General features: G+C 40.5%; 1 protein-coding gene and 1 long non-coding RNA gene across 2 annotated transcripts; one reads left to right on the top strand and one right to left on the bottom strand.

Annotated features, from left to right (window-relative positions):
* Positions 1-17,592: 17,592 nt before the first annotated feature.
* Positions 17,593-18,896, bottom strand: LOC140706819 (uncharacterized). Its single transcript, XR_012086695.2, has 2 exons — positions 18,732-18,896; positions 17,593-18,128 (listed from the first exon to the last, which is right to left on the bottom strand). It is a non-coding gene; the product is annotated as an uncharacterized LOC140706819 (long non-coding RNA).
* A 102-nt stretch (positions 18,897-18,998) lies between these two features.
* Positions 18,999-26,168, top strand: NDUFS6 (NADH:ubiquinone oxidoreductase subunit S6). The gene is made up of 4 exons (XM_020797162.3): positions 18,999-19,206; positions 22,966-23,019; positions 24,601-24,723; positions 26,028-26,168. The coding sequence occupies exons 1-4, from the start codon at positions 19,051-19,053 to the stop codon at positions 26,094-26,096; spliced, it is 402 nt and encodes a 133-aa protein (XP_020652821.1). The 5' UTR covers positions 18,999-19,050; the 3' UTR covers positions 26,097-26,168.
* The last annotated feature ends 44,196 nt before the right edge of the window (positions 26,169-70,364 follow it).

The following is a 70,364-nucleotide window of genomic DNA, read 5'->3' as shown; positions in this document are numbered from 1 at the left end:
GACTCCCTGGAAAAGACCCTGATATTTGGAAAGTGTGAGGGCAAGAGGAGAAGGGGATAGAGGATGAAATGATTGGACAGTGTCACCGAAGCTACCAACATGAATTTGACCCAACTCCAGGAGGCAGTGGAAGACAGGAGGGCCTGGCGTGCTCTGGTCCATGGGGTCACGAAGAGTTGGACACGACTAAACAACAGCAGCAACAACAACAATATTAAAAGGACCATGTGGATGAAACTGTAAAACATGCCACAATTCTTGTCTTATCTTGTTGCCATTGCTTGCTTTAATTGTCGCCCCCCCCCCAACAGCTCACCTTTAATACTGGATTCAAGCTGTCCTAGGAGAATATTTCTTGAAGCAACAAGAGAAGGGAAGGGATGGGAGAAAAAGGTAGCTCCCTTCTCTCATGACTTCCTTTTCACATGAAAAATTCTTCCTTAGCACAAACATTTTATATCCAATTCGAGCAAATATATAGAGAAAATGCATATGGTTGTTTCTTATGTTTAATTTGGCTCTGACAACCCGGGAAAATCAAAATATCACAAACTTTGCTTATAGTGAAGTTCAAGAGGATTGAAGATTTTATCTCAGTCAAAATGTCTGATGAGATGACCATTTCAAGCAATGTTGATAAAGATTTCCAACTTTTACAGGTAATCAGTTCATAGGATCACCATAACTTAAGATGCATTATCCACAACAAATCAGAACTCTTCGGCATGATTGCCCATGGATGTTGCCTTATGCAAAAGATTAAAGTAAAATTAAAGTATGGAGGATCTCACATGAGCAAAGTGTCTGAGACATTTCAAGGAAAGGATGAAGACTGTCACTGAGGCTAGTAAAATTTCTTTTGTGGGGAGTTACACAGCTTGAGGAAAGTAGGGAGGACACTTTCATTCAAGACATTTACGTATTGTATAAGTGGCCTCTCTTCCCACTGCACCTTCCATCTTCCCACCAAAAATCCATTAAGTATGAAAAGAGGGAGTGTCCCTTTCTTTTCCCACCAGAGATCAGATATCATCATAGCTCTTTCTGAACTGGAATGTGGCTGCTCTGAACAGTGATGTTGAGTTTTATTCAAACCAGTCTCCAAGATTTTCAGTCAGCAAGTCCTTCTTTCTGCATTTCTTTTCAATTTCTTTTACAGACAGTATTTCTGTAATGCATTTTTATTGTTAGGGCTAAGAGCCCTCTCTTTGGGACTAACCAGAGTTGGGGTCTAAGGGTCCAGAATCAAATTACCTTGATGACCATGAACTTTAAACTGCCCTAATGTCCCAATATTTTCAGATACAAATGATGACAATATCTGATTGAAACATTTTCCTTTTCTTATAGTGGATTCACACGATGAAAAATTAAACCATCTTCATATATATGCAATATGAAAATGTGCACGAGTGAGAGGTTGAAACTGCACTGTCCAAATATAACTGTGCTCCACCCTCAGCCTTCACACCTTGAACAGGAATGGAGGACCTACACGTATTGTACATAATTTCGTTCATAGACATTTGTGTGATCAAATGTCTCAGACTTAATATGTGAGTGTGGGTGACTGGTACAGTGATATCAGAAGTCGGCCAAATGAGTTTTATGGAGCTAGGATGGTTCCTGAAGATGGCAAAGGCTGGCCAGTATCATAGGTTTATCAATTTAGTTCCATATCATTTATTCTAAGGGGCAGCGGCTCTCCAGTGTTTTTCTCATTATGTGCTACCTAACCTCTTTCTTAATTTTTTATTTATTATTTTATTTTCCTTATAAAGGTAGGGTAAGGTAAGGGGCAGTTGGGATAAGATACCCTCGGAGGGGGCAGATTTGAACGTCTACATTACAAATAAATATATTTCATAGTAATTTATATATTCTCTTCTAGTAATAGTTCCACATATCATAAAGAAATACAGACAGTGAGTGAGAGGGAAAAATCAAATTCGGACATATATATTGTTATTCTAATTAATGATTATATAGCTGATAGTCTTTATCCATTATTTATTCTGTCTCTTCTGCAGCCATACAGATAACTATGTATCAGTCCACTATTCTATCTACCTTGTAACCATGTATATAATTGTGATGAAATTTTCCAATGGTCTTTTTTCTTTTTTGCATCTAGCCAATCTGATAGTATGTCCATTTCTGCGGTTCCAAGTATTTTATCCATCACTTCATCTATTTGCGGTGTTCTAAGTTCCTTCCAGAGTTTCGCAAAAACTATTCTTGCTGCTGTTATAATATGAATCGTTAAATATGATTTTCGGAGTCTGGTATATCTGGCAAAATATTTAATAGCAATAGTTCTGGTACCATCGGTATTAAAGTTTCTAATATCTCTTGTAGCATCTGATTCACTTTACTTCAGTATCTTTGGGTGTCTTTGCACATCCACCACATGTGATAAAATGTTCCTTCTTTCTGTTTACATTTCCAGTATATGTTTGAAATCTGCGTGCTTATTTTAGCCAGTGTTGTGGGGGTCATGTACCATCTGTAGAACACGTTGTATATATTCTCTTTAAATACAACAGATTTAGTTAATTTTATATTTGTTTTCCAAATTCGTTCCCAATGATCCAGTTCAATATTATGTCCTACATTCTGTGCCCATTTAATCCTACTTGCCTTTACCACTTCATCTTGTGTTTCAAAATCTAACAGAAAATTATATAATAATACATTTTCCCTGTGATTCTAGAAGAATTCTGTCAAAAGGGGTATTTTCTAAGTAAAAGCCCTGTTCATTATCTTTAGCAAACCTTGATAATAATTGTGATCACGCCTACAAATCCATTTCGATGCCTCTACTAGCTCTTGTTGTGTTTTGATAGAACCATCAAGATTTAAAACTTCACTATAACTTACTATTTTCTTGTTTTCTCTCAGATATGATAGAGCAAATGTTTCAATTGGTGTCACCCAGTGTGGTATTTTGATATAAATTTGGTTTTTCACTTTATTCCATATTGACAGAAGTGCCTTTCTTAATATATGGCTGTTAAATTGTTTAAAATCCTTAGTCCTGTTATACTATAAGAATGCATGCCAGCCCCATTTCAAATCATATCATTCTAATTTCAAGAGCCACGTATTTTCCAATGTTATCCACTCCTTAATCCATACCAATGCAGATGCCCTATAGTAGAGAAGCCAATGCAGGAGCCCCATTCCTCCTCTTATTTTTAAGTCTTGTAAATGCTTGATTTTAATTCTGTTTTCTCCCCCTGCCAGATGAATTTGGAAATGCATTTTTCAAGCTCCTTGAATATTGTTTGCTTTAAAACAATTGGAATTGTTTGAAAAAAAGAAATATGAGTTTTGGTAGAATATTCATTTTGATTGTAGCAGTTCTGCCCACCGTTGACAATTGTAAGTTTGTCCAGCTAGAAAGGTCTTTCTTAATTTCCTCTATCTGTTTCAAATAATTATCTTTCAGGAGAGATCTCTTTCTTAATTGAGATGCCATGGCCAAGGTCTGATTCCGGAAATTTCTGCATACAAAAACTATGTTTAGGCTCTGGGCTATTACACCACCTTTGCACAGTAGTTTGTGCAAAATGTTTTCCATTTATATCCAGCCTTTCTCCCAGCTGTGAACACAGTTCTACTTCCCACTTGAGCATAACTCTGTGAGATTTTTTGGCTTAGTGGTGAGTAGAAAGTGAACCTCAGAGGACCTCAGTCTAAGTCCAGTTCTCCAACTATGACACCATGCTGACTCCTGGCGCGTTTAGAAAGCACAGAGCATTCCAAAAGGTGAAATGGAACATGCTTGCTAATATAGACTGTTTCCATCCTAGCCTGATTACAGCAAGGCTGCCCACCCTAGAGACATCCGTATCCTTGAGCCAGCATTGATGCAAAGTCACAGCACATGTGCTTTGGAAAGGATAGCATCCCATGCCCAGGCTTTGAGTGTTTGGAACTCCTTGGCCTATTTAAAGGAAATCCCATCTTAGCGTGTGAAATCAACCCCCACACACTGTGGGAAGGGCTTGAAAGAGAATATAAAATTAGGACGCCTGATAAAAATAAAATGTTTCAAAGCCATTGAAATGTAGAATATTCTGGAAGCAATTAAAATTAAAAGAATTATGCAGTGTGGTAGGTTGCTAATTTAATGCATCTCTTTGTTCCTTCTGAAAGAGGATGGATGTTTCACTTGTGAATGACAAGCTTTCCTTAAAGGAAAACCACAGTGACAAGAGAAAATAAATGCCACAGACTTGTAATCGCTCGTCAGACAGAATGTATGATTTCCCCCTCTCTCTGCAGAAAATCACATGGAGCAGGCTTGGCAAATTGTTTGCCATGACAGAAGTTAATTCTAAACTAAGTATTCCCTGAAAACAGGAACAGAGAAAACATTTTTACATGTCTATCATTTGTCCTTAGAGGACACGAAACAAATATGTTCTATAAAGCTTGACACTGGTATTATTCTGCCTGGCCTCCGGCTATATGCATTTCTTTCCAGTTTGGAAGGTTGAAAGGATAGGAAAACAGCTTCACATTAAGAGGAACACAGAGTACAGGTTAATAATACCATGCAGAAATCAAAATGCTGCCAACAAAAAGAACGGTATGCGAGTGGCAAGGGAGAAAAATTAAAATAAAATGAAAAACAAGGTTGTGGGGGTAGTTGTCGGGTATTAATACTTCTGCTGCATTTTAGATGTACACTGCTCTCTGAATTGACTGTAAAGAGACATTTTTATTACTGTTGACAATGGAAAACACTTGTAAAAATACCACTGGTGAAATATTTAATTTCAGCACTTCTTAATCATGAAATCCACTAATTGAGGTTGGCAGTGAGATTCCAAATGATGTTTAAATTTTTAAAAGGAAATCAACCAAGGCAGGAACAGACAGGGGATTTAGCAAATGTAATGATGTCTTCAGAACTGAGAGTGATTACTTAATTGATCTTTGAAGAATTTATTTTTGCAACAGTCTCTGCCATAAAAGTGAAAGAATCAAATGTAAGGCACTTGCAGAAAACTTGAATAAATTTATAGCTCTCAGATCAAGCAAACAAAGAAACAAATAACCATCAGCCCATAAATTGACGTGGTGGCGCTGCGGGCTAAACCACAGAAGCCTGTGCTGCAGGGTCAGAAGACCAAGCAGTCGTAAGATTGAATCCACGCAATGGAGTGAGCGCCTGTCGCTTGTCCCAGCTTCCGCCAACCTAGCAGTTTGAAAGCATGCAAATACAAGTAGATAAATAGGGACCATCTCGGTGGGAAGGTAACAGTGTTCCGTGTCTAAGTCGCACTGGCCATGTGACCACGGAAGATTGTCTTCGGACAAAACGCTGGCTCTATGGCTTGGAAACGGGGATGAGCACTGCCCCCTAGAGTCGAACACGACTGGACAAAAATTGTCAAGGGGAACCTTTACCTTTACCTTTACCCATAAATTGACAGTTGCAATGTAGGTAATCTGGGGTTCTCAACTCTCTAATTAGGGTGATAATCACATACTTGCTTATGTGAGAGTAAATCCATTGAATTTAACTGTGCTGACTTAGTAAGCATGTGTAGAATTGGACCATGAATGAAGATTTTTAAGTAAACCACAATGCAGAGTTCCTAGATCATTGCGGTTACACTCTAACTGAATTTTACTCAGGATTAAATTTCACTGAATTCAGGGAAATTTACTTCTAAGAACGTGTGCACTGGGTTGCAGCCTCGCATAGATCAAAGGTCAAACATTTAACCTTGCTCTGTTCAATTCTCTTCATCTCAGTACTTATTAATTTAAGGACATTGTAAGAACATATTAGGCTTATTGTCCTATCTTAGTCTGCCCTACTGAGCAAACTTAATATGATCAGAGTTGGGGAAAGTTACTTTTCTGGAAGACCCAGCCAGCTTGGTATTGCTGTGGTCATATATCCTCTTCTAGAGAAGGCAGTCCTTCATTGGAAGGTACTGGTGTGGGTGGAGTGAATGAGAAACCTGGCCCCCGAAGACCAGTGTTTGAGGTTTTGCTTGGCCATGATAACTTACTGGTAAAACCACTCATTAAATATCTCATTTTCCTTGAAAAACTTGTTAGGATTGCTACAAGTCAGTTCCTACTTGATACTGCACATGCACACACACACACACACACACACACAGAGAGAGAGAGAGAGAGAGAGAGAGAGAGAGAGAGAGAGAGACCTCATTAATCTGCAGAAGTTGCCAGTCCTCTCTTTAAAGATCTTGTCCATTGGGAGGTCTGTCCAGTCTAAGTCCATTTCAAAGACCAAGAACCAGAAGAAGGAAGATCAAGACCTTGAAGTTTTCCTTACAACGTCGGGAAGGTATTGCATGTAGCCACAACAAACATTTAAGCTATTGGTTGTTCTGGGTTTTTCAGGCTCTTTGGCCGTGTTCTGAAGGTTGTTCTTCCTGATGTTTCGCCAGTCTCTGTGGCCGGCATCTTCAGAGGATAGCAACCTGTGCTCTTTAAGCTATTCTCATGTGTTCATTGCTGAGACTATTAAAGAGGGATCTCACTTAACATTTCCACCATGGAAGGCTATACACACAGAAATCTAGGTACACTGCCTTTTTCCCCCTCAGAAGGTCATGCTCTGAATTGTATGTGTGCATGTAGGGAGGCTTAGGCTAAAGAAGTAGCAAGGCCAAGGATGCTATCCTTTTAATCCTTTCTACATGTGGATCTCTTTCACATAATTACTGCATGAAAGGGTCTAAGGTGAACAGGGTGATGTGAGGAGAGTAGACCTGTCAGAATGACCTGTCTGGAAGTTCAGTCAGGTAAATTAAATCATGTCAGTCAGGAGGACAAACCAGGTGTGTTGATATATCTAGGACAAATTGTGGCAACTGAGAGTAAAGACTATTTAAATAAACTAGGGAAGAGTTTCACAAAAAGACCCCCCCAAAAGTCCATAGCAGGAAAAAGGGGGTGGGGCGGGGCGTCAAGAGATGTAAGCAAAAAAGAGTACAGAATGTCTGCTTACATGTCAAATGTGTCTGGGAATATTTCACACCAGCATGGATGGAATTTAGGTGGGTTGCTTAGAGAGCAATAGGCAGAATCCTGTTTGCTCCTTACACACATTCATCAGTTTTAAAATATATACCTACTTCTGGCAGAAAATAACAAGTTTCCTGAGTCCACAGTGAAAGGATGAAGTCCTGCTTAATCAGACTTGGCTTACCTATTAATAGGAAAGGTTTTGGAAGTAGCAATATATGAGTGCCTAAGCACAGCTTTTTGTGTAGAAAAGCAGCTTGGTGGATTAATACAGTCACCTATAAATAAAAGCGGTGACAGCTCTCCTGTCAGTACACGCTGATGGACGGTTCCTTTTTCTGCCATTATCGCCTTGTGAATGTGGGAAAATTAATTTAAGTGGTAGTTAATTTCTAATGAATTCCAGTCATCCGGTTAATATGGTCCCTTGATGTTATGGTAACCTTCATGGATCATTGCATTATGTAAATATACTCTAGTTTATTCTGGTTTAATAATAAAAAAAAAGCCCAAAAGATTGTTGAGTTTTGCCAAACCAAACACAAATACATACATACACACTTGGAAAAATTGGAAATCATTGGAAGTTAGGTAATTTAATATATTTAATAGCTGATTAAACTTTCAAAAACGGGTTCCACAGGGCAAAACTATATATATATTAACCTAAGGGCAGATTATAAATTTATACTCAGAGAACACAAGCAGTACACTTCTGTCAGGACCCTGGCAGTGGGGCTCTAAGTGTGATTACTCAAAAGTACACAAGTCTGAATTCAATAGGACTCACTTTCAAGAAAGTACGCGTTGGATTGCTCAGACCTGGAATAAATTTGGAACAAACAGTTGTCTTGGCTGAGATTTGCAATGGTTCTTTAGGAACAATGTTTCCTAGCTATATTACACCTGATAATAATATATCTCTATAGATATCAGGGATTGGGATTAAATTCCTGATATAGTCATGAAGTGTTTTTAACACACATTAATAATCATCAGCAGTAAGTAATGTGATGCGCTTTTTTTGGACATTCAGAGCATTTTAATATATAAACTCCATAGCCCATGCATGTTACATGTTGATTTCTAAAGCTGTAACTAACGATTTTAGTAGTGCAGCCAGTGGTATCATCTTCCACTCACCCAGCTTGTTAGGCATGGGCGCAAGCCCCCCATGAAAAAGGAAGAGAATGGGGTGTTCCCCCAAAAAGAAAAGGTTTATGCTTTCAAAAAAGAGAGAGAGAAACAAAATAGATATGGAAATGTTCCTTAAACTCACCAGTAGATTCACCTCTAGATTCTAGTGTCCTCTATAGTTTGGTACCCTGTGCTAAAATCCCAGTTGCTCCATCCTAGTTACAGCCCTGTGAATGTTACAGGAATAGAACTTGAAGTGAAGGAGCAATATTTAATTATTGTTTATTTGGAGCATATATTCCTTTTTTTATTACCTGAAATCTTCAAGGCAACTTACAATAAGGATGCAAGAGATGTGTAGGTGCCCATAGCCCAGGCAGGAGCTTATTCCACCACTCTGAATGAGATTCCTGCCTACTGAAACTGCTGGTTGCTAGTGATAAAGGCAGAAAAGATGACTAGGGAGAGCCAAACTCTACACAAGTTTCCTCACTCATCCAATAATCCAGTGTCCTTTTTTGCTGTCCTTTTTTGTGGTCCATGTCCTTCTTTTTTAGTGATGTGTACGTGGCCACATTTATGCAGCTTTTAGTAGCATACATCATAAATGGTTGGCTTAAGAAACAATGATGTGTAAGAGCTGGTCCTTTCCTCCCTCAGATGTTCCAATTCCTGTTAAAAGTTTGTTTGCCTTGCACTGGCATAGTAGTGATAAGATCTGAATCTGAGGTATTCAGACTCATCCCTTATAGGCTTAGACTTTATGGTTCACCAGCTGATAAGGTTGATTGTTATACCTATTTGTCCACTTACGAATGTAGACTACTTTGTGTCTCTCATTCTGTAGACCTAGAGTAAGTCAAGGAGAGCAGAAACCCCCTTTACATTTTCTACGGAAACCAGAATAAAACTATACCCTATTATATCATTCAACAGACATTTCTAACAGTTCTTTCAAAAGATGCTCGGGCATGGGATATATTTGCTTTTTAAGTGTTCAGGGGATAGTATTTCATAACTGAGTGTGAGAGCCACACAGAACACCTTTTCTCTTAACCTTGCTGTTTGGATTGACCCTATCTACACTTGGTAGTGTAAGAGAGCATTTGAATGGATTTTGGAGAGCATAACAGATTACTTAGGAAAATGGGATCTGTAAGTTATATTAAGCCAAAGCTGTTTTGTTTAGGATAGGACACTATACCTTCTAATTTATCTTTCTGTGACCTGAATGTTAGCCAGAGCCCCTGCTGCTCATCCAGCAGGAGTGTGGACCCTCTTCATATGCTATGGGCAATGAACTGGGAGCACAACTACTGTGCATATGCCTCTTACTGGTTTTTCTTCTGATTGAAATTCAGCGGCCACTACACACTCCATCAAAAGAGAAAGCCATCAGTGGTTACTGACAGGCAAACATCCCTAGCCAGCACATATCTAGGTGGTGGCTGCCAGCTTCATATAGTCACCTTTGAATCTTGCAGGACTTGGGAGGCCAATAAAAGTGTACTAGACTTCAGGGGACACTTTATTTGCCTTGTAAGGGCCTCTCTCTGAAGGTCTGGCCTTAATCTGTGGGTAGCCACTGACAGGCTGAGTAGATCAGTTATGGACCGCCCCAAACCTGTGTAGTTAAAGAGTTGGCTAGTTGATGGGCTAAGGATGATGGTGATGGCAACAGTCTCTAATCCTTTAACCACATAGAAATGGCCCTGGTGTAATGTGCATCTACACTGCGCAGGCTATTTTTATGTGGTTTTATCTGATATAAAACCTAGTTTCTTCTTTAAAAAATTCCTAATATTGTATTTTGGTGAGGGTGTTCAGCTAAAGCTATCTTTAAGTATCTAGATGGATCGTGCAAACCTCCCATTAATGTTCTACAGCAATACAATTTCCCCTAGGAATCTGTATTTTTATGTTGTTGTGTTAGTGGAACAGTGTAGCTAAGCTTTTCATTACAGGGTGCATCCTTTGAAATAAGAAGGCATTATAATACAATAGCTAATGAGGCTGCTACTTATTTGATTTATGCCCCTGTAGGTATATCTCCTATAGTCATGAAATTCAATTTAAAAAACACTCTGGTTTGGAAATGTGGAATGCAGTATCCTGTATCCATGATTCAGAATGGCAGGAAATAGCCCGGTATTACTGAACAATATTGTGCCTGTGTTACTATCAGGAAAAAGGATGCCAAACTTTACATAGCAAAAGAGAGCATGAATTTTGACAACATCAATGTGAGCAGTCAAGATCGTCTACACTGGATACACTATTCTGCTCACTATTATTTACAAAGAGGTATCATAAAAGGGAAAATCTCAGTAGTTGACTCTTTTTTCCATCAGTTAATCACTTTGCACCCAAGCACAAAGAAATTTTGATGGCTACATGGGGAAATATCCCATTTATAATTTTTTTGGGGGGGCAAAGACATCTAGCACTCATCCTAGTACTGAGAAGATAAATGGTGAGCCCAAGGCCAGCCAGTGAATCAGTGGCAGAGGTGTGATGCCCACTTCTGTCGAAAAGAGTGTTCCTTTCTCCCCTGCCCCATGTTGCATGCTTTACACTATAGATGAGCACTGAAGCCCTTGTCCAAGGCACCCTTCTACCTCCCTAAACCACTTCATAGGACATTGCTCCAACTATGAGGTGACAGGGCAGTTTAACCAAGAGACTCCTGGACATCACTTGGACTGATCCTTCCCCATCTGCTATAGTCTTTGCAATGGACTCACATTTGAAGAATCCTGTCCAAAAATATGGAATCATTATTTCTAACACATTAAAAGCCTTTGATAACCACATAGTTTGGAATTATATGAATCTAAATATGATCCTTAGGGAGTGGGGCAAGGTGAAAAGAAGGGAAATGGGGACATGAAGGGTTTTTTAAGTAAAAAAAAAAAACCACAGCATTTCCTGCTGATCAATAACTGCTGTGGTTGAATTTCTGCCTCTTCAAATCAGGGAGAGATGAGACTTTGGAGGCTTTTAAGCAGTGTCCAGCCTTTTAAGATCAAAAAGTCTCCAATACTCAGGGCTCTCATTCAATTGGTGAGGGACCATACAGAAAAGTAACAGCAAGCAAATACTTCTGAACCAATGTTCTTTCTGGCAAGATTCTTCGGAGCATGCTCCAGAGTTATACAATTGGCTGGACTGTGTTAAAAAAGAGTGGCTTATCTTTTAGCTATTTCCACAACTACAGGATAGATTGGCTGTAAATAAAAAAGGGACCAAGGTAATTAATATCTTTTACAATAAAAAAAACCTGAGTGTCGGAAATATGTTTCAGCAGTTTCTTAATGTGCTGCAGAAAAGTTACTTGTATCTCAATGGAGATGGGTGCATAATTAATTTCTGTACTTTAAAACTCATATTTTTCTAACTATTTGACTAAAGATCACCAAGTTTGGCAGAGAGCAACATCAGTCTGCCTGCTCCTACTATGCCAAATTTGATGTGGTACAGCTTAAAGGTTATACTTTTTTGTTTGGGTAGTCCCCATTTTTAAAATTGCCTTGTAAAAATGTTGATTTGCTCTGCTGCTTAATATCACAATTGCACTCCTGTGCTGCAATAATAATAACAAGGCTATGCAGTGGAAGCCTATTTGCAAAAAATCTCCCATGTTCAACAGATGAGTGGCCAGGATACTTTTATCAAGCTAAATGAAGGGTCTTGAAGGTGAAATAATGGAAAATTTGAAAATAAATGTCAAGACTAAAACTGTCTATACCAACTTCCAAAAAGCTGACTCATTTTTTAAAATGCACCTTATTTGTCTATTTTTCCTGTTTCACTTTTTTATGAATGAAATGCTACCAGGAAAATTCTTACTTTCCTGTAATCATGAGCAGCTTGCCACGTACAACAAACCTGTGTCCCACATGTGAATGTGCATTTCTGTTTTTATTTAAATGGGTTTCATGTATATTCTGCCTTTCTTCCAGAAAGCTGCAGGTGGCATACATGGGATTCCCAAACACTCTCTCATGCTGGCATTCATCGATTCTGGAAGTTGCAGCCCACAAACTGAGCAAACTGTGACGAATACTCACCTTTTGCCTTGGGCCCAGCCAAATCAGAGAGACCTGGATGGCTACTGTACTGCACCCCCCAATGCCAAAGTATGCAGAAGGATGCTCTTGGGTGACTAGTTTTTCCAGCATCCAGCCAGAGTCATTTTCATGTGTACTTAAAATCAGTTTAAGTACCCACTTTGCAATAAAAGCTCATTTCCCCACCCTAGAAATAGGATTTCTGGTCCTGCTAGCTTTTAATAAGCTTAACAAAGGGAAAGAACTGAACACTCCTTTGAGCTGTGTGGAAATGGCTGGGTCCAGGTGTCTTAGAAAGAAGTCATCTGTCAGTTAGCTAACCTCAGTGTATCCTCTGCTGATCCAGTCAGACAGAGCTCCCCAAGCAGTAAGGTTCAGACAGCTTTTCCCCTCACCTGTCATTATTAAAGAGACATTGTCCTTACTTCAGCAACTAGAGCAGTGTTTCTTATGCACTCCGCTGCAGTCTAAGCCTTACACTCATTAATATACATAAGCTGCAGGATTCTTTCAGTTGACCTAGTTACACATCTACCTGTTGGAGGCAGAAAGTTGCAGGGTGGGTGGGAAGGGGAGGTCTTCTCTGGAATTAAAAACAAATTAAATAAGCAGGTATGATGTCTGTTACATTATATCCTAAGCCAAAGAAATTTGGGTTTCATACTGGCAATAATTTTTCACTGCTATCGGTTGCTTTGGCCACTTTGAGGCACTAGGCACAAATATTTTAAAGCTAAAAGTAGCTTACAATTATTCGGTGCAGATTCTAGCATGGAGCTAGTTTTGGTACATCCAACAAAAGGAAAATATCCCTGCCCCCAATAACCTGCTCCAAATCTCAGACTTTTGTAGTGCTGATGACATAATCAGGAGCATGAAAGGCCAAAAATATTCATTTGATTTTTATACCACCCATCTGGTGGTTTACGCATTACAATAATACTGTACAATACAGTACAGAACAATAAGACAGAAATCAATTACAATTTAGGCAAAAGCAAAAATAATACCAATACAAAAACTAAAAATAAAATAATAAAGGCATGGTGGCGGGTTGAATACCTAGTTGTTAAAGCACTACTATATCATGATATTATTGAGAAGGGAAGGCCTGTCTAAATAACCAAGTTTTTAATGACTGTTTGAAAATTCCCAAAGAGGGGGGCCAGGAGAATTTCGGGCGGGAGACCATTCTACAGTTGTGGAGCTACCACCAAGAGGGCCCGGTTTCTGGTTGTCATTTTCTGGGCCTCTCTCAAGGTCAGAACTCTCAACCGCCTGGCCTGGGAACATCATACAGGATAGGCAGATCTAGTCAGAAGGAGGCATTCTGCCAGATAACGATGTCTCAAATTGTTTAGGGCCTTGTATGTTAACACACCTTGAAGCTGGCATGGAAACTGACAGTGCAGGGCAGCCAGGGTGGGGGAAATACGTTACTGTTTCCTCACCCCACTCAACAGTGGGGTGAGGAGGAAAATACCTTCTCTAACTTCCCATTAAATATACATTCCCTATAAGCATGTGTATCTCCCCCCCCCTTGCCTCTTTACTTGTCACTTCCCTGCCAGTGGGAATATTACATTGGATGCCTTTCTGGAAGGCTTTCCACCCTGCTGGTACTATATGACAATACCCCCAGCTACTATGTAGTTTTGGAAATGCTGTGTCCACACCAGTGTTTATAATACAGCAATCAGGTAATACAGTGGTGCCCCGCTTGAGGACGATAATCCGTTCCAGAAAAATCGCTGTTAAGCGAAATCGTCATCAAGCGAAAAAAATCCCCATTGGAATGCATTGAAAACCGATTAATGCGTTCCAATGGGGAAATACCTTATCGTCCAGCAGAGATTGCCCATAGAAAACCGCCGACCAGCTGTTTAAAATCGCTGTCTTCCGAAGCTTCTGTCCGGAAAACAGCCATTTTGCAAAGGGAGGGAAGCCATTTTGCGGAGCTGGAAAACACATCATTTTGCGAACAAACTGTTTGCGAAGCAGGCACCTAATCGACGTAAAGTGAAAAAACCCCATAGGAACCATCGTTTTGCGATCGCTATAGCGATTGCAAAAAACTTGGCATCAAGCGATTTTGTTGTCAAGTGGGGCACCACTGTATAGCCCAAGAAATGATGTGAATGTAAGGTTCTGCTATTACAAGCCCCCCAAGTGTCCTAGATGCCAGAAACCCTGCCAGCACAATAATAAAGTTGGTGATAATGCCCACGCTATGTGTTACTAGGACTGCATGTTTCAAGATTTTTTGGACTACAAATCCCATAATTCTTTTTTCTGTGAGGCCCACCTGCAGGACCCAGACCTTACAGACACCTGAATTGTGCTCACCTGGAGAGAAGGCCCAGCTGGGCAAGCTTCAGGTCTTGGAAAGGCCTCACTTTCTCTTTGAAAAAGAAGCTGGCTGTTTGCTGGGAAACTTCCTTTTCAAACAGAAAGTTAGGCCTTTCTAAGGTATGAAGTCTGCAAATCAGGCCTTCTCTCCAGGTGCACAGAATTTACCATATTTTTCCATGTATAAAACAACACTTTTTAACTGAAATAGACAAAAAATTGAGGGCTGTTTTATACACAGCAGACAGCTGCTTTCCTTGCCTTTTGTGAAGCCACAGGGTAATGCAGCCATGAAAGCTCTTCAGGACCAAAGGGGTGCGATCATGCAAATTTTCAAATTTGGGGGTTAGAAAAGGGGGGGTTGTCTTGTACATTGAGTCATCTTATACACAGAAAAATATGGTAGGTGTCTATAAGGTCTGGGTCCTGCAGGCGGGACCCCTACAAAGGCTAAAATCTGAAACACGCACCCCTAGTAATACATAGGGGATAGGATACAACTCCATCTTACAAAAAGTGTTATATGCTTGTACAGATATGAAAATGACTAGGATCTGAACAAATTACACTTTTCACATGTCATGTCAAATGTCTGCATTATCTTTTGATTGTTATAATCTATATTGGAAAGCACAGTACATGACATTACAAAATTCCTGCAGTTTGCCATTTCTTAGCTGCAATAACTGTTTCCTGCTGTATAGTGGAGCTAAGAAATGGCAAACCGAGTAGGGTACAAGTGAAAGTTGCCATGTCTATGCAAAGCTGTGCACTGCAGTTGCTTTTCTTAATGTTCTAAATACAGTGCACTGCACTAAGTGTATGAGTTTTCCATCCAAAAATATTGAAAAAGAAAGATTTAAAGTGCAATCCAACATGGGTCAAATCTAAAAGTAAGTCCCATTCAGTTCAGTGTGGCTCACTCCCTGGTAAGGAGGGATTGCAGCCTTAAGGAGAGAACCATGTTATAGCTCTAGCAGTACTTCTTTGAACCTAGAATTATTTTTGGATTTTTCTCTAAGTAGCTCTAACAAATAAATGTATAAATGTTACTAATTTCAATGAACAACATGCTTATGATGTTGCAATTGTCTTACATACTAGGACCAAACCTTGGCTTCTGTGTGCTGTCCCAATTAAAATTGCTGGCCAAATGCAAGCTACAGGTTGCAGGTGACACCCACAGGCAAACCACAATATACTTTACATTAGTAAAGGGCAAAATCATTACAATGTAAGGCAAGAGGCCAAGGAACACAACAGGCAACACTAGCCCCTGTGATTTGAGACTAAGCTGCATGCATGCCTGCTGATCTTTTCTACTACTGTATGTCAAAATTACTTATTTTTCCCCTAGATATTGGTGACACCAGCAGAAGAGGCCGCACATGAGTTGGTATGTTCCCTCCCAGCTGTTATGAAAAGGAAGACTACATGAATGTGAAGCTCTGGCATGGAATGCTCAATAGTTAAGCTGAGTATCATATCTCATCTAGCACAGTGTTTCTCAGATTTAGATTCTCAGATGTTTTTGGGCTGCAACTCCCAGAAATCTTGGCCAGCACAGCAAATGGTGAAGGCTTCTGGGAAGTGCAGTCCAAGAACACCCGGGGACCCCAGTTTGAGAACCACTGATGTAGCAGATTTGGAATACTTGAACTTCATAGTATGAGTCATGAAATCTATCGTATTTGTTCAAAAATTAAGCCACTTAAACTTACTTCGGAAAGGAACTTTAAAAAACACACCTATGAAAATTGGATTAAGAAGTAAGGTTAGTTGTATTTACTACAGAAAAAGAAGTTAAATTTATGAATAGAACAGAATTCCCAAGTTTAATTTTAAAAAATTAACTCTTCAACACAGTCATTACTCCCCCATCTCCAAAATATTCCTATAATATACAATGCTAGGGAAAAGTAATTTGGCACAGTTCCCTACATTCAGAGAGCACTTTTAACTTTCATCTGTATAGAACAGCTGGCACGCAGAAACATGGCAGAATTACAGTCTAATTCAGTGGCTCTCAAGCTCACATTTCCAGATGTTCTTGAACTGCAATTCCCAGAAGCCTTCACCACTTGCTGCGTTGGCCAAGATTTCTGGGAGTTGCAGTCCATCTCTACATAGCACTAAGGATGCAAATCTAGGTAAGCATCGTATTAGTAGATATAAGTATGCAGAAACCAAAAGTCTACAAAAAGTCTTCATCGCTAGCACATGCCTCTGTTAGCAATTTTGGGCAAATAATATAGAAAGAGGAAAGACTTCTGATTTTTTCTTTTAATTGCTGATTGCCAGCAGCTTTAATAAAGCTGCTGATTGCCTATATCAATGACTGTCACAGGTAACCAAGATAATAGACATTTTCAAGTAGCATCTAAGTAAAAGTGTGCTTCACTGGATAAATTAGATCAATGGTTCTCAAATTTGGGTCCACTCAATAGGTGAGTGGGAAGACTCATCATTCCACCTCCTTCCCGGACTGGTCAGCAGTACAGGGAGATGGGGAAGCCCTACCAGACTACTTCCAGGATTGGCGTGGTGTAAATGACAATGGCTGCATGTGCTATGATGCAAGCAGTAAGTGGACAGCCTGGTTCGGAGGGTCCAATCAGCCTAGCCACTTGTGCTGGTGATACTGTATTTGCTCCCATCAGGAGAATATAAATATTCCACCTCTAGTCCTATGTTCATGTGCCACAGCATCAATGTATAAGGCACACGACCAGTAGACAAAGGACTGTATAACTTTGTGGGCAGCCATCCCTATCCAATTCTAACTTCTAATGAACTACTTTAAGTCTCATCTTAGAACAAATAAAAAGCAGAATATAAAATTATGGGCCAAAATTCATCATAACTGATTTTGATGGGAGAGATTTAAGCACTTCTAAAATCTCCCAGTAGGAAGAAAAACTGCCAAACTCTGGACTGGATCAGGTTATGGGTTTTGATGCTCTCATCCTAAATGTGCTACTTGGTAATAAACATCACTAAGATCAACAAGGCAAACTAATTTTTTAAAAATGAGAACAAATTAAACCATTTATTGAATAAAGAAAATATTATATTGTTTGATTATAATATACTGTACAATGTAGCTGTTAAAGGAAACAGTAATTTGAAGCCTAATGTGGCATATAGAGCTCTTGCAACCAGGTTCATGTGAATTTTCTTTTTCAATGTCTGATGAAACTTCCATCAGCTAGCAGTTACAACTGCCTCTGCTTGTGCCGAGGGTGAGTTTTACAATACACATATAAAGTGCCACGCCTGCGAACAAAGAAACAGTCCTTGCAACGCTTTCTGGGGATCAGCTTGCCTTTCATACCAGCAACAGGTTGCAAGTTGAGAAGTGTCCAACGCATGAGAAAGGGCTTCAGATCCATGCTATGTGGCTTGGTGGCTGGTAAGGCCTGCAATGGGTTGAGAGGATTTGGGCGTCCCAGCAGCCAGGAAGAAAATGAGCAGGACATCGAGTTCAGGAACCTGGGTGACCTGGTCAGAGAAGCCACTGCATTCCTCAAGGGCAAGAGAGCCATTGGATAGAAGCTTTGAAAAGAAGAGAAAGTGTCAGTATAAAATCCAATAAATCAATTCTGCAGCCCCAAATAAGCTAACAATTTTTTTGCAAACAGAAGAACATAATCAAGGCTCACTTCTTAGGATGCATAAGATCGCACAAACGTGATCCTACACATGTTTAAGGGGACCTATATGCCAACAAATTCACTAGTATTTTTACACCTGCTTATGTATGTACGGCACAGTGTCTGTCTTGTCCCGTGTCATACAAGTCAGGAAGGCGACAAAGGAAACGCTCCAGAAGGGAAGCTGAGAAGCTTCCTCCACCTGGTTATTGTTCAGATGCTAACTACAAATCCCACCCTCCCAGCAAGCCTAAGGATGATGGGAATTATTGTGCAACACCTCTAGGGAACAGCAAATGGAGGGAGGCTATACGAGAAGAACTAAAACCTTACAACATAGACCCGTGTGTGGGGCCTTCTGTCCCATTCCCAAAAGCCCCAGGAACCAGCGCGCATGCGCACTTGTCCTAATTTAGGGCCTGCACAAAATTAAGTCTCCTCATGTTCAGTCAAGCCGGAGCGGGAAAACTTCTTTCTCACTCTCTTGCGACTTAAACACCCTTACCTGTTCGGCCGCTGCCCTCCACTTCGAGAATCTCACGACGCAGGTCCGGCGCTCGGCAAAGACTTCGGCTTTTCCTGGACGACTGCGACGCAAATATCTCGTAGCCGGACGGCCGGTCACGTGACCCTTTCCTGCGCCCTGACGTGCCTCCGAGCGCGTGACGTCAGACGCCGCCCCGCCTTTGTGGGTGGAGTTTTGCTTTTACTCGGCGAGCGGCGATGCCCCTTCCTCTCTAACGCTCTGTGGTTTACGCGTGCGCAGTCCCCAATTCCTATTCCCACCCGGGACGGAGGGGGCTGGTGAGGCGAGTGAAGGGAAAATGGCGGCGCCCGTGCTGCCCTTGCGAGGGCTGTCCCGAGTGGGTTCCGTTTTGACGAGGGCCAGCGTGACTTCTTTCTCGGCGCTTCCCGCGCTGAGGAGAAGCTACGGGACAAGGACATCCCCGACCGGCGAGAAAGTGACCCACACGGGGCAGGTGAATAACCCTCGTCCTCTGCCGAAGACCGGCGGGGCAGGCAAATGGGGCTACGCTGTCGGCCCTCGAAGCTGGGCTCCCGGTGCCTTCCCTGCGCCTCAAAGGTCGGCCTCAGAGCCGCCAGAAAACGGCACAGTTCCCCCCCCCCCCCGCAGTCTCTCCCTCTTCCTGACAGATAGATTGCAATCAGTGAAAAAATGTCTTCGTGGTGGGGTGGGGTGGAACTACTGGTAAGTCAGTGCGAGGTGATTTAAAAAGAAAACATTAAAAAAAGAAGAGTCAGAACAGAGGAGCTGTCTTAATCTCTTGACGGTTTCGCGGGGGTTGATGTCAATGAGCTTTCTGTTCTGCGGCTGCTGTGTGATCTCTTTAAAAGGGCGCTTTTTGCAAAGCGGTGACAAGGATGGCGTAGCTTCCCTGTTGCAGCAGCTCCCCTGCCTGCGCTTCCCTTTTCTGGACACAGTGGAAAATGCTGTTCTTTTTTCCTTATAAAGCCTAAGGTCAAAACTGCTGGAAAGTCCACACTCCCCTTTGTGAGCCTATTCGGATTTTAAAGTCATTATGCCTTTTTCTCTGCCCTGCAACTCCCACTGGTGTCTTTGATAAGGATATCAGAGAGGGGCTGCTCTGTTGCTGTCCCCAGTCTGTAGGACTCCCTCCCACTAGAGGTCAGGTTGGCCCCTTTGCTCTCTTGCAGGCCATGGGCTTATTCTTAGTAGTAATTGGCTATCTGAAACAGCCACCTCATTGATCAGGTGTATCTGATGAGGACACAGGAGAGGGCCTTCTCTGTGGTTGCTCCCAGACTTTTGAACTCCCTCCCACAGCAGGCCAGGCTGGCCCCATCTTTGCTGTCCTTCCATAAGCAGACAAATACCTTTCTCTTCAGGCTAACTTTTTCTCAGTGACTGGCTAACTGAGCATGATTTTTAGATGGACTGTTATCCATTACTGCTTTGACAGTGTTTTTTTTAGTACTGCTTGTGTTTCCCATTTCTCCAAGTGCTATTTGTTTGTTCCTTTTTATTAATTGCATACTTACTGTTTTAGCTTTAATGCTGTCTTTTAGTGATGTAAACTGCTGCTTTATACTCATTATTCTTAACTTTAAATATTGTCTTTTAATGATGTAATGCACACTCATTGTTTTTAGGTTCAAATGTTGTCTTTCAATGATGTAAACTGCCTTGGGTCCTTTTCAAGGAGAAAGGCAGGGTAAAAATATTTTAAATAAATAAAAAAGAGGGTGCTGCTGGTTTTGCCTCCCCCCTTTCCAGTTTTTATATTGGTTGTTTTTATATTGTAAGCCACCTTGGGTCCCCTTGAGAAAAAAAGGCAAAGTATGAGTTTGCCTTTAAATAAATAGTAGCAAATGTAACTTAAAAGCTGCATTTCATGAAATGGTAAGAAAAAAACAAAAAATGCTTGAGTAGGACCAGTGGAACATAAAAGGGCTTCTTTTTGGTTTGCTTACATTTCTTGTATATGAATATCAGCATATATATATATATATATATATATATATATATATATATATATATATATATATATATATATATACACACACACACAACTCTTCTGTTTGCACTATTCTGAGAATACCTAACAAATACAGTGGTGCCTGGCAAGGCGATGTTAATTCGTTCCGTGAAAAACGCTGTCTTGCGAAAACATCATCTTGCAAAACGCGGTTCCCCATTGGAATGCATTGAAATCTATTTAATGTGTTCCAGTGGAAAAATCATCTTGCGAAAATTGTCCATAGGAAACATCGTCTTGTGAAACGCATTTCCCCATTGGAATGCATTGAAATCGTTGCCTTGCAAAAATTGTCCATAGGAAACCATCGTCTTGCGAAGCGCAACAGTGATTGCAAAAACTAATCGTCTTGCGGATTGTTTTGCGAGGTTATCGTCTTGTGAGGCACCACTGTAAAGATAAAATGGATAAAAAATAAACTTTCAAAAAAATGTAAAGAAGGGTTTTTGTAATTGGAAACAATCATGTGGAAAAATCAGCTAGATTTGAGAAGCCTGCACAGATACACAAATTTTAATCTGGTAGTGAAAAACGTAAGATTTGATATCAATTGACTAAATTAGTTGTTCACTGAAGGAGTACCTGGCTATGGAGTCATGGCTTAGGAGTTTGATTCCTTGGTGCTCCTCCCAGGAGAAGATGCAGACTGTGTAGTCTTGGGCAAACTGTACAGTCCCAGATTGCCCCCAGAAGCAGGAAACGGCCACACATTTCTGAGTATTTTGTGCATAGGAAACTCTGGAAAGTGTTGCCGTAAGTCAGAATCAACTTAATGGCTCAACTATATTATTGTAAATCTTACACATAGATGGCATTCTCAGTGGTAGCATGCCCAAGAAAGCCCCTTATCAGATTTTCTCTTGCTTCATTCCAGAAGGTAGAAATAGTTGAAGGAAATTCATTATACATTCATCCAGAAGTAATTTCTACTGAATGTAGCAAATGTGTTTAGGAGAAAGTTTTAAGTGTGTCATGTTTAACCTTGGGTGTAATATCTGTGGGGCAGAGGTAGTCACCCCAAGTGTTCTTGTTGGGCCACATTTATTGCCAAATTTTGACTACCTAAGTCATAATTCTTTGGTACTCTCCAATACTATATTTTCTATGGTGTGTGTGTGTGTGTGTGTGTGTGTGTGTGTGTATGTATGTATGTATGTATGTATGTATGTATGTATGTATGTATGTATGTATGTATGTATGTATGTATGTATGTATATGTGTATTTTTAGAGATGGGGTATTGTGTCATGTCCCAGAAGCACCTAATGCTGGTCCAGCCCCTGGAACTGGCCTGTCCACTCATATGTCCCGGCGCCTCCGTCATCCAGATCTTCCCACCAATTGCGGAAGTAGCTCCTCTGTCTCCCTGCTTGATTGGCCACTCCAGGCAGGGGCAGGAGGAATTGTTATGTCCCATCATGTCACCTCTGATTTATGGCACCCTTATGAATGAGCAGTGTCTAAAATGCCCTGTCTTCAACTGCCTTTCTGAACACAAGCTTGTGTCTTCCTTTAGGGTGGTGGTTCCCAGCTTTTAGCCGCCCAGAGTACACTTCGGTCTAGATGGGTGGGGTATAAATTGAATAAATAAATAAATACCCATATGTTTTTTGAGAACTCTCAAGAAATCCTAACCAGTACAACTACTGGTGTAGACTTTTGGGAGTTTGTCCAAGAGCATCTGGGAAACTAAGGTTGGGAACCATTATTTTTGGGAATCAGTCCGTTTTGTAAATTATGAACTCTAAATCTACATACTTTAAATGCATTAATACATTCAATTTAGGATCATCAGATAAAGAGTACCCTTCAACTTAGTTCACTGTTTCAAGAATCAGTCTTCAGAATTTTCTCATAAATGAATAAGTACCAAAGGCACAATAAGGTTTTTCAGGTAAGGTGGAACTGTACCAGTTTTATTTACTATGAGATTTAAGATGCCAGTGGCACTAATTTTGTACAGATTTTCTTTCAAATGTGAGGAAATTGATTTGGCGCATTCTTCCAAATCGATTAATCTATGAATTGTTCTAGTTTAGCATTGAGTATACAGTACCAAGTTTCTTCCAATGTCATAGTTTCCATTCCTCATATTTTCAGCTGGAAACTTACTTCCTAGTGCCTGTATGTCATAGCTCCTTTTTTTTGGACTCCTGTTTCCCTGAAACCAGAATTGAATGTCATTTTAAAAATTGGGTAAGTGAATTTTCTTCTGTTTCAGGTTTATGAAGAATATGACTACAGAAGAGTTAGATTTATTGCACGACAGAAAGAGGTAACACCTAGGTCAAGATGCATTTTCCCTTGATTCTTTTTAATACATTGTACAGATTTCAGTTTTTGGACTACAATGTCTACAATACCCCAGGGAATTGTAGGCCATAAACCTGAATGCTTGTACTGTTTATAGAGAAATATCATTGTCTTGTAAGCATATGGTGAATATTTTAATCAACAGTCATGTTAAAGAATTTGAACTGAACCAGTTATACTCTGCTAAACTGCTGTGAGCTTATATGACATAAATCGCACATTTCAACTGAAATCTTTTTAACTTGTGGGAGTAGGATAAATTCCATTTTGAAATGTCTTCTTTTGTCACATACAACGACATCTTGTGCTGCCCAAATAATTGGCATGTGTAGTTTGTTTGTTCTGGCCTAATGTAAAAATTACCTGGTGCATATTCTAAAAATGTAATTGATGGGAATTTAGTTGCTTTGCCTGTACTGTATGTGAAGTATCAGTTTGCCAGAGGCCTGTGCTCTGCAGTACTATGTGGCTGTTGTTCCTATATGTATTGAAGATTGCAGTCAGCTATATAGATTGGTATACTGTTCCCCCCCCCCCCCGGACCGTCAAAGTCCATGTTTATATTGGGCCTGGCTTGAAAGCTGATGTCAGTGTTCTATTTGCCTCTAAGTAATTCCCCATCCTTTCCTCTCTACTGCAACCTCCACTAGAGGTTGATAAACCTCTCTTTAGAATGGGTGAACTATCAGCAAAGTTTAGGAATGTGGGATGGAGGGCTGCACTGAGAATGACCAAAAGAGCTTTCCCTGAAATAAGATCTTACATAAAATTTGAAGGTTTGTTCCTTAAAAGTGTAATTCTTTATTGAGTAGCACGCAGGCTTGACATTAGTTGGTGACTACTTTTAGCACTTTCTTCACAGTATGATAATGGCGTGCCTGCATGTTAATTTTCACAGTGGAAAGGAAATTCTGTCACAGTCGAACAAAATGCAGTTGTGATATGGTATTTGATATATACAATTTTCTGTCATTTGCATTTGCAGTGTTGTATTTCTATTTCAGGTCTCTTTGGAAGTAATTTTTTTCTGTTGCCTTTGCTTTGTAGCCTAGTCCATTAGGGTAGATATTGACAGTGGAGTGTAGTTCCATGGGCAGAAGTAGACGCATCATAGAATCAGGAGGAAGGCAGTTCTCCCTGCAGCGCTAGTGCAATCTCCTCTCCTCCCCAAAGCCATCCTTATCTCCCAAACACCTGCTCCAAGGACTCCAGCAGTTCAGCTTCCATCATCTTGGTTTCCCTTATGGAACCACTCCTGTCATTGGAAATACACCATTGCATTCTGACCTTAGTTTCAAGTTAATGTTGCAACAGCTCCTGCTCAAGTTAAAAGTGGCACAAAGTATTAGAACAGGCAAGGTGGAAGAGAAGGTCCCAAAAGAGCCAAGGAGCACTTTCTTTATTACATAGAAATACTGTCACAGACAAAATCAGTCTGTTCTGGCTTGTTCTGTGCCTCAGACTTCTGCTGTTTGTATAATAGCAAAGGCTGTGGCTTCTTATAATGTTGACTATTGAAAACCTTTCTATTTTGTCCTTACAGGTGAATGAGAACTTTGCAATTGATTTAATTGCAGAGGAACCTGTGTCTGAAGTTGAAACTAGAGTTATTTCATGTGATGGCGGTGGCGGAGCTCTGGGACATCCCAAAGTGTACATAAATTTGGTAATTTAATTTAACTATCCCTGCTTGAACCCTTACTGTCTTCGTTCTCTTGTCTGGCGACACTGTTTTCTCTTATTGTAGCCACCATCTTATTTAGAGGGAAATATGTGTATAATAGAGGCCAACCGTTGCAGTCCTCTTGGAGTATGATGGCAGTTGTTTTTCTTATCTGTTGTGGAGCAGCAAAAATAGAGACTGTGACGTGGTGGTGGAGCACGGTACACTGCACAGTAAATTGCATTAAGTTTTGTGGGTCACAAGTTGTGACTAGTTAAAGTGCCTAGATAAAAGAATAGTTTAAATGGATTTAGTCAAAAGAAACTTGTTTGTAAGAATATTCTAAAGGTTAAAATGTATTTGTTTCAGGATATTATTTCTCTTCCCATGTTATGTCCACAGTTCATTTTTTAATGTAGTATCAACTAATATGCATGAACATTAGCCGTTGTTCTCCCTGTTTTGCTTTTATCGTGGCTTGTTAGAGCAGCTTGGTTGTACAGTAAAAGCTTTTATGGAACATATTTTTGAGCAGACTGCTTTGTTTTAATAGGTTATATCTTGTTAGCACAAAAGAAAGAAACACTTTGCTCATCTGGCCTTGTCACTTTTTATGGTTTAATTGCATTTTTCATATTGGTAGAGGGAAGTGAAAGCAAACTGATTAAAAAAGAGGTGAACTTGATAGGAGTGGCTGGAAAGGAGATAATAGGCAATTGTTACAGTTTTGCTTGAGTAACATCAATATATTACCTTAGTTTTGGCGTTTGGTAGACATAATCAAGATCATTCTTAGTTCACACTAAAATATGTATAATTCAGATAATTTAATTTGTTTTACATGTTCAAGTAAAGACAGACTCTCCTCCTCTCATCTTTATGTTTGGAAATACATTAGAGTTCTTTCTATACTGGATTAAAATAATTAAAACCATCCTTTTTTCCTGTCTTGATGGTTAGTTTTTTATTGAATCAAATATGATACAACAGGAGCTAATTCAATCTATCACTTGTGCCTCACATTTCCGTCTTCAGAATCAAATACTATTGAGTTCACGGCACATGCTCTATAATTTCTGTGCTTAGGAATATGATTTGGAGCAGATTCTATAGAAATCCTTTTGAAAAACAGTGGAGAGGACCAAGCTGTGTGTCAACTTTCAAAGCAAAATCACTCTTCTTATACATGAACTGTGCTGTTTAATGTACCAAGATGTATTTGTACTGACACTGTATAAGAATCTTTTTACAGCAGTAAGATAGAATTGTAATTAATTTCCTCTATCACACCATTTTGCTGTTTGCAGGACAAAGATACAAAAACAGGAACATGTGGCTACTGTGGACTGCAGTTTAAGCAGAAGCACCATCACTGAAATGAATTACTTTATTCTCTTTAGAGGTGGAAACTGTTCTATTATAGTATTAAATATATATTTAAAATTTCATTGTGTGTGTCATTTATTCTTAAGGCTGTGTTTTCCCTTTACAGAAGCTATGTTGAAGGTTGAGTGTTTCTTTGTTAGGTTTCTATGGTTAAAAAATTCTAACCAACTAGAATTAGAGCCACAGAACTATGGTGGTGAAAGAGACTTACAGATCTTCCTGTGCATTGAATTGATCGCATTTAGGGATAACATTAAATTAGGAATATGCAAACTGGTATACTCCATATATATGGAGAGAGAGAGAGTATAAGCAGATAAGTGAATCAGTGAATATTGATGCAGCGGATACAATACTACTGTATTGCTAAACTATGTTTAATTGAAAACACAAGCGAAAGCTTTTGTCTGGGAAATGGAAAGTATCGCTACTAGACGTTTGTTCATGCCATGGCAAACCATAGATTAATTCTTAAGTGAGTCTAGAACAGACACTTGTTTTGCCTTCAATAATACTCTTATAAATATTTACAAACAGTGGTTTTTCTTACTTATATGGAACCATTTCTAAGTTGATGTTTGTGCCATGTAATCCTGCTTAGTTATCATGGCATTTCTGAAAATATAGAGGGTTCTCAGAAGTTTTCTAGTGTATTCATCTCCTTCATGAAGTGGGTGGGGATTGAGAAACCAATAGGCCTAAAACACACCCATCACCTTGCAGCTGTCTTTCAAAGAAGTTTTCTAATAACAGTCTTCTTACTGAAGAGCCACTGATGAGCTTTTGGGGCTGCAGAATGTCTACCAGTACATGGACTTTAAAAAAACAACACAAAAAACATTTGTGAATTATATGTACAATTCTCAAAAAAAATGTGTTTTTTTTTTTAATAAACCTGCAATTTACTGCTTTGGGGAACAGATAATAAGGATAACTTTCCTATAGAAGAATCGTTATAAACAATTATCTTCTATGCTCTGTTGCTTCTCTGCTCATTTGAACTCTAGGGAATTTTAAATATTTTATTTGATTATATTTTTAGAGTACAGCATTGTTAATTAGTCTTCCCTGCTTTCCATGATTTAACAGAAATAAGAGCTTCATCCTGATTTTGCAACATGTGACCAAATGGAGCCAGTTACAGTTCCCATGTTAAGAGCACCTGCAGTGTAAGAAAGTACATATGTGCTATTGATCACTTAACTTTTTTTTCTATTTGCCTCAGAAAGAAAATGGTCTAAGATCTGTTCTTTTAAACTACCCAAAGCAGTTCACAAATAATGAATACAGTGGTGCCTCGCTTTACGATTGCCCCACATTATGACGAATCCGCTTAACGACGATCTTTTTGCGATTGCAATTGCGATCGCAAAACGGTCTAAATGGGGGAATTTCGCTTTGCGATGATCGGTTCCCTGCTTCGGGAACCGATTCTTCACAAAACAACGTTTTTCTAACAGCTGATTGGCAGTTTCAAAATGGCCGCTGGGTAATTAAAATGGCTCCTTGCTGTGTTTAGGGATGGATTCCTTGCTATACAGGCAGCAAAAATGGCCACCGTATGGAGGATCTTCGCTGGACGGTGAGTTTTTACCCCATTGGAACCCATTGAACGGGTTTCAATGCGTTTCAATGGGTTTTTTTCCCTGCTTTATGATGTTTTTGCTTAACGGCAATTTTCCTGAAACGGATTATCGTCGTTAAGTGAGGTACCACTGTATAATAAAACTAGTAGCTGAAATAATAGAACAATAAAAACATTAAAGCCATTTAAAATAATTCATGAGAAGAATAGGTAAGCAGTTCTTTGAATCACACATTTGGGTTTCCTGAGCATGCACAGAAGCTTCTTGGAGCATTCTAAGAGAAATCATTAAGAGATTCCTCCCCCATTGTGCATATCCTGCCATATTACTCAGTTCTTTTTAACCACTGTTGAGGAAACTTCTTGAAACCCTGTGTGGCGATCATCCTGCTTTGGCTCATGTAATAGGTTATTTGCATACACCAATGGGAGCTGTTGGGAGGTGGAGCCAGAGAAGGGAGGGGTAAGTCAGAGACGAAAAGTTTAGGGAGTTCAGTCAGTTAACTGTCAGAGAAGTTAGTCTGTGGTAGTTAGAGAGTGTGGCAGAGTTAGGAGTTAAAGGAGGCAGTTAAAATTGTGGAACTTATAGAAAGTTAAGAGAGTTAATAGTGAAAAAGTTATTAATCTAATGAATACTTTAATGTCTGCAAAGAACACGTTTAAGCGAATTGTAACTAATTATTTTGTTCAACTTTATACTCCGCTTAGACCTCAATCTTTCTAATTTGAGGGCGTTAACAGAGGTCAACTGGTGGCAGTGTAAAGGAGGGAACGTGTCGTGGGTCTCGGGCTAGTGAAATGACCTGGGGACATGTAGGGGCACATCACATGCTTACTAGAACTTGTATAGTTGTAAACCTACCTTGTTTCGTTTATCCATTATAGCCTTTGTGTCTTCCCCCTTCAAAATGTAGCTACCATGGCAGTTTGTACATGAGCAGGTGATCCTTCAGTTCTCCTGGTTTGAGCGAAAAGTAACACCTTAGATGTGAGTCACTAGACTGGCAACTAGTACAGGTCTTTTAGCACAGGAGTTATATGTGCATTCTAGGATGTTCCTCTGAAGAGCCTGGCTGGTGCAAAGGTAGCCTCACAAGACAGCACATTACAGTAGTTCAGTCTTGAGATTAGCAGCACATAGTTCGGTGTGATTATGGTTACAATACATGGTGTAGTGGATAGAGTGATGGACTAGGACTCAGGAGGCCTGAGTTCAAATTGACTATTCAGCCATGGAAACTCATGGGGGAGTGTAAAGGAGGGAACGTGTCGTGGGTCTCGGGCTAGTGAAATGACCTGGGGACATGTAGGGGCACATCACATGCTTACTAGAACTTGTATAGTTGTAAACCTACCTTGTTTCGTTTATCCATTATAGCCTTTGTGTCTTCCCCCTTCAAAATGTAGCTACCATGGCAGTTTGTACATGAGCAGGTGATCCTTCAGTTCTCCTGGTTTGAGCGAAAAGTAACACCTTAGATGTGAGTCACTAGACTGGCAACTAGTACAGGTCTTTTAGCACAGGAGTTATATGTGCATTCTAGGATGTTCCTCTGAAGAGCCTGGCTGGTGCAAAGGTAGCCTCACAAGACAGCACATTACAGTAGTTCAGTCTTGAGATTAGCAGCACATAGTTCGGTGTGATTATGGTTACAATACATGGTGTAGTGGATAGAGTGATGGACTAGGACTCAGGAGGCCTGAGTTCAAATTGACTATTCAGCCATGGAAACTCATGGGGGAGTGGAGGTGGTAAAGCTACTCCTTAAGCATCTCACTTATCTTTAAAGCTCTATTACACACACTATACATTGGTTCTGACCTTATGGCACATAACAACATGGTTGTCATAGGAAAAAGGATTGCTTCATCTTGCAGGCAAACCAAAAATCCAGACAGAAAAATGAAAATACATACAGTGGTGCCTCGCAAGGGGGGCGCTCTGTTTAATGACGAATCTGCATTACAACGAGGTTTTTGCGATCGCAAAACGACGTTTTGAATGGGGGAATTTTGCTGCGCGATGATCGGTTCCCTGTTTCGGGAACCGATTTTCACTTCCCGACGATCAAAACAGCTGATCGTCGGGTTTTCAAAAATGGCTGCCGGGTGCTCAAAATGGCTCCCCGCTGTGTTTAGGAGCCATTTTTCGCTGCACAGGCACCCGAAAATGGCCGCCCCTATGGAGGATCTTTGCTGGACGGTGAGTTCTTAGCTGATTGGAACACATTAACCAGGTTTTAATGTGTTTCAATGGCTTTTTAGTTTTCGCTTTACAACGTTTTCGTTCTACAATGATTTCGCTGGAACGAATTAACGTAATGCAAGGCACCACTGTATACACATAGTTAAGCCCATAGAAATTTACAGATGTGTACAGAGGGAAAAGAACAGACTTTCTGTCTCAATTTGGGGGCACCAAGATATATATGAGCAGAGAAAAATGGTTTTATACATCTAGAATAAAAGAGGAGAATGTGTGCCACTTGCTGATGACAGAAAACTAGAAGTTCATATAGTAAGAAACCATCCAGAGGAAGAATGCTGTGCTCACCATTCTGGATGTCCAGGTGATGAATCTGTAAAGAGTGTATGTGCTGCTGTTTTGTTATGTTGGGTATGTTTCTGAAAAGTTCTTTTCTGCACAGGTGGGTTATATTCCGTGATTCACACTAGTATTAGGTTACACTTTCCATCTACCTTGGTCAATCCAATAGACTAATGACTGGAGTGGCAGTCTGATGTTGATGACATCTGGTGGGCTCTGAATTGCCCATCCAAGCTCTGAGGGGGAAAAATACTGTACAGGCAAAGTTGGTTCCCTCCCCCCACAGTGTCTCCCCCCATCTTTGAATATTTCCATTAAAAGGTAACTTGAATGCCTCAAACAGACCAACTAGGGCAGAGTCAGGGGGTTGTCATATCGAGCAGGGATATATTTGTGCTGATGCTTTCTACAATGCAGTATGTGGCAAATCACCTGTTTCCTTGAAGAATAGTCAGAAATAATCGCAACACCATTGTGAGTAACTTTTTTCACAACTAGGCTTTCAAGTAAAAGTTGATTAGGGAACGTATCCCTGTCTGTTGCACAACTGTTGTACGTAGGTGCAAGGCTTACACTATAACTAGTCACGTCCTCTTTGCTTGTTAATTCACTCTAAATGGGCCTGCAGAAGTAAAATAAAAATATAATTTTTCTGGGAGTCACATATTATTATGTATGTATTTATTTAAACACATCCCACCCTATATTATAGGATATCAGGGTGGCTTACAAAACTGTATAAAACAATCTTAAAACATAAGCTTTGTAAAACAATTTAAAATAAAAACCACAAAATTAAAACACTCCAACATTAAATACATTAAAAACATAGTGCTCAACCCCATACAGACCAGTGTCATGGCCATTTGTCCTAGGATGGGGAACTTGTAGCCTGAATATAGTCATCTCAGCCTAGTTTCATGTGGCCTTCACTATCCAGCAACTCTTTGGGCCTAGCAGGGCCACAGGAGGTTTCCAGGACACCCATCCTTCTCTTGTCACTTGCAGATGGGTGGATGAGAGATATGGGGACTGTGAGGTGATGGGGTAGCCTAGAAACAGAACAATCTGGATAATGGTGCTATTCATCCTGGCTCTGCCCGGCTACCGACTTCTTCCATTGGCCAAAGAGCCTTCCTAGGAAAAATAAAAAGTTCACTCTTCCTTCTGAGTTAGCCCGATGTCTTTCTGAAGTGATTTCAGTGTTGCAATAATGCACTTTTCAGCTCTTATCAAGTTCAGCAAATGTATCTGGCTCCTTTAAGATTTGCTGAAACCATTTTTCTTTGTCATGTATTGTGGCAGATCCTGCCTCCTTCTAAATCAAAAAAGGGTCTCCTTTTCTGAATTTCTCTCTCTGTGGAATTTATTGCTCAGTCTTGACAATTGCAAAATGGATTGTTCTACCACCAATACTTAACTCTATCCTAGAGAGCATCATAGCTTGAAAAATAAACAGCTTAAATAGCCATCTGCCACAAATCCAGCAACAGAGTAGTTTTAGACAATAAGGATACAGTTATAACTCTACTCCTGCAACACTTTCCATCCACCGAAGAACAATATAGCTATCATATTGCCAATTTCAAAGTCACTGAACCACATACTTCATCTTTCCTACTTAGTTTCTTTTTTGAGGAAAAGGAAGCGTGGTGCATTGCTTCTTGTAAGTTTGTGTGAGCTTTTGAGGGAGAGAGCCCATGCTAGAAGAATCAATCATTTCAATTTAGTTTAATAAATGGTGAATAATTAGAAAATACGGGAAATCTGGCAGGGCATACTATATTTAGTACACTAATGAGATATGTACAACCTCTCTTCTTGGATACAATTACCAGTGTAAAGTATTGTTAGATGTTAAAAAAAGAAAACAGTGTTTTTATTAGCATTCCTGGCCTGTATTGGCCAATGAATACATGACCTCACTCAATTGCTAATTTCTATGTATGATTCCTTTAAAAAAATCTAGAGAGTTTTCAGTTTTCATAGTTTTCAGGTTATTTACGCAAATATATTGGGAGTACAAGTAACTTGCAGGATTAATGATGGAAGCCAATGTGGGGCTTTACTTAAGGAGCTGCTAATTAACATGGGCATATCACTGGAAAGTTCCTCCATGCTTTGTTGAAATGAATGTAAGTTGCAAAAGAGTGTTAGACTTATCCCACTTTCATTTACTTCTAAGAAGAGTGCATGGAAGAATGTGCCAGTAATCTATGACCTTCAGGTCAGATCTGTCTGTTTCCTGCTCTCTGATCTTCAGGGTGACAGCTATTTCAGCTTGTCCTGGGGCATGGCAATATCTCTCAATTCAGCTCCAGCAGACAGGTGATGATGACAACTGCTTGCTCTCACTATTAGACTTCCAGTTGCTTATCTTAAATGACTGGCAGTAGTGGGGACCTAGGAAGCAGAAAGAGTAGGTGGCTCTTGCTCCTTCTAACAACTCTTGCCACTTGGGTTGGGTTAGGTGAGCAAACAGCAGTGGAAAGGAGCATGTGCCACCCTGTCCCTTCCACATACTGTATATCTTGTTAGTACAGGGCATAGAATATAGGGCCCTGCAGATGATGTTAAGACTAGTGCTCCCATCAGCCATAGCCAGCATGGGCAACAGCTGGGACTGAGGGACTCGGGGAGTAGCGGTCTAACAACCTCTAGAGAGCTACATGATCCCCACCCTGGATTAACATGTTTATATTCTATATTTCTGTCAGGGCAGTTTATATTCTGCCTTTAAGGATAATAAGGTAGTTTACAAAAAAACAGAAAATACATTAGCAAAATTGCAATATATATTATTACCAGATTAAAGTAATCAAATAAAAGGGTGAAGCCAACACATCTCAAAGAGAGAATAGGAGTGTTACCGCTATCTGAGATGACTGCGCTCTGATCCAACGGCATTGAAGTCCTTGGCCTGGGCTTTAGTGTGATCTTTGTGGGGGCCCTGGTGGGGGGGGGGAAGGAGGAGAGGAACTGCACTTCAAGGGAGGGCTTGTGTCCACTTTGTGTGAAGTGGCCATTGTTCCAGAATTGTTGAAACCTGCATGGTTACCTGATAGTAATGCATAAGTGATTGCAGAGCAGTGGCAGACCAAATCCACCCATTTATAGAAAGACTCGTGCTCACTGTATGTTGGAAATCATAATGACCCCCCCCACAGAAACAAGAATATGTACATTATGCCAACAATAAGACATTTTGCCTCCTGAGACAGAACAGCAAAAGGCACTACCTGCCCATATAAGATAAAGTGGATAGTCCCCAAGTCCACCCATGTTATTCTGGCAGAAGAGGAAGAAAATCCCTCAAGTAGCATTTCCTGAATGTAAAAAGAAGATGGGAACAAATTCAATGACCCCCCCTCCCCCCAGTTTTATGGCATGTTAAATCTACTGCTTGAAATGGCTACTTTACTCTGCCTGATGTTAGACAGATGTACATGCGAAGATTCCAGTTGAATTAGCTGGTGTGTGACTGTGGGAACACTGTGCAAAATATAGAAGACGAATCAGAGAGACTGTTAGACATCCCAGTCTCATCAATGAGAAGGAGCAATCTGATTCTAGTTTGTTTCCTTATTATCTTCTCCTTTCTCCCTGGAAGATGTGGTAAGTAGGCTTTGCTCCTAGTAGTACATTGTCAGTCTGGGTGCTATTAATTAACTGATATGTTGAAATTAATTGTGAAGGGACTGGATGGGCTATCTGAAAAGAATGGAACCCAGACAAGACGGAGGTCTTGAGGGTGGGTGGCCCTTCCGTCAGTGGCATAGGTGACTCCCTCTCCTTTGGAGGGACGAGTCCCTTGCCACAAAGAGTGAGGTCTGCAGCTTGGGGATACATCTGGACCCGGCGCTTACCATGGAAACCCAGGTGGCGTCCGTGGTCCGCTCCACCTATTTCCATCTATGGCGGATTGCCCAGCTGTGTCCATATCTTGATGGCCCCCCCCACTACTCTAGTCCATGCACTCGTAATCTCGAGATTAGACCATTGTAATGCACTTTATGTGGGGCTGCCTTTGAGGCTGACGCAGAAACTTCAGATAGTCCAGAATGCAGCAGCCAGGCTTCTTAGTGGGGTGAGAAAATACCAATATATCTCCCCCACTGTGACAAGATCCATCTTTGGCCGGGGGTGCACTGGTGGTAAAGGCGGCAAAAAGACGCGGAGGCTGATCTTGATCTTCTATAACAACATTTTTATTTGTAACAGAACTCAACAGCATCAAACGGGTCTAATAAACAGTCATCTGTTAACAACTTGTATTTTTGGGGTCTCACCACATTTCCTCTCTCGGGTTCTCCTAGAAGGGAGCTGGCCCAAAATGTTCCCGATCCGTCAAAGGCCGCAAGGGGGTACTCCGTACCACACATACAGTCCTGCAACAGGGGTGCCTGGCCCAATCTCCCTCCGGAGGTTTCTGTTGGTAGGAAGGGCCAGGGCGAATCACCCTCCGTCCACCAAGGTGATTCTGCGGGTACACCACTACCGTTCATTCTAGGGGGTTGTATCCTCGTCCCTTCCCTCTGGTCACCAAGGGATCCGGCAACAATCCCCCTCCCAGTTGTAGATTAGGGCATTCTTTTGCGAGGCCCGGCATTTCTCCCGAAAAGAGCATGGGATCTGTCTGAACCCCCCTTTCCTTAAATCTTGCTAGTTCTCCGTCAGTTGACAATCTAAAAATGCCTGTGCTTTCACTCTCTTTTATCTCCTCCCACATGATCAGGTCTAGCTCCACCCCTTCTTCGTCTGCCAGACATACTTCGGTGGACCTTCCAGCCCCTCCTTCTGTTGGTTCTATTTCAATCAAAATACCCTCCACGCAACTACTGCCTTCTACGATGTTTTCTTTCATAGAGGATGGCACACTTTCCTCTACTACTTTACACCCACTCTGGCTGCTTTGCACTGGTTGCCTATCCATTTTCACGTTGACTTCAAAGTGTTAATGATCATGTATAAAGCCCTAAACAGTTTGGGACCTCAATATTTGGCAGATCACCTTCTCCCACCCAGATCTACCCAAATCACCCAATATAGCCAGCAGGGATGGCTGATGGGTCTGACGCTGAGGGAGGCCCAGAAGGAAAAAACAAGAAACTGGGCCTTCTCAGCGGTGGCCCTCGGCTGTGGAACACCCTACCAACAGAAATTCAGCTGGCACCCTCGCTGGGTGTTTTTAAAAGCCAGCTAAAAACTTGGCTATTCAAGCAGGCATTCCCTCCAGCCAATTAAGTTTTTCTTATTTTTCTCCCCTTTTATGCCATGCCATCTTGATAATCTTCATCAAATTGTTTGTTCAATTGTAACTGTAATTTTATAATTTTATATACTTTATATATTATTTTGTTCTCTTTTACCTATGTAAGCCGCCCGGAGTAGACATGGTCTAGAGGGGTGGGGTAAAAATCAAATAAATAAATAAATAAATAAATAAATAAATAAATAAATAAATAAATAAATAAATAAATAAATAAATAAACAAACAAACAAACAAACAAACAAACAAACAAATAAATAAATAAATAAATAAATAAATAAATAAATAAATAAATAAATAAATAAATGGAAAGAGAGAACTTTGTCTACCTAATACAGTTATATCTGTCTGGTGCCTCTTTCCTTGCAGTGGTTCTATCAGATAGAGTCTATCTGAACGAATTCTGGGACATAGTTTGGTGAAATTCTTCGAGTTCTATGCTGTGGTTGAGAGAAATGCAGTAAAATTCACTAGCAGAGAATTAGAAGTAACTCACTAAACTACAAATCACAGAATTCCATAGGATGGAGTTACGGCAGCTAAAGTGGTACCAAACTGCTATGAAATTGGTAGTGTATTTACACTCAGAGGGAATAAGAAGAGAAAGCAGAGACCAGGCCCTGCAGACATCAGCCGATACAAGAAGAAGAGACACATCCTTTACGCCACCTTTTGAACAGCCTGTAGACTGACTACTAGGCTTCATATTTCTGGCATCAACACTTACTGGACGGGAATTGGATTTTACCACCCCAACCAATAAGGAGGTGAAGAAGAAAACAGGAAGAAAAAAGTAGGTAATGTAGACCAGTGGTTCTTAACCTTTGTTACACAGGTGTTTTTCAACTACAACTCCCAGAAACCTCAGCCAGCAGAGCTGATGGTGAAGGCTTCTGGGAGTTGCAGTCCAAAAACATCTGAGTAACAAAGGTTAAGAACCAGTGATGCAGACAAAGAGAGGAATTAATAATGTCACGCTGCGGGAATGCTGGTGGGTGACATCTAGAGCAGTGGTTCTTAACGTGGGCGATAATGCCCCCCAGGGGGCGATTTCATTTTTCAGGGGGGCGGTAGAACGAAAAGGGGCGGTGTGGGGGCGCTGGAGCAGAAGGGGGGGCGGTAGGGGGGTGCTGGAGCAAGCCAAACCTGTGAAGATGGCTGCAGCCCTTTTACAATCTGCATAAATATATATTTCCCTCCAATCTTAATTTAGTTTCACAGTTTTCGTCTTGAAATTTTTAGTTCCTGCATTGCAGTTTGTTTTTATGCACTTTTTATATTTCTTTTTGTATCTTAAAATTTGCTTGCAACTAAATCATTAAATGTTACTTTTTGGGGGCATTTCATTTTCTTGGAATTGAATTTTGTTTCCGGGGTCATTAGATTTAAGTGTCTTAAATAAATAAATAAATAAATAAATAAATAAATAAATAAATAAATAAATAAATAAATAAATAAATAAATAAATAAATAAATAAATAAATAAATAAATAAATAAGATATCACAGCGGGGAGGGGGGCGATGATAACTTCCTCAATGGCACAAGGGGGTGTTTCTTTCAAAAAGGTTAAGAACCACTGATCTAGAGCATTTCAAATGTTTGAGTAGATTGAAAGAGTTCTCGGGGTGACAGAAGTCCCTTCCACCAAGAAAACTGCAGCTTGGGCAGGAAGTCCCTGGACTACAAGGAACCAGACCTCTCAAGCTTGACATGGTAGAATTAACCAAGCTTAGAACATTCGCTGTTGAGTAAGTGTTTTTTATTCATGAAAATGACTGGTTGTGGACCTAAGATAAAACAGCGAGGTCGTCATCTGGTGCACTTAGATGCCCATGACTGCAAACACAATAAACGCATCATCATGAGCAATTACGTTCAGAACTCTGGCATGACAGAGAACTATCCAAAGCTGACAGACTCGAGCGATGACAGATAGCTAGAACATTCATATTTGATAGAGCCTCTTTAGTCATGCTAAACTGGGTTTGATTCCTAAGAGGCTAATCTCAGTGTTACAGTACTAATTTATTAGACATGGTTAGATTTACAATTTAATGTTTTGTGCCATTATAAAAAATGATGAAGTTTGAACTAATTATGTTCCATTGGGTCATTCTACCTCTTCCTTTCCACTCCCCCTAAAATCACTGTAAAATTCACAAAGGGAGTTGGAGGCACTTTTTAAGCAATTGAATTTTGGTAGAGTTGATGAGATTTTTAAATTGTCATGTCTCATGACAGATTATCTGCAATGTCATTTCCTCTTTTCCCTCTGCTATGGTACCAGAACAGATACAAGTTTAAAAACCAGGCCTGGCAAACTCATTCAGCAGTGAACTTGGCAGACTCTTTATTTTTACGAGAGTATATTTTATTAATCATACCTAATCTCCTCCCACCTCTAAAAAATTCAACCTCTCAAGTTAGGAAGATGTATGAAAGCTTGTTTTCACCTTCAAAGATAATTAAAATCAGTGTAAAATCATAAATGTAAAATTTGCTTGAAATGAACTTTTTCCTGGACTTTTCTACAATAAAAATTATATTCAATATAATGTTAACATTCCCATTTATAAATTGTGAGAGGCCTACCAGATGAAATGAATGTGCATACACATGGCCATGAAGATTGGTTAGTTAAGAGCTGTGCTGAGAAAGGTCTGTTTTTGTGAAGAAGCTGTGGAAATATAGGGTGTTTTCGTTGGAACTTACATAAAAGCAAGCATCCATCTATATATATTTATAAGGAACTCTCTGTGAGTTCCTTATATATAAAGAAAGAGAAGTAAACGAGATTTCTGCTGTATAATAAGAATTTCATTGCTTGTCATATTGAACCTTATTCTTTTTATTTTTTAAAAAATGAATGTATTTAGGTTTTTCATACACTGGTTATTCTTATTTTTGAAAATTTATTTATTTAAAATATTCCCCCCCCCGCCACCTTTTTCCTTAAAAAGAACTCAAGGCGGCTTACATCACTGAAGCTGAAAACAATGAGTACACAATGGTGGCTTACATCATGAAAAGAAAACATTTAATGCCAAGAACAATGAGTATAAAGAAGCAGTTTATATAATTAAAAGACAATACTAAGTCTAAAACAATAAGTATGCAAATAATAATAAAAAACAAATGTGGTCCCAAGGTACCATTGGCATACTGGTGGCCAATGCTGGGACACATTGTTAAGGTGGCATAACCAAAATAACAGACTGTGTATGTTTCACCAAGAATGTTACTTTTAAACAAAGGGACAGGGAAAATTTTGCCCTTAAGTGTGGCATTGCTGAAGTAGCAGTTGAAAGGGGATACTGCCTGTTTCTCTAGTTTGGTAGAAGGGATTACCCAGGTGGTAAAGTCTCTATTCAGCTGCCACCAATTGCTTATATCAACTTTATTCACCATTAATGGCAGAGGTCCCAGCAGCGTATCATTTAAGAATCAAGTAAAAATTGTTTATTGTTACAGGTGCTAACAGTCCAGTCAATGCTGTTCACTCTCCACTAAACTTTTCTCTTCACTTTCAACCACCTACTCTCTTCTCTCTCCCCTTCCTTTTCTTCACCCCACTTAAGTCCACCCCTCGCCAATTCCTATTGGTGCATGCAAAGCTCAACATAAATATTAATGAGTAGGGTGAACACTACGCAAGTTAAATGGCAACCCCATCCTTAGTGAAGGGTTTTGAGGGTGTTTGTCACCTGGTCTACCCACTGGGTCGACAAAGGTGGGTCAGCCTTGCCACCACACAGGCTACCCTTTGCAATGCACTACCATTCAGTCAAATTTCCAGATACCAGGCATACTAGTTTTTCTTCACCTTAGTGTTGGGCTTCTAGGATTTATAATCAATTGAAATGGAAATTTAATAACCCGTTGTTTAATTTAACACCTGTCAAGTTCATCGTCTAGTTCCAATCGTATATAATTGTATGAAACAGCTCTCCGTCTGCTTTTCCCACAGCATGTGTAGTTACTCTATGTACATGCCCTTCCCTTACTCACTTTTTCTTCAGTCTAAGGAACCCTCAGTATTTCTACCATTTCCTCATAGAGGAATTGTTCCAGGCTCATGATCATCCAGGTTGTCCTTTTCTGCACCTTTCCCAGCCCTCTGATATTTGTTTTGGGGCATAGAGATCAAACTATTTATTGAATTCTGAGTGACGTTGCACCATAGATTTACATGAATGAAATCTGATGTTGATGATTTCATTTTCCATCCCTGTCTCCAGTAAAGAATTTGTCTTCTTCAAAACCGCCACACACTTTTTCATGGAACTTTTCACCGCCTTACCTCCAGCTCCCTTTCCTAGTTCATCACTAAACGGTTCTGATTAGAAATGGACATGAGCTGCCAATTTGGTGGTTCGTGCCAGTTAGCTTTTTGGCCAAACGGGTATTAGGGGCTTCAAAGCCCTGCCTCCTGCAAGAGGCATGCACTCTGAGGCAGCACCTAGAGAAGACATAGTAGGGAAGCCAGGCTACTGGCTCTGAGTGGGAAGCACCAAAACCTGTTTGGCTGATAAACAATCTAGCACAAACCATTGAACTGGCAGTTTGTATCCATCTCTAGCTCTGATAGTTGTGGACGCCAGCATGTATGTGACAATAGGTTTACTATTAATTTTCCCACTACTTTGCACTTGCTCACATGCCATTTTGAGACCCATTACCCTTCCCTACTGTTTGCAGCATCCCTTTGTGATGACCGACTCTTTATTCCTATGCTTTCCCTCAGTTTTTTGGCTAGTTTCCCATGAATAACACAACCTCTCTTCTTATCCTTTGAATGTTACATTTGCTTAAGAGCTTTGGATAGGAGCTTTTGAAAATCTAAGCAACAGCATTTAGTGGGTGATCCCTATCTGTGTGAGGATTGATACTCTGAAATGTTAGTGAGACAGAACTCACACATTGCCAAAGTCATGTTGATTCTTCTTCATAATAATTTTAGTATTACAAATGCTTTACATCAATTTATCCAGAACAAAGGTTAAACTTAACTGGCTTATAATTTCCTAGGAATCTATTTCAGAAAGGGTGCCATGTTGATTGTTTTCCAGTGCCCTGGTGTAGAGGCCAAACACAGGGGTGTGTAGTATTACTTGCTGGATGATCAGCAATCTCACATTTGAGTTCTTTAAAAACTCTTCACTTTGTATCACTTAGACAGCTGATTAGTTTCAACGTCAGTAGGTTTATAATTTGTCAGTAAATTCTGAGTAGTAGTATTACATGGGTAACAATTTCTTCACATGTGTTAATTAATTAATGCATAATTTTCTAAGTTTCCTATGGATCCACAAAACATCCTTTTTAACTATTTAAAAGATTCTGTAGAAATTGTTGATTTCCATTGCATCCTATTGGGGAAAAATAAGAACGTTCTTCTTTTTAATGATTTCCCCCCCAAGAATAAGAACGTAGTTATAATGATGATGTTGATACAATGTGTAAAAATTTGAGACAATCATATGACAAAAAAATTAGACCTTTTGTGTTTTGTTTTGCAGTGCATATTTGCTGAAAATGCACACCTAATTCTTTATTTTCACTAATCTGAATTTGTGTCCTAAGGCTAGGAAAACTGTCTTCAAGACTTAATTGTTATTGCAGCAGCTCAGTAACAATAGAACTTATAAAACTTTAGACCTTTTCACAATTTTAATTTGTTCATTTTGAAAATAGCATTTTAAAAGTTGTAACTTTAATCCTTAAAGAATACCTGTGTATCAGTTGGAATGATTAATGTTTTGTGTTATTTTATTTTACTTTATCTATGTCTGATCTTTCAGAGAAGGGACTCAGGGTGATGTACAACAGCTAAAAATGACATGTTAATATTAAAATTAAAATAGGATTAAACCTGAACAGTGATAAAAACATCATTAAAGCAAATTTAAACAAATTAAAAACAACTGATAATGAAAACTAAAACTAATAAAAATTACAGTCCTGCAAGTGCCTTTGGACGTCAAAGGCCAATTTAAAAAGGGAAGGTTTTCAGTTGCTGTCAGAAGGACTGCAAGAAGAGGTACATCCTGGTCTCATGAGGCAAAGAATTCAATAGACTAGTGGCAACTACCAAAAATGCCTGCTCTTGAGTCCTGACCAAATATGCCTACAATGGCTATGGGACCAAGAGAAGGCCCTCCCCTCAGCAAATGGGAAGGAGGGTTGGCCATTTTTAGTAATACAGTGGTGCCCGCTAGACGCTTACCCCGTTAAATGACGAAATCGCTTGACGATGCCTTTTTTGCAATTGCTATAGCGATCACAAAATGATGGTTCCTATGGGTTTTTTTCACTTTATGTCGATTTGGTCCCTGCTTTGGGAACTGTTTTTTCACTGGATGACAATTTAAAACAGCTGATCGGCGGTTCGCAAAAAGGCTCCCCGCTGTTTTCCGGACCTATTTCTGCAAGACAGGGATCGCAAAATGGCTGCCCTATAGAGGATCTTTGCTGGACGAGCAGGTATTTCCCCCACTGGAACGCATTAACCGGTTTTCAATACATTCCAATGGGTTTTTTATTTTTGCAAGATGAAGATTTCACTGTACAGAGATTTTAAAGGAACACATTATAGTCGTCATGCGGGGCACCACTGTACAGATGTTTAAGCTTACAAGTGACCAAATTAATGAGCAATCAAATATCAACACAGTGAATTCATTTCATAGCTTTTATTAAAAAGATGAGTGTTGCTCATTTATTTTCAATTTAACATTAATGCATTAGAGTTAATGCCAATGTTTCCAAGCTCTGTTCATGCGGGGAACTGAAGTATTGGGATTACCACTGCATGCAGTGGCAATCCCAATACTTCAGTTCCCCGCATGTCTTGCTTGGGTTGTCAGTGCTGAAAAAAATGCAGTCTTACGTGCTTTACCTTTAACACTGGGTGTCAGTGGGGAGCATGTCCTGTATTTTTCTAGTTCCGAAGTTGTATGTGTGACTCTCTTAACAATCATTTCCCCCTGCTTCTCAAGTGTGGGAGTGCCCTCCCCAAGGTTGCTAAGCCACATTGTTGTTGTAGTGAGGGCTTACTCTCCTAGCAAGATGCGGCTGCTTCCGGGAGGCGTGGCTACCCATTCTTCCTCTTTCTCATAGTGATAGAGAGCTAACTTCAAAGCCTTTCTTTGGGCCAATCCTCATGGCATTATGGAACCATTGTCCTATCTGAACACTTTCAACTATCTGCATACTATCAACTATCTGTGAGCTTGTAAGATTAATAAAAGAGAGTCCTCCTGGGGCCGTGTAAGGTCTTCTTCTTCTAGTCGTCCATCAGGATAATTTGCTATCCTAATTACTTGTGACCACATAAACTATCAGCCTTCTCATTTCATGACCCCTACACTCAAGGTCCTCCCTTCCTGTTGTTCCCTAACAGTTGCTCCTCTACCTCTCTATTTTCTGCTCTCTAAAGATTGAGGTGTGGACATGTAGCTTTGCCCTTTGTAAAAGGAACAGCATAGTAAAGGTTTTGTTCTCTTTAACCAAGTAGCACCCAGATTGATCATTTTTCCTTTTCTAAGGGAAGAAGTGAGACTAGGCGGATCTCTCCAAGCTTTTCTTTACACCGAAAAGGAAATAACCACATTCCAAATCCTTCCAACAGCCATTAAAATTTCAGGTTGAAAAGGCCAAACCCAAGAAATTCTAGCTATTTTCTGTTAAGTCTGTTGACAGACACTCTCATGTCTATTAAACGGCACCTCTGCATTTGTCCACTGCTGCCCTAAGAACCATTGGGCTAAGCACTTCTTCCTTCTTCCTCTGAAGAAGAGGAAGAGTTTGGGCTCTGGCAATCCTTGGTGTGCAGCTCAATGTTGTCAACAAAGTTCCATTTTAAAATACATTTCCAAGAAAAAAACAATGGGGCAGGGGGAATGCTGCATACTTGGCAGCCCTTTGCTTGACAAATTTGGAGAAGATAATCCAACCAACAACCATTGGAGTAGGATTTGAAGCCTACACTCCTGCCTTGTAGTTGTAGCCTGCAGTCTGGAACTCACTTTTAAGAAACAGGCCTGATATGCACATTTGGCATACATTTGGGGTCTTTCATATGGTCCCCCCCCCTCGACACTATCTATAGTATATTGGTGCACAGTCTGATGAAGACCAATATAGGTCAAAAGCTAGCAGTTATTTTTCATTTTATTTTTTCAGTGGTCTTATAGCTGTATCGGCTGCCATTTCTTTTGTATTTTCAAAAAAACAAAAACCAACACTTAATACTTACCAATCTATAACAAATAGGTTCCTTTGTGGCAAACAGGGGTGAGCCTCATTCAAACCTTTTGTTTAAGCAACTTGTTAATAGCTATTTTTATCCATTCCTCTCTCTCTCTATTTTTTTTCTCTTTTTCTTTTCATGGGTAAGCCATAGTAATGAGTTTCTTATTACCTGCAGATAGGCAAACATTCCCCTTTGTCTGGATTGCAAGTCTTCTGGTTTGTCACTGGCAGGCCTCTTAGCTTGCTGATCCCCACTCATTAAAGTGGTGGCTTATCCTCCTTCAAATGTCTCTGCGCTTTGTCACCGACACTTATTTGTTCTCCAGCCATCAAAGTGTATTAAAATTAACCACAGTCATCACATGCAAAGACAATAGCCATACTTAGACACAGAGATAGTTATACACCCTCAGCAGGAAACTTGCAATCAAACTCAAAGGAAAGGTCACATTTGCAATAAGTAGAGGAGAATGTGGGTAATTGGTTATGGGATCTGCTAATACCTTGAAAGGCCATCTGATGGGCTTGAAACCTTTGAGTTCAGGTAATTAAACTGAAATTCAGTTAGAGCCTTCAAAAGTAAAGGAAAACTGCTCTTAAGAGGGAATACGCTATATGAAGTGATATTGTTTTGATTTTCTGAAGAAGCAACCTGTAAATTGCATGGGTTTACAATTAAAGAAAAAACTTGGAAGCAGAGAAAATTTAAATTCAATGAAGAACCACTCGTTACATAGGGAAGTTTGAGTCCCATATCTGTGGGATTAGTCAGTATCTGTGGTTTCACTTATCTGCAGTTTGCCGCAGCCCTGCATAGCAGTGGTTCCCAACCTTGGGTAATCTAAGTGTTCTTGGACTACAACTCCCAGAAATGCTGGCCAGCACAGCTGGTGGTTTCTAAAAATAATGTTGCTAGGATTGATCAGAGTTTGTCTAGGAATGTAACTGCCTGGAAGAAACTCCAGCTCCTTCATTCTAAGAGTCTGAGGAGTGACACTGTGGTATGTTGGTTATGGTGTTGGATCAGAATATGAGAGGTCCAAGTTCAAGCCCTTGTTTTTCTAGGTGACACTGACCCAGTTGTTCTCTTGTAGCTGGTTGGATAAAATGAACGGGGGGGGGGGCAGGGGAGATTACATAGAGGGAAGGCAGGAGCTAAGAATAACTAATTAGCAAATATTCAGTACTGAGAGACACTCTGTCCACTATTTACTACATAGTATATGTTTTTTTTAACAATACAGTGGTGACTCGCAAGACGATTGCCTCACAAAATGATGAATTAGCTAGACGATGACTTTTCTGAGCAATGTTGTGCTTCCCAAAATGATTATTCCTGTGGCCAATTTTCGCTGGATGATGTTTAGGTCTTTGCCTCGCAAGACAGGTTTTTTTTTCAAACCCTGTATGGCAAGGATACTGCAGATAGATATGGTTAAAAGAGGCATCATGGGACTACAGAAGAATTTGTGTTTGTTTTTCGATGACACCACTGGAGAAAGCATCATGTTATACTCATTTGGCTGCTGGGTTGGGATTAGAACCTCCTCTTTGAAGGCTGCACAGTTTGAATGTTACTGCTACATGCTGACGAAGTGGAGCTGTGTCTCCTGGAAGGCATATGATTCCTGTGTAGAGCTCCTTCCCGAGGAATCTGCCACAAATATAGTTATCTGACATAACGGGTTGCATGAGTGTATCCAAGATAAAAGTTGATTGGCAGATAAAAACAAACAAAACCCATTTGCAGTCATAAATTCATTCTAGTTGCCCGTAGAATGAAGATGTAGCTGCTTCTTTTTCTGGAAAAAAAAAAACCAACGGATTTCTTATAATCAAGAGGCAAAGAGAATGAAATATGTAAATTGAGATCCAACAAAATTATACCTCCAACAAAATTATACAGAACCAACTATTCTTTGGTTCTGAAAAACACGTTCATAACCAAGTGATAGTTCAGAAACTTGGTGTATCCTGCTATAAGGTTGCTCTCTATAGTGGGATAGAGAAAAGTTTTTTTAAAAACTCCACCCTACCTTACTCCAAAAAGTTAGACAAATCGTAAAACTTCTCTTTGGATCTCTGTCATAGTTTGGGAAATTAATTTGCTTTATGTAGCTCTAGCCTTTTGTTTATTGTTCTTCTGTGTCATGTATTAATTAGATGAAAGTCTCAAATTACTGTATTTTTTGCTCCATAAGACGCACCTCTCCATAAGATGCACCAAATTTTTAGGAGAAGAAAACAGGAAAAAATAATCTGTTTTCTTTGCTCCATAAGATGCACAGACTTTCCACCCCCCCTGTTTTGTGGAAAAAAAGTGTGTCTTATAGTGCGAAAAATACGGTAGCTAAAATCTCGAGTAACATTTGCTGTTTGTTTGCTTTATAATGATATAATGCTAGTTTTGCATTCACTACAATTTTTCTGTCCTTTTTATTTTCACTCTCTCTGTGAGTATGTTTTATGAACTCATTTTCAGTTTTGAACTTTACTTTTGTAGGGTTACTTATTTCGTACACCCTCAGGCAGCCGTGGAGAATTGTTGGAGATACTAAAGTCAACAACACCAAATAAAATGCATATACACTTTCTTCCACATTAAGAAGTACATTTTATTATAATACCTAATTATTCTTATTTCTTTACTGCATATTATTACTTGCACTGAACCATAAAATCTAGACTAATAACACTAATTTGTCTTACTTTATAGATTGCTCTATTAACTTTAACAAATCAGTTCTCCACAGCAGTGACTGATAGGTACATTGTTCCCAGGCTCATTTTTATCCTTATAAACAATTATCCCTATAGAGTATTATTTTTCACTCTTTTTCTCTTACATTGGTAAAGTAGGGTTCTGCATCTGATGCCTAAGAATTTACCCTAATATACATGCTCTCAACTACCTCTGCAATGTGTTGTTTGATTATGCACTGGTGTAGCTCATAGGTACATGTAAAATGAAGTTCTTTGCCCAACACAGTGATGGGAAAAGTTACTCATTGGAACTACATTTCCCACCTGCCATTCTGATTATGCCATTCTTCCTGAACTTTATCACTTCATATTTTATGTGTGTGCACTCTCTTACAAGTTTGAGCTACACTGAACAGCAACCATTCTTGTGGGCAGAAGCTGTAACGGCAGGAAGATGGTTTCTGCTTAGCTTTGCTCACTACAATGCTGGAGTTCAGAGTGAAGTTGTTGCCTCAGACGCCAGATGTTGGTTGGTATGGAAGGAGTAGCAGAACTGGGCATTTGAAACAGCCGGGCTTATGCCCCTAAGTCAGCCAGCTGCCCTTGAATGAGATGGAGAGTACTGTCCTGTCATCAATAAAATAGTGGCTGGATACCACCCAAAGATTCATAGCAGTGATCTTGGGTAGCCTAGCCTTCACTCATTTCAGCAGAGTTTAGAGAATTTGCCAGTGAGCTGACTGTTGGTCCTGATTTGTGTTTGTTTTGTGGAGGAGGGGATTGCAACACAAACATTCTTCACATTCAGATCAAGGTTGTAATCCTATTTTCACATCACTAGCATTATCTTGGACTTTAGACCCTATACAATTTAGAGCCTGGACACACCTGGCAAAAGAATCCAGTTATACTGATCTCGCCATTTTTTAGATTGTTTCATAAATTTCGAAGCATATGGCACACCACTAAGATCAAATCATTTTCCTGGCCGGTGGTTTACTTCTGGTTCATTTCCCCCTCACCAGGAGGGTTGTTTTATTTTGTACTGATGATGAATCACTTTGTTCCTTATCACTTTAGCCTGTGTGAACATTGCTGTCGATTTATTTCCTTTGCAAAAGAGTTGGGTTTCTGGGTGCTGTGGCCACTTCATAGCCACTGCACTTGTACCCTTTTAATATTATTCCTATTTTAAAAAGGTATATTGACAAATCAGTATTAGGTTCACTGGCGGTGCCTCTGCTGCTGCCACCACCACTGCTGCCACCACCACAAAAACAAAACAAAACAAAACATGAATACATTGCTCAGAAGGTGACAGCCTCCCCCCCCCCTTTTGGGGTGGAAAAAGGGCTTCAGATTTCCTGCTTTGAATAGTAAAGTAAAATAGTGCTGCATTTATTCAACCCTGCTCTTCATAACACTTTGCAAGTCTTTGAAAACCCACTCCTCCTGATGCGATCCAAAAGGTAAAAGATATTCAGGGAGGAGGGAAGGGAAAAGGGGAGGAGGAGAGAAGAACATATCACTGAATTTATGTATCAATATACCAGCTCTGGTAATTTTAAAAAAAAAAGAGACAGGGGTCTGATTGACCCAATACACAAATGAATTGATGCAAAATTAAAGAGCAGTGTATCCTGCTATGACAGTTCAAATAGAAAGAAATGAATTGATAGACTTAAAAACATTGTGAATGCTCCAGCAAGTATATATACCACATGACCACAAAAATAAATATATTGATATGACAGAGGTATACAAAAAAATTGGTATAACTGGGTTTATTTTGGCAGATGTGATTAGGCCCCTACTTCTTACTCAGAAGTTTTGAGCAGACATATAGAGGATTGTGTAAGTCTGTAATGCTGTATTTCCAGTGAAATCATTGATTTAATCTGACATTTCATAGTCTTCATCCAATGCAGTTTTTATGCTTGGGGAGCCTAATGCACATAGATAAAAAATGTGAGTGTGTGTGATATCTGACTGTGAAACACTCCTGGGTTGTAGAAAAAGATGTATTTTGTAACAGGTATCTCTGCAATTATTTTAGCAAGGAATTTAACAACTGGTTATTGTTCACAAAGAAGCCTTCATCTCTAGATCTCCATGACAAATCCTTGCCTCACAAGATGTACTGAGAAGTGGACCCCAGTGCAACAGCATCCAAGAGAGCAAGTTGAATTGCACATTGTAAGGTTTTGGTTCAGTTACAGATGAGCAAATGTAGTCTGGGTGAGTGTTGTCCCCAGGCGTTTTGCAAAATAACTAATGATACACACATCCAAATAAAATTGCACATATCTAAAGGCAAGATTTTGGCATATGAGGCAGAAAAACTGACCAGCATCTTCTCCCTTCTCAAGCAGTACAAATATAATTTCTTTCTTTCTTTCTTTATTTAATTTTATTTATATCCCGCCTATCTGGTCAACCATGACCACTCTAGGCGGCTTACAACATGAATAAAATACACATAAAATATGCAGATAAATATAAAATTATTCCATAGTGAACAATAAACAAAAGCCAACAAGACGGAAAACAAACAGTAGGAAAGAAGAGGGAAGGAGAACATCAAGAATTGACTGGAGGGAAGGCCTGCCGAAACATCCATGTTTTGAGTTGATTTTTAAAGATACCCAGCGAGGGAGCCGCATGAATCTCCGGAGGTATGTTGTTCCAGAGGAGAGGAGCCACCGCCAAGAAGGCCCGGTTTCTTGTTTTTTCCTTCTGGGCCTCCCTCGGCGTCAGGCTCCTCAGCCTCACCTCCTGAGTCGATCGAGTGATACAGGTAGTTCTTGGTGGGAGTAGGTGTTCCTCCAAGTATCGAGGTCCTAAACCGTTTAGGGCTTTATAGGTAAGCATCAACACTTTGAAGTCGATGTGGAACTGAATGGGCAGCCAATGCAGTGTGGCCAGAGTGGGTGAGATGTGTTGGTTTTTTTTCACTCCACTAAGTAGTCTGGCCGCTGCATTCTGTACTACCTGAAGTTTCCACAACAGCCTCAAAGACAGCCCCACGTAGAGCGCATTACAGTGGTCTAATCTTGAGATTACAAGTGCATGCACCAAGGTAGTGAGCACCCCAACATTGAGATAGGACCGCAGCTGGGCTGTCCACTAAAGGTGAAAAAAGGCGGGATGGACCACCGACGCCACCTGAGTTTCCATAGTAAGCGCCGGGTCCAGATGGATCCCCAAGCTGCGGCCCCCATCCTTGGCAGCAAGAGTCAGGCCCCCAAAAGAGAGGGAGTTTCCCAGGCCCCCAACTGTGGGGGCGCCCACCCTCAGTACCTCCATCTTGTCTGGGTTCAGCCTCAGCCCATTTTCCTGCATTCATTGCAGTACAGTCCCCAGGCAGCGCTGAAGGGACAGAACGGCATCTCCTGCAGTTGGTGAAAAGGAGATGTAGAGCTGAGTGTCATCAGCATACTGATGACACGATGCTCCACACCCCCTGATCACCCCACCCAGCGACCTCATATAGATGTTAAACAGCATTGGGGAGATAATCGACCCCTGTGGAACCCCACAATTGAGACTCCATGGGGCCAAAACACTCTCCCCAAGCTGTACTCTCAGGGGGCGGTCCTCCAAGAAGGAACGGAGCCAGGCCCCCAATTCCCAACTCGGAGAGCCTCCCCAGGAGGATACTGTGGTCAATGGTATCAAAGGCCGCTGAGATGTGGCAAAATTAAATAAGAAACAGTTTGCTGCCCTTTCATGACACCTAAAACCCACTGCCTGAAGCAGGTGCCTCACTCTGCTCACTGATGATTCTGAGCCTGTTCAAGGTTTATGGCAAATGGTGCTTCTGTACAGAAGATTCTTGACAGAGTTGTGGTATTACTAGGATGCACCAGGTGGTGCTAACCAAAAGAACTTCCCTGAGAGATGAAGACGCCAAGCAATAAAACAGTGTTGATAGCAGAATAGTTGTATTATTTACAGGATATACTGTATACATACATGTACAGCTTAGTCTTTGTTTCCAGTCCCAAAGTCATACACAGCAGTTTTCACAGAGCTCAATACATAAATCAGAGTCAGAGTCCTTGTAAATTAGTTCAGCAGTCAAATACCAGATATTCAGTCCAGTAGCCAGCGTTCTTCTCCCAACATACAGCACAAAGACACGGCTTCTTCCAAGATACTCCAGCACAGCAACACGATGACAGCAATCCAACACGACACCAAACCACCACAGAGTGTATGTGCTAAGTCTGCTAGCTTTATCCCAGGGTTATCCAATCCTGGGATTGCTCTCTCAGCTGTTACAATTTATTCAGCTGGATAAATTCTAGCTTTGCTTGTTTCTTTAGTAATGATCCTTACAAATACTTATTGCATAGTACAAAACTGTATTTAACAATTCCTCCAGGTTTCTCCCAAACCTGTCAATTCTTAGTACTCAAGACCAAAAGATTTTGTGCACCTCCTCTGTCCTCTCCTTCATAACAGATTTGCTGTTGTTGTTGTTTTTCTGATAAAATGAAAGTCACAGGAAACAGCGGGATAGTTAGAAATGGAAGATAACATGGCTTCAGGACTCACTGAAAAAAACCAACACCACAAATTGGGCCAGGTGATTGCGGGAGCAGGACCATTTGTAGGAGCAGCCAGAGCCATCCCAAAAGATGCTAGGGAGTAGTTTGCGCGAAGAACAGGAGATGCTCTGTATAGATTCTTCATAGTAGAAGGAATGGCCAAAGGAGAGGGTTGTGGCATAAGAGGAAGAAGAAAAATGGTGGAATTGAAGAGGATCTACTTAGAGGATCTTCATTTAATGCCCCATTTTCCTCTGACAGACTTTGACGTGAAGCTAATGAATAAAGCTAATCAAGGTCCAGAAAAAGGGGGAAAAACCAACCTGGTTATAAATAGACTCTGTCTGTTTTATGAACAGACCCAATCCTATTGTGCAGGAGAATATTTCTTTTTCTGGGTTCAGGATTGAGCTGTCAAATTACCCATTTAAATGTCATATCCAGACATTGCAGAGTTTTCCACACACCACATGCAATTTGTGATTCTAAGCGGACGCTTCTTTGAATCACAGAGGCTTTCACATCTATAATTAGAAGAGAAGCGGGTTTGTCAAAAAGACCTATTTTCTGAGGATATAAACATCTTACATTATTTTCTGGACACACACATCCTCTCTGTTAGAAAAACTGTGTGGCTTATGAAGTTGTTGTTTTTGCTGTGATTTTAAACACAATGGAAGGGTGAGGAAAAGGTCAGCAATAACTCTGCTGTTGCATTTACACCGAGAAGGAAAAACACAGCATCCTATTGATCAATAATAAAATGGGAAAAGCACAACTATTAGCTTTTAACTTGATCTTAGCTGACCTTTCCCCTGCCATGTTGACTTTATTCTTAAATGTTATGTTGGCTGTTTCAAAGGTTTGTCCCGTTTAGTCTTTCTTTTAATTAACACATGATCTTCTTTACCAGCTCTAATGTTAAGACAAGAAATTCACTTCGCTCCCCTTGTTGAACCATTGTCTGCTCCACACCCTACACACTATAAGCTTGATAACCACTGTTACAAATCATATGTGTTATGAATGTATCTCTCTGCTTGAAATGACAGGACAGGAGGGAGGGGGTTCCTGTATGCCTCTTAGGGAAACTCAAAATGTGTAGTAAGTCACAACAAGAGAAGACTCATTGAAAGTGGGATTTGGCAAGTCAACACCTATGTAAATTCCAAGGATTTAATGGGCCTATTCTACTTGCAATTTACTACTGAATTTCAGCCAATATGTGTTGCTTTTCTTTCTTCCCAGTTTTGAGTATCTCTTAGATGAGACTTTGCTATAAATCTTGCCTCCCTACATCACCACATTCTTTTGGATTCCTGTCCTTTGAACCCCTAAATGGTGCCCCGGTTAAATAAGTCAAATCTAGGATAAACGAGTTCTTAACTTCAACAAAATACCTTATGAGTTCTTGTAGGTCCGTAGGCAGTTCTGCACCTAGCTTGCATGGCATAGATAACTCCCCTCAGATGGCCAAGCATGGGGGATGAATAGCTGAAGCACTGAAAGGAGCTGATGTTCTTTCTGCTGGGATTCAATAGCTGCTGAGCTTTTCCATACATCAACATGGTGAGACAGTTTGTATCACTGCAGAACCTAACAAAATCAAGTCTGGAGGAGTTGTCTAGGCAATGTGTTGAATCATTTGTATGTAAAGACGAAAATAATAACAACAATGATAATAAGGATAAAGATGACGACGACAACAACAACAACAACAACAACAGAAATTCGTCTGGCTTGAATTCTCTGATTTTCATATGAGCCCCAACATTTGGAATTGCTGAATTTTTGATTCCTCACCCCTCAAGATTTAATTGAATGAACTTGTTAAAACATTTATTAAACGTGATTTCACTGTAGCTGCCAGATATGGTCAAATGCTGACTTTCACTGCAGATATCCAACAAATACACCCCAAACTGGCTCTGGAGGTATGGAGGACCAGATCAGCTCTTTGGAGAGGGGTGTGCAAAAGCTGAAGATGGGGGAGAGGGAATTGTAAATCAGTTTTCCTCTACTGGAATGGGAAGGGTGAGCTTCTGATGTCCATTGGTATGGGTGGGGGAATATCTTTGTTTCTGTTTAGTTCCTGAGCATTGCCTTCACAATGAAGACCTCTGAGCTTCAAGCCCTCCAGCATTTTTGCATGGTGGCCAGCTTTGTTAGATAGTACTTGTGTTTTTTAAAACAGCTTTTGCACATAATTACAGTTAGGGAACTGTTTTCTTGTTGAGATCTCAATTGTTTTAGATCAAAGGTCCTGAAGGCCACATTTGAGCAGTGGGAATGGCCGAAATCCAGGTATGTGGGGCAAGATTATAGATCTGGTTGTTCTCTTGATTTAATAAGCAAAAACAATGAAAATACTGTACATTTGCAACCAGGTATTTTCCTCCCGCAACCAGTTACAGTTTCCCATCAGTCACCTTTTGTAGGTGTGGAATGGGGCACATAACATCAGTAATAGAGAATGGGGCTTTTGAGGTTGTTTGGTAGTGTTGCCAAGGAAACTAGTAGCTCTAATGGCAAGAGGGAAGTGAATCTGCTTCAAGGTTGACTCTGAATTTTAAAGATGGCACCCAAGGTGCTGAGCCTATTTGAGTGTGGGGTAGCTTATCCTTATTATTGTCCTTGCTCTCTTCCCACAAGTTATTAATTGGGTTGTACATTATTAGAACATTGCATTGTGCATTACCAAGCATACCAGAGAAATACACTTCCCCCTTGAATTACACGGGTCTGAACAGCATGGTTTGGGTTATACTTGTTTCCCCCTGAATCATCAATCACTAAATAAGCCAATAAATAAATAAATATTCCGGAAATGAATATTCAATAAATACTGTGCTCTGGCCACCCAGAACCCCATGGATTCAACATTGAAGGCATCAAAGTGGCCTACTGGCCCCCCAAACGCAACATCTCTAATTCAGGCTCTAGGTCAGGGGGTCATTAGAACCTTTAGGACTCATCACACACAGCACAGTATGGAAAGGATTGCCAGTGCTATGGAAGAGAACCCCAACAGAGAGAATGTTCTGAATGTGTGTTTGTGTGTGTGTGTGTGTGAGAGAGAGAGAGAGAGAAAGAGAGAGAGACAGAGAGACAGAGACAGAGAATCAGCTATTTATGCTTACTAGTTATGTTTTGGAGGCATAAGAGTTATACATAAGAGCCTCGTGGCGCAGTGGTTAAAACGCTGTACTGCAGCTAAAACTGTGCTCACGACCTGGGGTTCAAATCCCAGGTAGCCGGCTCAAGGTTGACTCAGCCTTCCATCCTTCCGAGGTTGGTAAAATGAGTACCCAGCTTGCTGGGGGGGCAATGTGTAGCCTGTATAACTAAATTGTAAACCGCCCGGAGAGTGCTTGTAGCGCTATGGGGCGGTATATAAGTCCAAAAAAAAAAAAAAAACATGGATTTTGAACTACACGGGGGTCTAGCAACCTAACCCCAGCATTGTTGAAGGGACAAGTGTGCTGGAAAATACTCTTTGTTTTCCTCTAGTGGCCAATAGTGGCATTACATCTTCAGAATACTTCCCCAAAATATAAAAGATGAAGTAATATTCTGTGTGTGTGTGTGTGTGTATTTGAACATAACTAGAAAATACCACTTTTTATAACAAAGCAATCCTGTACTGACCATTATATTGTTTTTGAAATGTAACTTAATTCCACACTCACTGCCCAGAAACAAACTAGTAATAAGTAACTATATTACTTGTCACTAGTCAGCTTGGAAGTACCAAGCTGAAGGACTTGGTAGTACCTTATTGTTTCTCTGTATGCAGGGAACACACATTTAACAAATTAGGCTGGTGGCACCCATTGTTTTTGGAAAGAAAATATTAATAACATGTGTGTTCTTGATTTTTTTTCTTTTTATATAACACTAGTAAATGTGCATTACTTTTTTGCATTAAAATATTTCAGATCACATTGGAATTAAATAATCCTCTATCAAGGCTCACCTTTCAGGCAGTATTCTATTTGTAGAGTGTTATGAACTGACGATTGGTTTGGCTGAATGGCTCCAGCTTTTCTTTGTTTGTGTTTTTTGACTGAGAGACGTGGTCAAGGTTTTGTGATGCCTTGAATATCAAGCCATAAAAATGCTTTTGCCAATCGTAAATGCATAAGTGCAATCATGCATACCTTTCTGAGTTATGAGGCAGTTGCACAGTAGGCAGGCTGGCGTGATGCTTTCTTGACAGGTTAGGTTAAAGGATTAAGTCTAGTCTGTCTTCACTGTGCCCCGGTTCTGACACGCTCTAAAAAAAGTTCCAGGCTGGCCACAGGCTTGGCGTAACCTCTACATCTCCTCGGAGTGACAACACTTTCCTTCTGGCTCTCCAAAGGTCAAAGCAGATAACTTGTTGAGCCTTCCAGATACTTCCTTATCAGCATCTTTTTCCTCCTGGCATTATATGTTGAAATGAATGCATAAAGCACTTGGAGAAGGGGGGGCTGAAATCTAGCCAAAGTTCAGCACTTTGAAGCACTACCAGTTTCAGTGAGAGAAAAGTGAGTGTGTGCTGCTTAAACCTCCCCCATGATATGTGTTAGCTGCCAACTCCCAGACAAAGGATTGGGTCGGAGAATTTTTCTGCCAAAGCAACTACTGCTGCTTACTTTACGGCATAAGGAATGATAGAACCCTTTGCTTGGGTCTTGGCTTACACGAGGATACCTCTGAAACAGAAATTCAAACAGTTGTGCTCTCTTGCTGTATCCAGCTGGGGTATTCTGGGAGTTTTAAGCAAACAAAGTCGCATCTACTATTTCTTCTATGGAATTTCCAGTTCTTCATGCCTTGCTAATTTCAATATATGACTCCCTTCAAAAGATAGCAGCAAACCAGGGTTGCTCTGTGCATTGAATGGGTCTCTGGAATGAAGGAGGATCACTATAATGTACATACTACACATTTGATGCCCACATAAGGCCAGCCTGAAACAGTGGGCAAGATCTTGTTGGAATATTTACACTGGCATAAATTGAATCCATGTGCCAGAAACAATTAATTGAAATCAATTGGAAGCTTCTTATCTCTAGTCTGAAGTTCTGAGGCTCCCTAGGGCTCCATTTTGCCCTGGGGGAGCCCTTGAGCATCTTGGAATGGAGATTGGGGGAGAGCCTTTAATATTCAAAAATCACAACCAAATCACTGCTGACAGTCTTGGTCATCATAGTGGTCACCTGGCAGTGTTTTTTGACTATTAAATACTCCTTCTTCCACCCCACAATTCCCAAAGAATAAAACAGAACCCTAGTGTCACAACCAAGGAGGGCCAGGATAGGAAATTTCCAATGAATTTCATGGCACAGTTTACATCAGCGTTATTATGCCGACAGAATTTTGCCCATTTTGATGCCTGAGGCGAAGAACCAAATGGCAGCCTTCTTTTTCCATGTGACTGAAATGGCGAGGGAATCTTATTTCACTTCCAGATATATATTGGCATCCTCCACTTCATCTCAAAAGCTTTTCATTTTAGGGGACGGCAATAGGACAGAGGTCTAACCTGAGGTATTTCCCAATAGAAGGGAAATGTTGGGGGAGATAGTTCAAGAGGAATTACCTGGAGAACTGGGATGCTGTCCTGCAGGAACTGTCACCCAAGTGCTTCACCTACTTTGTTTGGATGAATTATGGCCAAGCCCCCCCATTCATTATGTCTTAGAATGTGTCCAGATGGTGGGAAAGGTACGTGTCCAATTCCACCAGAAAAGAACACTTTGCCTTGAGTGATCTCTCTTAAAGCAACCCTTCTGTCTGTTGGGGAATCTCTCCAACTTGGCCCCAGAATGTATTACCCCTACAACTGGACCAAAAAGATCCAGCTTGGGCACAGATTTGAGGCTGGGCTGGGGTGCTGTTCCCTGTATGTTGTGGGATTGCCGGGAAATAACTTGCACTAGACCATGTTGCAAGTGGTCCAAAATGTGAGCTATATAGACCTGTGTGATCACCCTCTGATGGAGACTAGGGCCATCCCAACCCCATTTTCACATGCACAGTCAAATATGGTGCTACGTTAAGTGACTATGGCATGTTTGCAAATGCAGTTGTAGAGTTTGATACCAGCCTGATTGAAATACTTTGAAAGGAAAATTACAGCTGGGCTTCACTGCCTTGTAAGTGGGAACGCTGAAAAAAACACCCCTCCTCAGAAATAATTGCGTGGTCTGAAAGGCAACCACTGCAAGGGGGAACCTGTCACTGACCCTTTCTAAAGGGTGCCCTCTTGAGGAGAGTACTGACTGAGGAGAAGACTGAAGCTAATCTCAAGATACTGTAACAAGCTGGAGAAATCAAGAAATCAAAACACCACATAATGTGCCAACATGATGGAGAAGTTGTATAACTGTAACAGTTGCACGCTAATTAATTTGTGTACTGATCTCATTTTCTTCCCTGTCAATGGAAAATGTGACAGAAAATTCTATTGATTGGGTTTTAAGGAATGGAAAATTAATTACGTTTATTATCATTTTATGGGTAGAAGTTTGGATCCCAGTCAAGCAGTTATTGGATTAACTACAATGCCAGTAAAATATATTGCTTATGCAAAGCATTTGATATGGTGCCATAAGGTGTTCTTGTTTAATATGAACACTTGTGACAGTTGCTGTATTTTGCTTGAGAATGCATTCCCACAACAACTTGGAAATATAGAGCAAGAGTCATTTCTGGATTTCTTAAATTTATATACTGGCCCATTAGCACAAGGCACTATTGTGGGCACTTTACAGCAGTCATGAATAAAACAAACTGTTGAACTACAAATATACAAACACACAACTAGAAGTTAGAAACAGTTAAGTGATAAAATACATGACACCAGTGGTAGGTTCACAATGAAATAGCAGGACTAGAGATGTAAAACCAGGTAGGGCTACTGTAGAAGGCCTCCCTGAAAAGCAGAGTTTTAAGTTGGCTTCTAAAGTTAACAGGGAGATATAAACAGGTCAATATGAACTGTAATAATGTATTTACATGGTGCTGGATGAGCAGGAATTTAATTTATGTAAGTCCCATTGCATTGAATGTGACTACCATTCCATTATACATTTTTCATTCATTTCATCAGTATTCCTACAAGACAAATTCTCAATGAATTGTGGCCATGACTATTCTACTTCTTGGAGAAAATATTATAAGCTCTCATTGCAAAGCAAACATGATCCTTTTCATTCTAATTTCTGCTTTTGTTATGTGACGCCAAATTACCTCTGACTTATGCTGACCCTATAAATGAGAGATCTTCAGATTGTCCAGTCCTCAGCAGCCCTGCTCAGTTCTTGTAAACTCAAGCCTGTGATTTCCTTTCGGGGCTCAATCCATCTCATACTTGGTCTTCTGTTTTTCCTCCTGCCTTCAGTCTTTCCCAGCATTATATACTTTCCCAGAGAATCTTGCTTTCATCATTTTTGCCTCCAGATATATTTCAGTCTTGATTTGCTCTAGGACCTCATTTATCTTTCTGGCAGTCCAGGGTATCCACAAAGCTTTCCTTCAGTACACAATTTCAAATCCAGTCATTCCCCTCCCACTTCAAATGTTATTTACTGTCCAGCTTTTGCATCCATACATGGTGTTTGGGAAGACAAGAGTGTGGATGATCTTGGTTTTGGCCTCCAGTGACACATCCTTACACTTGATGATCTTTTCTACTTCCTTTATTGCTGCCCTTCCAGGTCTCAGCCTTGTTCTGATTTCTTGGCGACAGTACAATTTGGACTGATGATTGAACCAAGCTAGGCAAAATCTAAAATTTTAAAACCATTTATGGCCCCGCAAAATGGCTGTACTGCATTTCCCATTGGTCTTTGCTAGCATAGCCGCATCACAGAAAGGTGATGGAGTGGCAGTTTAGCAACATTGGGTGGGTGGGTGGGTACAGGTTGCCTAATTTTGTTATAGCACTTTGGTACAGGTATGTGATGATGTGGCATGATGGAATGATTTGGAAGCCTTGCTTGGACTGTTTGCTCAAATTGGGGGAAGATCAGTAGACCTGTCATCATTCTATCAGCCAATGAGGCAGGCTTTACCCTGGTCCTTCACCTGATTTCTCCAGGGAGATTATGAGCCACTGTGCAACTGTCCTGGCAGGGAACTGCTTCATCATGAACATTTGTCCCTGGTGTTCATCTGAAGCTTCCCATTGTTTCATGGCCCATATTTCAATCTACTTATTCCAGACTGTATATTTGTGTTACCAAACAATAAAGTAATATCAGTCAGCTTAGTAGCATATTTTGAATCTGACTAAATTCAGGAGGATACATGCATTTTTAATGGACTTAAATATGACATAAAACAGAGCACAGCTGTATACATTAATTTATATAGACAGGCGCATACATTTACAAAGCTTGCTTAAGTAGTCTGCTCATCTTCATGGAGAATACTCTGAGGACAAAGACAGCATGTGGCAAAGGATCTTTTAAGGTAGTCATATGAGACAAGCTAAACTGGCAGAAATACATCACAGTCCTCAGAGGCAAAGTGGTGAAAGTTGTTGAATTCCCTGACGAAATAAGCTTCTGATCTAAGTCTTGCGTCTCCTTCCCTTTTTTGCTTTGAACAAAAGACTCATATATTTTCTGCAAACTGTGCCAGCCAACCAGGCACCTGCTAGCTGAGCTAGAATTCTTGTTAATGCCAGCCAGATTTTCCATTTTAGTCCAAAAAAACTGAGGAAGCACCAATTTGGGGAAGACTGATTTACACTATGTTAGTGGTTAGGGTCTATAGAAACAACAAGATGTGTTTCAAAATGTACTGCTGTACATGCAACTCTGTTGGAATGCTGGGCAGGAGTTCTATCTGTGGAATGCTGGTAAACAAGGCAAGCGGAGCCCACCAGTTGGACATCAGAACCTTATAGTTTTTCAGCTCCTCTCAAATAGCAAGCACAATGGGCTTTACCAATCCCTTGGTAGACCACATTTCTATATAGCTGTTGGGTTGCACTCAGCCTGATGAGGAACAAGCATTGGGTAAACATGGAATAAATACATGCATCATTATTGGTATATTTGAGGGAACCATTCAATGTTGTGTGACAGCCCAATACAGCATTCCGTAAGGAAACTCAAAAAAATGGAGTGCTCCAAACAGAAAAAGATTAACTTTGGAACTGAAACTCAGATCAGTGTCAGATTTTGTGCAGATGTAGTAAACAGTTGGCTCTTGCTCTGTGCCAAATTTGGAAATGTTTGGGCAACTAATTATCAAGTTATGGTTTTTAAAAAAGTAACAGTGTTCCCTCCCCCGTGCAGACACCAGCAACCTTATTTGTTTGCAGATTTAAAACATATCAAATATATTGAAAAGACCAAACTGGCTTACCTGGGGCTCTAATACTAAGGTTGAAAATAGCCATTTGAGAAGCAAAAAAATCTCTGAGTTCCTGGCTTTCTTATCAGTATGAACATTCTAAATGTAAACATTTGTTCAAGCTTTGAGGGGAAGGGAGTGCTGAAATTTTGAATCTGCCAGTCAGGCAAAATTAAATGACTCTCAAGAGAACTGTTTAACTCCTTCGTGACCAAACAAACATTAAAAAGAGTGTCTATTTCTGGTGTAAAAATATTTTAAAAGGTATTTTAAAAATAGTGAATTAATATTCAGAAGCTCACTGGTTTAAACTGTGAAATTATTGTTTTTTGCTTTGCAGTTGGGTATGATCTCAAAGCAGAATTTACCTGGTTTTATCACAAGTAAAGAGAGAGCAGCAACAGCAGCTGAGGACAGCTGCAGTTTGAGATGAAAGCACTGGGAAGTCAGAAGGGAAGTAACCCCCCTCCTTTCTCCTCAGCTAGGATTCTTCATTTCTTTTATTTCAAAAGGCAAATGGACATATTTTTGAAACATGTACACAACATATCTGTACAGCTTTAGGCCTGATATAGCTTTTCTTCCTCAGTTTGACTAACTCCAAGGGATTGGAAACTAGAACATAGCTTTCTAGTCTGCATTCTGCAGAGCAAGCATGGCATCATTGGTTTACCTGACAAGTTAAAGGGTGTGTGTGTTTCTCTATTAGAAGAGAGGAGAGGAGAGGAGAGGAGAGGAGAGGAGAGGAGAGGAGAGGAGAGGAGAGGAGAGGAGAGGAGAGGAGAGGAGAGGAGAGAAGAGTGTCGCTTGCAACTTCTCAAGTGAGTCATGAACACAATACAGCCAAAGTTAAACAACATTAAAACTGAATTTGTGTAAAGACATTTTGTAAACCTCTGATAAAAATGAATGGGAGCTGATTAAGTTTGGCATGTGTTAGTGCGTAAACATGTGGAAAAGTTTCAGCAGAGTAACTTCAAGGTCCTTGTGGCAAAATGACTCACACAGACACGATCAGCTTCTTCCTCCACCAGATGTATATTTACAGGATATTTACAAGTATACAGAGCGACAGCATGACATCATGAATTCATCAGAAGAGCAGGAATACATCTTCTTTGCACAGTCCACATATATACACTTGTGCATCTGGCTGTGTCCAATCAGCACAGATGTTGCATCATCTTTGAGCCAGCCCTCCTGAATCACAGTGACTCAGCATTTTGACACACCTGAACATCATGGCTGCTCATTAGGACATTTGTTCTGCTCAGGCCTGTAAATTTTATACTCTGACAGCATGATCATGTTCCATGTACATTTTCTAATGCATTTATAATCACCACAACACAGAATTTATACACTTCTTCTGAATGTACAAATCTCCCGATTTCATTGTGGTTCACTGCTGTTGTTTTTATTATTAATTACACTTATACCTCACATTTACTCACAAAAATAGTACCCAAGCTGAATAACATTACTGTTCTGTCCTTGTTTCATATAAGTTTGTGAGACTTTGGTTTTTCACATCCCTGTCTAGATCCACTGACTTACCTGGAGCAAGTCTCTCCATCATCACTACCTCCCTCCCATCTGGTACCCGTGCATCTTTCTTGGAGAAGGCTCTGTGGGGTCAAGGAAATGGTATCCAATATTAGGTCTTCTCCTTCAAAGGTGGGCCCCTCTCTCTATGCTCAGTGAGGATGGTCCTCCAGATTCTTTGAGACACCCTCCTAAGGACGATAGGATGAGATCCTAAATGTAAATGCATTTCTATGTTGCCAAAACTTCCATGCAGGCAGGGTCTGGAGATGTTGAATACAGAATTTAAAAAGAATTAAAACTTCTGAAATGTTACAATAGCACGCCAGAACAAAAATAGCCAGTAAACCTAGTTGAACCACTGGCAGTAAACAGTGATGCCCTTAGAGTGGGTGATACCTCTCCATTCCACTAAACTCAATGAGGCTAATTGACCTATCAGTCAAGCTTATCAGAGCTTGTAGCCACCACTATAAATGCTGTTATGAGTAATTCATAATTGTATTTTGTTCTTTGGGGCAGTTCCATTTTTTTTAAAAAAACTAAAACTAAATGTATACATAATAGTTGAGATTCTGTTTTGAATTCCAACAGCTATAAATATTTTCTGCCACTGTTTTTTTTTTTTTTTTTTGCTTTCGATTCTCTTGTTTGCCTTATGTGAGGGTGGGGAGTATGGGGTGGGGAATAATGGTTTGTTTGTGGACTGAGGAAAGTAAGGATTCAAATCCTTATTAAACTGTGATGCTCACTAGATGACTTTGGACCAGACACTAAATTTCTGCTTACCCTGCCTCATAAGAGTGGCTATGAAGATGAAACTGGGGGATGAGGGATCATCCTGATCTGCTAGTAGGAAATGTGGGGTGCAAATGTACAGTTAACAATTATAACTGAAATTCTGTTTTCCTCTTTTATACTGGAATGTATTTTAAACAATGCAGACTTATCTCTTTATATTAATGTGTAGCTATAGTGCCTGGCAAACTGTTTTTCAGCATTCTCAGAAAAGAGATTAAGCATTCAAAAATGCCTCTCTACCTTCAGTACAGATTGCTATGATCAGTTTAAGCCATGTATTCACAGAAAGAATGTGTGGAAATGTACTCTTTCTTGCTTTCTTTTTCTAAAATGTTAAGAGATTAATAAAGGTTTTGATGCAAAACCACATCAGTTTATAACTGAAGATTTTTCAGCAGTACGACTTTGTCACACTTCTGAAATGTCCATGATTAATGTCAATAATTCAAAAAGAAAACATATGGTAAAGACACAGTCCCTGGTTCTGCTTCAGAGAAATTAATTGGCAAAGGTCCCATTGATTTCAGCTGGAGACCTATTGACCCTTGAAGTGAGATCAATAGTTATTTGGCAATTTAAGGAAATTAAATAAAGTGGTATCTCTGAGAGAAAAACAGAATGTTCCAAGCACCCAAGACTCTCACCTTGATACTAAGCTGTGTGCAGCAGATTTATGATCTGAATCAAATTTTTATGGATTTTTTTTATTTCCTGAGCATTGCCTAGATGAAAGCTGCTGTCCTATGACCACTTAGTTCAGAGGAAGCCACTGAACTGAATATGACTTACTTTTGAAGAGTTATTACAGGATTGTGCTGTTATGTAGAATAGGCATTAAGATACAGTTTGTTTACTCTTGCTTGTTAGTTAAGGGGGAGTTCTGCACTTGAACCAATCCAGTATTCCATGTCAAAATTGTGTTTGAGAATAATGGGCTTCTTGAAACAACAAAGGACAACACCAAGCATGTTATAAATACATACACATATGCAAAAAGATGTATAAGGCACAGCACATCAAAACAGTGAATATGCTGTTAAAAAGGGCCCTGTGCCAAGTACAGTTTAAACGCTCTCCCGTTGGGGCAGCTCCTAGTTTTAAAAGTACAGTTTGAACTTCTGTTGTTTTCAAAACAATTTCCATTTTGCAAAACAATGAGCCAGCTCTGACGGAACAAGGTCATTGAGATTTAAACAGTCTTTGAAACTGAATGGCTATTTTGCTTTTGAATAAATGTTGTGGCTAGAATTTGTAAATATTGATAGGAGGTTATGAAAGAAAAATGTATGAATGAAACACCAAATTTTGGAAAAAGTAAATATATGAAGTATAGGTTTTGTTTGTTCATAAAGATCAAAGTGAGCAATATTTGTCTTAGAATTTGCTGTATGAGCATAATATAGTAAAAAAATAAATATATGATAAGAGTTTATCTTGAGCCCCAAGAAAATGAGAAGATGTAAAGTAAGTTGGATATCATACTTCTGTCATTCACCCAGAAATTACTGAATTTTTTTAAAGTCTGTATTTGTAAAAAGAGATAAGAAGAAAAGGAAAACAATTGGTAAGAGATGTGAACAACTAATAATATGTGGAGGAGGACACACCTAAACAGAACAGGCATTCATCACATCATCACAGATCCATGCTGCTTTGGAAACCAAACAATAACAATCATCATGGAATTTCCTCCACAGACATTAACAGAAGGCTGGGTGAGCTTTTTAGAAATATGTATCTCTGTTTGTTTAAATATGTTAATAGTCTGAATAAAGTGTTTTGTTTATGTACCTTACTTTTAATGTCTTTAGTATTTCTAATATGTTTTTCAAGTACAGCTAACAAGTATTTCAAGTTACAACTGTTTTACTTTTCACTTATGTATTCCAGAGACATATTCTCTGTCTTTATGGGCTATAAGCTTCTACATTTTTATAATGTAACTTAAAATATTTTGATGTTCTTTTTTTATCCATAAAATATATTTTGCTTCTATATTTTTGATATTTGCCTATAGCTTAAGTTTGTTTTTTTTCACTTATTTTTAAGTATTTGTGCCTACAATTTTTACCTGTGCATATGTGGGAGGGGCTGTGGTTGAGTGGGTGGGAGGGGCATGGAGGGGCCATGTGTGCATGGGGTGTGTGCATGCATCTATACATTGCAAGTGTGTATGTGTGGGGGGAGATTTATCTCCATGGCCCGGTCTGCGGACCAGAGGTTGGAGACAAACATCTCCATTTGTGTTGCCTCAAGCTCCTAGGAAGAGGGTTAGGATACAAAATGATTTGAGTAAAATGAAGTCAGTTTGTACAAAGGTGCTCCATAGAAATTAATGAGAGCCACTTCAATTCTGCTTAGTATTTGAGTGTGAGTTTGCACTGAAATTGTTGATGTTGAGAATTTCTCTTAACTTTCTGGAGGAAGGGCAATGAACCTCAAAATCTTCAGATAAAGGTTTGATTTGAACATGGGCTCAACACATGCATGGATGTGGCTTCTATTACTGCCATAGCTGCCTTATATGAATTCCAAGCACTTATCCACCTAGCCTGGGCTGGAGAACGTCCTTCAGTGTGATGACTGGTTCACACAGTGGTGTTGTCTCCAGTTGTTGTGGAGATTTTCTGGCACTTTCTGTGTATGGAAGATATGATCATCCTGCTACAGTATTTGTGACATACACATGGGGGAAGATATTGGTCGCTAAGTGTTCTGGGATGCACTAGATCAGTGGTTCTTAACCTTTGTTACTCGGATGCTTTTGAACTGCAACTCCCAGAAACCCCAGTCAGGACAGCTGGTGGTGAAGGCTTCTGGGAGTTGCAGTCCAAAACTCCTGAGTAACCCAAGGTTAAGAACCAGTGCACTAGATAACTAGCCCTTTTTTTAAAAGTCTCCATCCATATTGCAACTGAAGCTGTTTGCTAAATAGGCCACATTTCCAGAGCTTCCTTCCTGCTTCACATCTGCTTTGTAGACATCTGGTAAAAGAGACATGCACGCAGACACTCATGTATACTTCCTACATTTTCTTCCTCAGGACTTCTCAGTGGGAGAAGCAAATCTTGTGTGAAGATGGGAAGAGGATAGTTCTGTTTCTGATCACTTTTTTTGGTGTATTAATGCTTAATTCAACTCAGGTAAACCTCTGAGATCAACATCTTATTTGGGGAATAATGCTAAAAAAATGTGTGAATCAGAACCAAAGTGTCTCCCTGAACTTGGAAATGGAAAGGATCTTGCTGTATCTCTCTCTCACACACACCAATCATCATCCCAGGATTATCTTAAGGGGTGGTGAGGGATCCAGCACTGGGAGGCATTCAAGAGAAATTTAGATAACCCCCTGGCAGATAGATATCCTTTGATTTGTATTCCTGCATCAAGCAGGGGGTTGGACTTGATGGCCTTATAGACCCCTACCAACTTAATTATTCTATGATTCTATGAAAGACATACAATTGAAAACACCGTTCCATAGTTCTTGTCAATGGAGCTTACTTCCAGCAGGACATTTTAGAAATGGGAATAGTAGCCTTTCATTGCTTTTGTGTTCCATACTCTTTAAAGTGACACACATGATCTGTGCAAATCAAGGTTTATGAATTGCAGCTAGAGAAATACTGAAGATTGCTATCAGGACAGAGAGGGTAATAACCACAAGCTTTCCTCTTCTTTCCCCTTAAGACAAGACTGGCTAAGCCTTGCCCCCAGTTTGGTACTGTCCAGATAGTTAGTCCTAGTTAGACTACAACTCCTTGCCCAATCTGGAACCCTCCAGATTAGTCAGACTACCACTCCTATCACACAGCTGATGTTGGCTGGGAAGGATGAGAGTCATCACTCAACAGGAGTATGCCAAATTGGGAAGGGTCTCTGGGTCAGATAATTACACCTGGAACAATTAGGTCACTCCCAGGCTTTCACTGTTCAGTTGCACTGCTTTTATTCAATGCATGTTTACAAGAGGTCCAGACGATGAGACCTTCAGTTTTAATTGCTCTCTCGTTTTCCTTTTATTTCTCATATGCTTCCCCCACCCCCTTACCAGAGAAAACCTGTTGTGGGCAAAAGCCCATGCAGTGGCTTTTCATTGGGAGCCCCAGGAGTCCTCGTTCTCAACACAGCCTTAAACTATCACTACCGGTGATCAATGGTTAAATCAGACCTCTCTCAGCACAGGGACTGTTTTCCAGAGAAGCAGATGCTGGAGACAAGACCTGCACCCCTGTCTTGTGAGCATTCTCTGTAGCTCCTGTTTGAACCACAAACATGGGGGGGGGGGAAATCGAGGAGACTCTGGTTTGACACAGTTTCTCTTCTGGGGCCACAAGTTGCAACAATGGCCCATTTGATAACTTAGCCTTGTTGAACCGTTTCTTGCTCAGGGTTAAAGAACCGAAATGATCTATATTTATGGCACCAGACTACTTGCCGCATGATAGCTGTGGTTCAGTGTTCAGTTTATTCATACACATGACATAAGATCAAGAAGATATAAGCACCTTTCTGCCATGGGCCCTGGTCCTTTGACTGGAAGACTTTTGGTTCAGCTTTCCTGGAAACAAAGCTCTCCAGATGTGCTGAACTACAACTCCAGTCAGCCCAAGATAACATTGCCAAAGGAATTTATGTGGTACGTGTTTGTTAGCCACTGAACTGACTCTTAGACATTTGAACATGATTTATTATTTACTTACATATTCACTTCTGCATAAAGTTTGGGGTAGTCAAACTCCCCCTCTTTCCTTGGTGAACTACCCAGAAAGGGGCTTATGAAGTTTTACACCTGGGGATTCATTAATAAATTCTTTACCTTTTAAGGAGAAAGGCCAGATAAAAATATTTAAACTAACTAACTAAAAGAAGGAAGTTGATGGTGATGTAAATAGAGCAATTTTGAGATGTGGGAGGCTCAATCAAATATTTCTAGAAAATATCTTGATGCTCTCTTTAGATTTTCCTTAGCAGTTATGAAGAGTCTTTTCTTTATCACAATTAAAGTCCCATTTTGTTAGTCTTTATTGAGAGACGGTAACAGCTAGTTTTTTTTAAAAAAAACACTATTTGTGTTCTCTTTTGTTTATATACAACTAAGCATGTATCCACCTATATTTATTATTTATACACAAGCGTGTTGTATTATAGACAGATAGCTTAGAAAGGTGTGTATGTATATATGTATGCATGCATACATTACAAAGGTGTGTGTGCGTTTGTGTGTGCGTGTGTGGCCGAAGCTCTGTTCTGACTCGCAATTTTGCATGCATGCTTGGAAGAAGAGAAAAAGAAGCAGCAGCAGGTGACATAAATCGCATGCATAATCTCAGGAGACAATCATTTGAAATCTTAATTGGCGGCCTTTTAAATATCATTTAAGGGCTCGTTTTCCCTGTCTCCCTCCCTCCTTCTCTGGTTAAGAAGGCGTCGTGTCAAAGTCTATTGCTTTGCTGCACGGCTCTCGCCTCTTAAGTTGCTTTTTTTTTTAACCTTAGGAGAGAGGCGTGTGGAAAGGAAAGGAGAAGGAAAAGAAAAGAAAGAAATAGACCCATCAGCCGAGGTTTGCGAGGTCGATAAAGCTTTTAGATTTGAAGATGTTTTCAGGGAGCCCATTTCCTGAGGCTAAGAGTTGTTAATGGAGCTTAAGGAATTATCTTATGACTCCGGCCGGGAGCTCTCTCTTGCTCTCTCTCTCTCTCCCTCCCCTCCCCCTCCCCCTCTCTTTCCCTCGCCCCCCCTTTATATATACCCCCCCCATTTCCTTGCTCCTGTTCCCCTGTCGAGACTGAAGCTACCGCCGCCGCTGTCAAACTCTCTTAATGAAAAGTAACGCGCCGCTGATTACAGTTTTATTTGGGCCCTATGTAAAAAGGCGCTGTTAATTTCCCGTCGCCTCCTTGGTGGGTTGGAATTGACCACAGCCGAGTGGCTTCCAGAAAGGCCTCCCGCTACGAGCTCTCTCCTTCCCCCCCCCCGGCCACCGTCAACCCTCTTTCGGGTCTTCTTTCTCCTCTTTACCCCCGATAAATGTGTGTGTGTGTGTGTGTGTGTGTGTGTGTGCGCGCGTTAGGATCCACAAACAGACAAACAAACGCCCTATACATAACGCACACGCAAACATATAACACACACCTATACGTGGGAACAAAGTATATACACAATCAGCTGCATAACATGTATACACACACACAGAGCACATGTACACAGTCATACGTATTCCAAGATGCACACATACATGCGTACACATTTGCATGTATATAGGTCTCATCCTGGTATAGGGTGCAGATGTAGATACAGATGTCTGCTATCTTTCTTTCTCTCTCTGGTTAACGCCGGCAACGCATCGCCCCAGTTTCGCCTTTCTCGCCGTCGCCCCCTCCTCTCTAGAGAGCCTGGGTGTGCCTTCTCATTTCGAGGGTGCGAGCGTGCCTTTGTGGGGAGACCTGGTAATTCTCTCCTCGTTGTCCTTGGAACTCCCCGGGACAGGATCCCCTTCTCCCAGGGCTCGAGGTGCCGCGCTGGTCCCGGTGCACCGAGCGCTCGGCACGTGATTCCGAAATACTCTTTTGGGAGTCAGTTTCGAGACCGCGTTTTCCTCCTTATATTGCCTGGGCTTAAACTGCTCCTCCGCAGGTTTTGTTCATTTAACTGGGGCCTGGGCAGGGGAACTTCCCAGCCTATCTAGCTTGTTCTGATGATATGATGTTTCGTTTAACAACTGAGGAATGAATTTAAATTTCTTGAAAAGTCACAGACACCATTCGGAATTCCCCCCCCTCCGTTGCAGAGGTTTTCATTCGGAATTACCCCCCCCTTCCAGAGGTTTTGTTCGTTTTTGCGCCCGGGCAGTCCCTTGCCACGCTCAGCTACTGTCCCGACAGGTGCTTAGTTATAAAGCCAGGCCTTCGAGACTTGATTGACACGGCAGCGCAGTCCTATCCTATCCTATGCAGAGCTTCTAGGCAGCAGGTCCTCATGAAACCAGCGGCGCTTACAGAGGACTGCAGCCTTAATATTATTGGCAAAGGAAGGAGGAGGGATGTTTTGCGCCTCCGGGTTGTAGCCAAGGAAAATTTAGACGGAGTGATATGGTTTAAGATATGGGACACGATCCGAACACAGGTGCGCGGCAATTCCACGTGCGCTTGCGCTGAACTCAAATCCTAATGTACTCAGCGGGTCTTCCTCCCAGGAAAGTATTATAAGATCGATACGTTAAGTGTTTCTATGTTTCAGTTCTCTGAACTGTAGATTCCTCCGGGTGGGCTATGGTCCGATTTTGAAATCAGGCGGATTTAAGAGGGCTCTCAATGATCCTTCCCTGCGCATTTGCTACCGTTCGTTAAAAGAAAACCGGCGTTGGGGAAAGACAGAAATTCCGCAACCTGTCTTAAAGAGGGTCCCTTCGTTGGGTCAACCGCGAGAGAACAAAAATGTGTGCAAGCCTTCGAGATCTTGTCAGACGGAATGTTACAAAAAGCGGGCGCGGTGTGGATCGAGGCCTTCGAAGCTGTAAGCCCCCCTTCCTTTCCCGCCATCTGCTTTTTGCAGCATCTCGCCCGATGAAGCGATCTGGGGATCTCGGAAGCTTGCGCACATGGCGGTGCCCATTGGAGTGATTTCATAAAAGTGTCATGGGCAG

This window comes from Pogona vitticeps, chromosome 4 (genome assembly GCF_051106095.1).
Source record: "Pogona vitticeps strain Pit_001003342236 chromosome 4, PviZW2.1, whole genome shotgun sequence".
Taxonomy (NCBI): domain Eukaryota; kingdom Metazoa; phylum Chordata; class Lepidosauria; order Squamata; family Agamidae; genus Pogona; species Pogona vitticeps.
The sequence above is the reverse complement of the archived record's forward strand: the minus strand, read 5'-3'. Positions and strand labels throughout refer to the sequence as shown.

Excerpts from the sequence above, each read along its gene's own strand:
- NDUFS6 (XM_020797162.3), top strand. The coding sequence starts at position 19,051 with ATGGCGGCGCCCGTGCTGCCCTTGCGAGGGCTGTCCCGAGTGGGTTCC. Across the intron at positions 19,207-22,965 it reads AAGTGACCCACACGGGGCAG|GTTTATGAAGAATATGACTA; the intron begins GTGAATAACCCT and ends CTTCTGTTTCAG. Across the intron at positions 24,724-26,027 it reads CCAAAGTGTACATAAATTTG|GACAAAGATACAAAAACAGG; the intron begins GTAATTTAATTT and ends TGCTGTTTGCAG.